This window comes from Haematobia irritans, chromosome 4 (assembly GCF_050003625.1).
Source record: "Haematobia irritans isolate KBUSLIRL chromosome 4, ASM5000362v1, whole genome shotgun sequence".
Classification (NCBI taxonomy): domain Eukaryota; kingdom Metazoa; phylum Arthropoda; class Insecta; order Diptera; family Muscidae; genus Haematobia; species Haematobia irritans.
This window is the reverse complement of record NC_134400.1, coordinates 83553672-83625760: the sequence shown is the minus strand read 5'-3', so window position 1 is coordinate 83625760 and position 72089 is coordinate 83553672. Positions and strand designations below refer to the sequence as shown.

At 35.0% G+C, this 72089-nt stretch overlaps 1 protein-coding gene and 1 non-coding gene across 2 annotated transcripts; both read left to right on the top strand.

The window, feature by feature from the left end:
• Nucleotides 1-34458: 34458 nt before the first annotated feature.
• On the top strand, nucleotides 34459-40340 carry LOC142235638 (uncharacterized). Its single transcript, XM_075306901.1, has 4 exons — nucleotides 34459-34709; nucleotides 37884-39298; nucleotides 39357-39560; nucleotides 39604-40340. Exons 1-4 carry the CDS (start codon nucleotides 34459-34461, stop codon nucleotides 40338-40340), a joined length of 2607 nt encoding a protein of 868 aa, XP_075163016.1.
• A 24763-nt stretch (nucleotides 40341-65103) lies between these two features.
• LOC142237303 (U1 spliceosomal RNA) lies at nucleotides 65104-65269 on the top strand. The gene has a single exon (XR_012722440.1). It is a non-coding gene; the product is annotated as a U1 spliceosomal RNA (small nuclear RNA).
• The last annotated feature ends 6820 nt before the right edge of the window (nucleotides 65270-72089 follow it).

The following is a 72089-nucleotide window of genomic DNA, read 5'->3' as shown; positions in this document are numbered from 1 at the left end:
TGTATTTGGGACAAAGCTTTATATATAGCCCCCAACACATTTGACGGATATAATATGGTATCGAAAATTTAGATCTACAAAGTGGTGCAGGGTATAATATAGTGGGCCCCGCCCGACTTAAGACCTTCCTTACTTGTTTTTTTTTAATTTTTGTCTCAGATCATTATGATTCTGAGTCGGTCGGTATACATCAAAATGCAAGGATATACATTTCTCGTATTATCGAACTTTTCGCCAACAAAGTGTGCGTTATTTTATTACGAAAAATGTTCGCCTTTTCCCTTTGGTTAGGTGCTATTTTCATCCAGTTGTTCATCCAGAGTATATTTGCGTGTTTTTGTCGTATTGTATTTCTATTGTGCTCCATTAAAGAATTTATTAGAACCTAAACCTATTAATATTACATCTTTATGGAAACCAGTTTAGCAAACTCATAAACAAAATATCGTATGTAATAAGATGTATTCATCGCTCCAGCCATAATATGCTAAGTCGACTTAGCATAGTTATGAGTGACGGGGATTTGTTCAAAGGATCCCAAAATCACTTTTCATTTCCAAGAATCAAATCAATAAAATCCAATGAAAAACAAATCTCAGTTTGTTGTGCGAATCAGCAGAAAACACCATAGAAATTGAACATGAGATTTCTTCTGGAAATCTATGAATTCAAATTATCCTGCTATGGTGGGGAGGGTGGTGGTATACGTTTGTGGCTATAAATTTCACCTTTTGCTTTGGCTTTTAATTGTTTATTGCTTATATGGCTTCGTGTCTAGTAATTAACATTCCATGTTTGCTCTATCTACCATCAAATTAATATCTGCTATCGCAAGTAGTTCTTGTTTGGCTTTTAATGGCAGAAAAAGTTTTAATTTTTGTACATGCTAATATTTTCCAGATATACAAGGAAATAAATTGCAAACATTCCAGGACGATAGAGGAGAGAGCAATTTCATTAAAACAATGCTATTTGCAATTTAAGAAACCCGTATTTCGTACACATGTAATGTGTTCATGCATAAATCGCTATACACCGACAAAATAAGGAAAAAAATGGCATTCATAAGAAAGTGAGTATTTGGTTTCGAGAGCCTCATTTCTATGCTTGTTTATGTGTTTGTATGTTCCGGGTAAGCTCAGAAACGGCTAAGCCGATTCATATGAAAATTTCAGGGAACGTATAGGGTACATCATTGTTTAATACATTGGTGAGGAGGTCCCCCTTCTCCTTGCCCGACATTTTGAAAATTGAACCAAAGTTTCCGATTTGCTTGAAATTTTCAGAGTGGCGTCTTTACAAATACCCGATACTCGAGGAGGACCTCCCTTTTACACGAAGTGCAGTGAAAAAACTAAACTTCTCCGATTTACTTGAACGTCCCAGGTGTCACTAAAATTGTAAATGAATTCAACTCGTAAGCGTTTTATGTCCGTGTGTGGGATCATTTTCGTGGATGTATTTTTCAGAAATTCGTTATTCACTCACACTCACAACTCATGCGTGAGTCACGAACATTTTCGTGACTCACGAAAATGTTCGTGGGTCACCTATAATATGAAGTTAATATGGGGCACCTGATTGTTTAACATTCATACAGGGAGGGGGACCTCCGAAATGCCCGAAGGAAAGTTCCCCTATATTCTTGAAAATGCAGGGTAGTTTAGGTTTGTTTTGGATGAAAAGCTTCTAATTTGTTTTTTTTTTTTTCGATAATTTGTAACACATCGAAATATTGGTCTGATATATATTCTGGGTCGTGGTGTGATTCTGTATCGATCTAGCTATGTCCGTCCGACAGTCCGTCTGTCTGTTGAAATCACGCTAACGAACGAAACAAGCTATCCACTTAAATCTTGGCACAAGTTGTGTTATTGATGTAGGTTAGACGGTATTGCAAATGGTCTATATCGTACCACTTTTAGGTATAGCCTCCATACGAACCGATCCCCATATTTGACTTCTGGAGCCTCACGGAGGAACAAATTTCTTCCGATTCGGTTGAAATTTGGCTCCCCAATTAATTTCTTCATATCGGCTTAAAATTATTTATAGACTCCTCCATATAAGCCTATTGAGAACTGAATTATCTTATATAGGTATTTAACATATAGTTTAGAAGAATTTTTAAGATACCTTGTCATCGGCAAGTGTTGCCAAAAGCCAAATAATTCCAATAGAGATGACACAGTCTTTTGTAGAACTTCTATGCAATCCAAGGGTACAGAAGATTCGGCCTGGCCAAACTACGTTCGTATACACTTATTTTATAGTTGAACGGGAGGGGAGGCATTTTCTTGCCAGACTTTTATCAAGTAAAAAACTTAAATTTACATTTATTGACAGGCAACATAGAGGGAAAGGCCCAACATTAAAAAAAATGTCATTATGAGAATTTTCTGAGAACTTTTAAATATTTACTTTCTCTCATTTATTACATATTGACAGGAAACATAGAGTGTTTATTTGCAGTTGAGATTAGGTTCCACACAGTAGGAAGAACAAGCAGTAAGTCGAATCTTAAATACCAACCATCCATGAGTCAAATATAATAGTTTCCTTTGAAAACTCTTCGTCGTTATGGGTTACTTGATAATACATAAGATTTCTGGGGGTTTGATGGCAGATATCTTCCCAAGCAGACCAATTCAACCAGTACACTTCACGAAGATAAATTTAAAAATTAAAATTAGTGCGCCTTCAATACCATCAAGAAGTGAAATCGGCGTTGCCAAAAGCCACGGTTTATATACAGCCAAGGATTTAAATCGGGAGATCAGTCTACATGGGTACTATACCAAAAACATGCACCGATACACACTAAATTCAGCACACCTAATTGTGGTTCTGAAAACCCTTCAGATTCTAGACGGATGGCGGGTTTATAAGGGGGATATGTCAAAATCTGCACCGATACACAGTATATTCGGAACACCTATTTGTGGTCCAAAAAAACTTCTAGATTTTATATTTGAGGCAATTTGGATAAAAACTACGGTTTCTAGAAACTCAAGAAGTAAAATCGTGAGATCGGTCTATATGGGAGCTATAGCAAACTATAGCAAATACACACCATATTCGCCACACCTATTTGTATTCCTAAAATATCTCTAGTTTTCAAATTTCAAGCAAATCCTCAACAAAATACAGTTTCTAGACGCCCAAGAAGTAAAATCGAGAGATCGGTCTATATGGGGGCTATAGCAAAACATGGACTCCATTTTACTTTATATAGTCGGAAATCGATATTTCGATGTGTTACAAACGGAATGACAAACTTATTACACCCCCATCACCATCCCAGCAAAAAAAATTGGAAGTTGTTCCACAAACATTTCTTTTAAAGCCCAACCCAGAATCCCCCATCGAGTTTTCCATCTTCCTATGCAGTCCTTTTGGACAAGTATTAGAAAGAACGCAATCAGACTATTTTAAGTGCACATTTTGGACAATTAAATTTTACAAAATAATAGAAAACTAATAAAAAAAATAAAAAAATAGAAAAATAGAAAATTAATAAAAAAGTAAAAAAATAATAATAAACAAAATAAATTTTATCACCGCAGGGATTTAAACCTGTGCCGTTTGACTTTTTCGCTTCCATGGAAGTTATTATGAGAAGGTTTTGCAAATTACGAGAATTTTTAATTTTTTTTGTCGATTTTTAATGGAAAAAATATGTTTATACAAAAATATATGCCGAAAATAAAAAATAAAAACGCTGCATAGGAATAAAAAATATTTTTTTTAGAAAAATATTTGATAAAAAAATTGCCGCTGGTGAGATTTGAACCTGCGTTTCTTATTATACCCTCCATCATAGGATGGGGGTATATTAACTTTGTCATTCCGTTTGTAACACATCGAAATATTGCTCTAAGACCCCATAAAGTATATATATTCTGGATCGTGGTGAAATTCTGAGTCGATCTAAGCATGTCCGTCCGTCCGTCCGTCCGTCTGTTGAAATCACGCTAACTTCCGAACGAAACAAGCTATCGACTTGAAACTTGGCACAAGTACTTGTTATCGATGTAGGTCGGATGGTATTGAAAATGGGTCATATCGGTCCACTTTTACGTATAGCCCCCATATAAAGGGACCCTCGGATTTGGCTTGTGGAGCCTCTAACGGAAGCATATTTCATCCGATCCGGCTGAAATTTGGTACATGGTGTTTGTATATGGTCTCTAACAACCATGCAAAAATTGGTCCACATCGGTCCATAATTATATATAGCCCCCATATAAACCGATCCCCAGATTTGGCTTGCGGAGCCTAAAAGAGAAGAAAATTTCATCCGATCCGCCTGAAATTTGGTACATGGTGTTGGTATATGGTCTCTAACAACCATGCAAAAATTGGTCCATATCGGTCCTTAATTATATATAGCCCCCATATAAACCGATCCCTAGATTTGGTTTGTGGAGCCTCTAAGAGAAGCATATTTCATCCGATCCGGCTGAAATTTGGTATATGGTGTTTGTATATGGTCTCTAACAACCATGCAAAAATTGGTCCACATCGGTCCATAATTATATATAGCCCCCATATAAACCGATCCCCAGATTTGGCTTGCGGAGCCTAAAAGAGAAGAAAATTTCATCCGATCCGCCTGAAATTTGGTACATGGTATTGGTATATGGTCTCTAATAACCGTGCAAAAATTTGTCCACATCGGTCCATAATTATATATAGCCCCCATATAAACAGATCCCCAGATTTGGCTTGCGAAGTCTCCAAGAGAAGCAAATTTCATCCAATCCGGTTGCAATTTGGAACATGGTGTTAGTATATGATCTTTAACAACCGTCCCAGAATTGGTCCATAATTATATATAGCCCCCATATAAAACGTTCTCCAGATTTGACCTCCGGAGCCTCTTGGAGGAGCAAAATTCATCCGATCCGGTTCAAATTAGGAACGTGGTGTTAGTATATGGTCGCTAACAACCATACCAAAATTGGTCCAATCACACAAAAATTGGTCCATATCGGTTCATAATCATGGTTGCCACTAGAGCCAAAAATAATCTACCAACATTTTATTTCTATAGAAAATTTTGTTAAAATTTTATTTCTATAGAAAATTTTGTCAAAATTTTATTTCTTGAGAAAATTTTGTTAAAATTTTATTCGGTTCATAATAAAATTTTCATCATAGTCAACATTTTATTTCTATAGATTTTATTTCTATTTTATTTCTATAGAAAATTTTGTCAAAAGTTTATTTCTATAGAAAATTTTAAAATTTTATTTCTGTAGAAATTTTTGTCAAAATTTTCTTTCTATAGAAAATTTTGTCAAAATTTTTATTTCTATAGAAAATTTTGTGAAAATTTTATTTCTATAGAAAATTTTGTTAAAATTTTATTTCTGTAAAAAATTTTGTCAAAATTTTATGTCTACTTTGTCAAACTGAATTATATACGTATTGGATCGATCTTTTTTGATTTAATATATACCACGTATGGACTTACATACAATTTAGAAGATGGTGTTAGGAGGTTTTAAGATACCTTGCCATCGGCAAGCGTTACCGCAACTTAAGTAATTCGATTGTGGATGGCAGTGTTTAGAAGAAGTTTCTACGCAATCCATGATGGAGGGTACATAAGCTTCGGCCTGGCCGAACTTACGGCCGTATATACTTGTTTTTTCGTTCATACTAATAAAGAACATCTAGAGAAGCAATTAGAATGTTATTCCTTGGTGTCGTATTACAATCATATCACAAACATTTGAATTGACATTTCGACGCTTTATGTTCAATGGCGTTTGTGGCTGAGTGTGCTAAGGCGTTCTGTTATGGTGCCAGCAAATCCAGGTTCAATCCCTGGTCGGAGCGAAAAAGTTTTTCAAATTGTAAAAATTAGATAATAGGAAAATAATAGTGTAATAAAACATATGGATAAAACAAGTATATACGGCCGTAAGTTCGGCCAGGCCGAAGCTTATGTACCCTCCACCATGGATTGCGTAGAAACTTCTACTGAAGGCGATGGCAAGGTATCTTAAAACTTCCTAATACCGTAATATATACCACGCCGATTAAATACGTATATAATTAAGTTTAAAGCTTCTATAGAAATAACATTTTGACAAAATAAAATTTTGACAACATTTTCTATAGAAGTAAATTTGGAAAAAAATTCTATAGAAATAAATTTTCTATAGAAATAAAATTTTTATAAAATTTTCTATAGAAATAAAATTTTGGCAAAATTTTCTATAGAAATAAAATTTTGACAAAATTTTCTATAGAAATAAAATTTTGACAATATTTTCTATAGAAATAACATTTTGACAATGTTTTCTATAAAAATAAAATTTTGGTAGATTATTTTTGACTCGAGTGGCAACCATGACTATGAACCGATATGGACCAATTTTTGTGTGATTGGGGATCGGCTATATATAACTATAGACTGATATGGACCAATTTTGGCATGGTTATTAGCGGCCTAATACTAACACCACGTTGCAAATTTCAATCGCGTCGGATGAATCTTGCTCCTCCAAGAGGATCCGGAGATCAAATCTTGGGAACGGTTTATATGGGGGCTATATATATTTATGGACCGATATCGACCAATTTCAACCGGATCGGATGAATTTTGCTCCTCTAAGAGGCTCCGGAGGTCAAATCTGGGGATCGGCTTTTATGGGGGCTATATATAGTTATGGGTCGATGTGGACCAATTTTTGCATGGTCATTAGAGAACATATACCAACACCATGAACCAAATTTCAGCCGGATCGGATGAAATTTGCTTCTCTTAGAGGCTCCGAAAGCCAAATCGGGGGATCGGTTTATATAAGGGCTATATATAATTATGGACCGATGTGGACCAATTTTTGCATGGTTGTTAGAGACCATATACTAACACCATGTACCAAATATCAGCTGGATCGGATGCAATTTGCTTCTCTTAGAGCAATCGCACGCCAAATTTGGGGGTCCGTTTATATAGGGTCTATACCTTAAAGTGGATCGATATGGACCAATTTTTGCATGGTTGTTAGAGACCATATACTAACAGCATGTACCAAATTTCAGCCGGATCGGATGAAATTTGCTTCTCTTAGAGCAATCGCAAGCCAAATTTGGGGGTCCGTTTATGTGGGGGCTATACGTAAAAGTGGACCGATATGGCCCATTTGCAATACCATCCGACCAACATCAATAACAACTACTTGTGCCAAGTTTCAAGTCGATAGCTTGTTTCGTTCTGAAGTTAGCGTGATTTCAACAGACGGGCGGACGGACGGACATGCTCAGATCGACTCAGAATTTCACCACGACCCAGAATATATATACTTTATGGGGTCTTAGAGCAATATTTCGATGTGTTACAAACGGAATGACAAAGTTAATATACCCCCATTCTATGGTGGAGGGTATAAAAGTAGAGCAAACTTGAATCATCTCCAATGAATTTTACGTGGCCATGTCATAGGACAGAAATACTCCATGGATGTGAAAAAGTCAATCGGCACAGGTTCAAATTAAAGCAGGCATGAACTTTTTATACCCTTCACCACTACTGTGGTACAGGGTATAATAAGTTTGTGCATTTGTATGTAACGCTAAGAAGGAAAAGTCTGAGACCCATCGTTAAGTATACCGATCGTCTTAGAATTAAATTCTGAGTCGATTTAGCGATGTCCGTCTGTCTGTCTGTCTGTTGATGTATTTTTGTGTGCAAAGTACAGCTCGCAGTTTTAGTCCGATTGTCCTAAAACTTGGTATGGGGTCCTGTTTCGGCTCAAAGACGATCCCTATTGATTTTGGAAAAAATCGGTTCAGATTTAGATATAGCTGCCCTATATATTTTTCACCGATCTGGTCATAATTGGCGTGTATATCAACCGATCTTCCTCAAATTCCGTACATCCCAATATTTTATGAGTCTCGAAAAACTTGCAAAATATCATCCTAATCGGTTCAGATTTAGATATAGCTCCCATATATAGCTTTCGCCCGATTTACACTCCTTTGTCCACAGAGGCCAATTTTTTGCTCCGATTTAATTGAAATTTTGCACAGGGAGTAGAATTAGCATTATAGCTATGCGTGTCAAATTTGGTGGAAATCGGTTCAGATTTAGATATAGCTCCCATATATAGCTTTCGCCCGATTTACACTCATATGACCACAGAGGCTAATTTTTTGCTCCGATTTAGTTGAAATTTTGCACAGGGAGTAGAATTAGCATTGTAGCTATGCGTGCCAAATTTGGTTGAAATCGGTTCAGATTTAGATATAGCTCCCATATATATGTTTTTCTGATTTCGACAAAAATGGTCAAAATACCAACATTTTCCTTGTAAAATCGCCACTGCTTAGTTGAATAGTTGAAAAAATGACCCTAATTTTCTTAAGCTTCTAATACATATATATCGAGCGATAAATCATAAATAAACTTTTGCCAAATTTCTTTAAAATTGCTTCAGATTTATATGTTTCCCATATTTATACCCTTCACCACTACTGTGGTACAGGGTATAATAAGTTTGTGCATTTGTATGTAACGCCAAGAAGGAAAAGTCTGAGACCCATCGTTTAGTATACCGATCGTCTTAGAATTAAATTCTGAGTCGATTTAGCGATGTCCGTCAGTCTGTCTTTCTGTCCGTCTGTCTGTCTGTTGATGTATTTTTGTGTGCAAAGTACAGCTCGCAGTTTTAGTCCGATTGTCCCAAAATTTGGTATAGGGTCCTGTTTCTGCTCAAAGACGATCCCTATTGATTTTGGAAAAAATCGGTTCAGATTTAGATATAGCTGCCATATATATTTTTCACCGATCTGGCCATAATTGGCGTGTATATCAACCGATCTTCCTCAAATTCCGTACATCCGAATATTTTATGCGTCTCGCAAAACTTGTAAAATATCATCCAAATCGGTTCAGATTTAGATATAGCTCCCATATATAGCTTTCGCCCGATTTACACTCATTTGCCCACATAGGCCAATTTTTTGTTCCGATTTAGTTGAAATTTTGCACAGGGAGTAGAATTAGCACTATAGCTATGAGTGTCAAATTTGGTGGAAATCGGTTCAGATTTAGATATAGCTCCCATATATAGCTTTCGCCCGATTTACACTCATATGACCACAGAGGCCAATCTTTTACTCCGATTTAATTGAAATTTTGCACAGGAAGTAGAATTAGCATTGTAGCTATGCGTGCCAAATTAGGTTGAAATCGGTTCAGATTTAGATATAGCTCCCATATATATATATATATATATATATATATATATATATATATATATATATATATATATATATATATATATATATATATATATATATATATATATATATATATATATATATATATATATATATATATATATATATATATATATATATATATATATATATATATATATATATATATATATATATATATATATATATATATATATATATATATATATATATATATGTTTTTCTGATTTGAACAAAAATTGTCAAAATACCAATATTTTCCTTGTAAAATCGCCACTGCTTAGTCGAAAAGTTGTAAAAATGACTCTAATTTTCCTAAACTTCTAATACATATATATCGAGCAATAAATCATAAATAAACTTTTGCGAAGTTTCCTTAAAATTGCTTCAGATTTCAATGTTTCCCATATTTTTTTTTTACTAACATTGTGTTCCACCCTAGTCCATTAGCCGACTTAAATTTTGAGTCTATAGATTTTGTAGAAGTCTATCAAATTCTGTCCAGATGGAGTGATATTTAAATGTATGTATTTGGGACAAAGCTTTATATATAGCCCCCAACACATTTGACGGATATAATATGGTATCGAAAATTTAGATCTACAAAGTGGTGCAGGGTATAATATAGTCGGCCCCGCCCGACTTAAGACCTTCCTTACTTGTTTTTTACTAACATTGTGTTCCACCCTAGTCCATTAGCCGACTTAAATTTTGAGTCTATAGATTTTGTAGAAGTCTATCAAATTCTGTCCAGATCGAGTGATATTTAAATGTATGTATTTGGGACAAAGCTTTACATATAGCCCCCAACACGACTTAAGACCTTCCTTACTTGTTTTTTACTAACATTGTGTTCCACCCTAGTCCATTAGCCGACTTAAATTTTGAGTCTATAGATTTTGTAGAAGTCTATCAAATTCTGTCCAGATCGAGTGATATTTAAATGTATGTATTTGGGACAAAGCTTTATACATAGCCCCCAACACATTTGACGGATATAATATGGTATCGAAAATTTAGATCTACAAAGTGGTGCAGGGTATAATATAGTCGGCCCCGCCCGACTTAAGACCTTCCTTACTTGTTTTAATTTCAATTTTTTCAACAATTGAACAAAATCAATGAAAAAACAATTTTTCAGCTCGAAAAGTCGAGCTGGTAGAGAAAAACCAAATGCAGATGTGAAGTCAGCGACATTAGATTACTAAAAAATTGCTATAAATTTCAAATCAACACAAAAAAAGTTCAATTTGGCCATCCTTCCCCGGAAATAATTTATTCATTTTCCTGTAATTTTTCAAATCCAGTCCAATTTTTGATGTAAATATTCAATGATTATTACGTTTTAGAATTCAGTGATTTTTTTAATTCGCGAAAGGGGTTGGTAAAGGCGGTAGAGGACCCTAGGGCTGACGAAACACATAGTCAGTATGGTTGGGTGGGATTTTGAAATATGGCAGCAAAACAACACCTAATGCTGCAACTCATCTCGTACGTCATTTACAAAATTAATTGTACTTCTTATTTTTATACCATTCACCACTACTGTGGTACAGGGTATAATAAGTTTGTGCATTTGTATGTAACGCCAAGAAGGAAAAGTCTGAGACCCATCGTTTAGTATACCGATCGTCTTAGAATTAAATTCTGAGTCGATTTAGCGATGTCCGTCTGTCTGTCTGTCTGTCTGTCCGTTTGTCTGTTGATGTATTTTTGTGTGCAAAGTACAGCTCGCAGTTTTAGTCCGATTGTCCTAAAATTTGGTTAGGGTCCTGTTTCGGCTCAAAGACGATCCCTATTGATTTTGGAAAAAATCGGTTCAGATTTAGATATAGCTGCCATATATATTTTTCGCCGATCTGGTCATAATTGGCGTGTATATCAACCGATCTTCCTCAAATTCCGTACATCCGAATATTTTATGAGTCTCGCAAAACTTGTAAAATATCATCCAAATCGGTTCAGATTTAGATATAGCTCCCATATATAGCTTTCGCCCGATTTACACTCATATGACCACAGAGGCCAATTTTTAACTGCGATTTAGTTGAAATTTTGCACAGGGAGTAGAATTAGCATTGTTTCTATGCGTGCCAAATTTGGTTGAAATCGGTTCAGATTTAGATATATCTCCCATATATAGCTTTCGCCCGATTTACACTCATATGACCACAGAGGCCAATTTTTAACTGCGATTTAGTTGAAATTTTGCACAGGGAGTAGAATTAGCATTGTTGCTATGCAAGCCAAATTTGGTTGAAATCGGTTCAGATTTAGATATAGCTCCCATATATAGCTTTCGCCCGATTTACACTCATATGACCACAGAGGCCAATCTTTTACTCCGATTTAATTGAAATTTTGCACAGGGAGTGGAATTAGCATTGTTGCTATGCGTGCCAAATTAGGTTGAAATCGGTTCAGATTTAGATATAGCTCCCATATATATATGTTTTTCTGATTTGGACAAAAATTGTTAAAATACCAACATTTTCCTTGTAAAATCGCCACTGCTTAGTCGAAAAGTTGTAAAAATGACTCTAATTTTCCTAAACTTCTAATACATATATATCGAGCAATAAATCATAAATAAACTTTTGCGAAGTTTCCTTAAAATTGCTTCAGATTTCAATGTTTCCCATATTTTTTTATACCCACCACCATAGAATGGTGATGGGGGTATAATAAGTTTGTCATTCCGTTTGTAACACATCGAAATATCGATTTCCGACTATATAAAGTATATATATTCTTGATCAGGGAGAAATTCTAAGACGATATAACGATGTCCGTCTGTCCGTCTGTCTGTCTGTCTGTCTGTCTGTCTGTCTGTTGTAATCACGCTACAGTCTTCAATAATGAAGCAATCGTGCTGAAATTTTGCACAAACTCGTCTTTTGTCTGCAGGCAGGTCAAGTTCGAAGATGGGCTACATCGGTCCAGGTTTTGATATAGTCCCCATATAAACCGACCTCCCGATTTGGGGTCTTGGGCTTATAGAAATCGTAGTTTTTATCCAATTTGCCTGAAATTTGAAATCTATAGGTATTTTATGACCATAAAGAGGTGTGCCAAAAATGGTGAGTATCGGTCCATGTTTTGGTATAGCCCCCATATAGACCGATCTCCCGATTTTACTTCTTGGGCTTATAGAAACCGCAGTTTTTATTCAATTTACTTGAAATTGGAAATTTAGAGGTATTGTAGGACCACAAATACGTCTGCCGAAAATTGTGAGTATCGGTCCATATTTTGGTATAGCCCCCATATAGACCGATCTTCTTATTTTACTTCTTGGGCTTATAGAAACCGCAGTTTTTATTCAATTTACCTGAAATTGGAAATCTAGAGGTATTGTAGGACCACAAATACGTGTGCCAAAAATTGTGAGTATCGGCCTATGTTTTGGTATGGTCCCCATATAAAACGACCTCCCGATTTGGGGTCTTGGGCTTATAGAAATGGTAGTTTTTATCCAATTTGTCCAAAATTAGAAATCTAAAGGTATTTTAGGACCATAAAGAGGTGTGCCGAAAATGGTGAGTATCGGTCCATATTTTGGTATAGCCCCCATATAGACCGATTTCCCGATTTTACTTCTTTGGCTTCTAGAATACGTAGTTTATATACAATTTGCCTGAAATTGGAAATTTATAGGTATTTTAGGACTATAAAGAGGTGTGCCACAAATGGTGAGTATCGGTCCATGTTGTGGTATAACCCCCATATAGACCGATATCCCGATTTTACTTCTTGGGCTTCTAGAATCTGAAGTTTTTATCCAATTTGCCTGAAATAGGAAATCTAGAGGTATTTTCGGGCCATAAAGAAGTGTGCCGAAAACTGTGAGTATCGGTCCATATTTTAGTATAGCCCCCATAAGAAAGATCTCCCGATTAACTCCTTGGGTTTGTAGAAACCGTAGTTTTTATCCGATTTGCCTGAAATTGTAAATATTCTGGTATTTTAGACTCACAAAAACGTGTATCGGATTAAGTTTCTATCGGTCCATTTGGTAATGCCTCCATATAAACCGACTTCACTTCTTGAGGATGTAGAAGGCGCACTGATCATGAAAATTGCTTGAAACTCAATGTAAAATTTCCAGATTTTACTTCTAAAGATTTAAGATTTCAAATCAAGACGTTATTTTATAATTTTCTTGCACACTTATTTTCTTGTTAATGATTCCTCTAAAACTCAAGCAAAAATGGTTCTTATAAATCCAGAATCTGATATAGTCCTCATAAGTGAAATCTTTAAATTTATCTTCGGGAAGTATCCCCAAGTCCTCAAGCCCTCCTGAAATTTCAAAGGAAACCCTAATATTTGGTTCATGGTGGTGGGTATTTAAGGTTCGGCCCGGCCGAACTTACTGCTGTATATACTTGTTTTTTACTAACATTGTGTTCCACCCTAGTCCATTAGCCGACTTAAATTTTGAGTCTATAGATTTTGTAGAAGTCTATCAAATTCTGTCCAGATCGAGTGATATTTAAATGTATGTATTTGGGACAAAGCTTTATATATAGCCCCCAACACATTTGACGGATATAATATGGTATCGAAAATTTAGATCTACAAAGTGGTGCAGGGTATAAAATAGTCGGCCCCGCTCGACTTAAGACCTGCCTTACTTGTTTTTTACTAACATTGTGTTCCACCCTAGTGCATTAGCCGACTTAAATTTTGAGTCTCTAGATTTTGTAGAAGTCTATCAAATTCTGTCCAAATCGGGTGATATTTAAATGTATGTATTTGGGACAAACCTTTATATATTTATAGCCCCCAACATATTTGACGGATGTGATATGGTATCGAAAATTTAGATCTACAAAGTGGTGCAAGGTATAATATAGTCGGCCCCGCCCGACTTTAGACTTTCCTTACTTGTTTTTCTCTCTTTACTTTAAAATACTTTCTATCCAAGAGCCACCTTAAAATTTACATTTATGGAAACGTTACAGAACCTACTCTTATCGAGAAAGAAGCGCCCCAAAACTGAGCACTGCTGGCGGCAAGGAGGTAGCCATTCTCAGGGGGAGTAGGGCCGTCACTGGTGGATCGTTACACCGTTTTATGTATATGTAAATATCATACCAAACCCCTATTTCCGTTCAATTCTAAAAAAATCTTACCTAATGTCAATACCAAAATCCTTAGGTCAGTTTAGGTGGCAGCCCGATGTATCAGGCTCACTTAGACTATTCAGTCCATTGTGATACCACATTGGTGAACTTCTCTCTTATCACTGAGTGCTGCCCGATTCCATGTTAAGCTCAATGACAAGGGACCTCCTTTTTATAGCCGAGTCCGAACGGCGTTCCACATTGCAGTGAAACCACTTAGAGAAGCTTTGAAACCCTCAGAAATGTCACCAGCATTACTGAGGTGGGATAATCCACCGCTGAAAAACTTTTTGGTGTTCGGTCGAAGCAGGAATCGAACCCACGACCTTGTGTATGCAAGGCGGCCATGCTACACTGAAAAAACAGTGAACCCACCAGGAAAGATAACTTTCGATTAATTTTAGAAAATTTGGAACTTTTTTAGAAAATTTTAACTAAACGGTATTATAAGCGCTGGCATCACTCCGATATGGCAAAAATAAGTATATATTTTTCGACAAATTCAAGAAAATTTATTAGACATAACTACATTTTTTCAGTAGTTAAAGAAAATTTTGTAGTTTTAAGAGAAATCTTGGAGTTCAAAATTGCAAGAATGTCTTTAGTGACATACGAAGTTCATGATGGACACATTTTTGGTCAAATTTACAAATTTTAAGAAATAATGAACTATTTTGTAAGAAATACGAAATTAGGAAATCTTTATGCTTTATTTGTGTATAACTTTTTCCCGATTATTAGTTCATTTAACTAACATACGCAAAAAATTATTTGACTAAAATAAACTTTTTCCAAACATAATGATTCTATGAACTAATATAAAGTTAATATGGCTTTAGTGAAATAGAGAGTTCACTTTTTTTTGAGTGTAACCATTGCACCTCGGTGGCTCCCTATCCTTAAGGGAAGGTCAAAATCTTTGAATTCAAGTAACCGAAATTGATAAACTTCTAATAAACCCCACCATATTGAGGAGGCTATAATATGGTGAGTTGCTTCTCAATTTCTTTTGTCAACTTAAGAAGGTCAGGATGCAACGAAATTGTCACTCAGCCACAACACAAAAAATATTTGAAAATGTTTGTCAACTTCTACAACACACAGCACAATTGCTACAACAATGCTCGACTAAGCCAATAAAACTTCTCCAAACTTTAGAAGTTATTGTAATTCGAGGCTAAGTTATTTTGCATTGTCAACGAAGAAGCACTTTGGACCAATTTGTCAACCAAAGGGATGCAGTTTATGTAAATATATACAACTGCAACATGCAATTACTAAAATTGTATTTGGTCGTTTTAAAAACTTTTATTCCAACTAGCTGATCCGGCCAGCTACGTTGCACCTTCTTGATTGTTTAAAATTGGATGACAATTTGTTTTAAAATACCGTATTTACTTAGAAGTACTTTTTTTTAAGACTATCATGAGCTAATTAAGTCAATTATGATTGATTGATTGATTCTTTATTTTCCATATCCGTACAACAAGTTTGACCTTATATTATGTACTGTATATAATTTTATTACATAAAATTGTCACAAAAAACTTAAGAATATGATATAAAAATTATATAAAATTGAATACAAGATTTGAGTTTTAAATAATTTTGAATTATAGATAAAAATTTTATTGCATCAAAGTAAAGTACTTTTTCCATCTGTTCTTAAATTGTTGGTTATTACTTATATTTCTTAAGTGTGTAGGTAGATTATTCCACACTCGAGTTGTGTAAACAAGATATTGTCTATCAGGTACCATCGAGATGATCGAGAAAAATGTAATCTTTGAAATAGACAATTAGGTTCAGCTGAATTGATTACTGCACGAAGCAAGATTATGGAACGATAATTAATGAAGGTTATACCAAATAGTCGAGAAGAACAGTTGGATATACTTTCGTAACGTCCCACCCCATAAACAAATATGGTTATATCATTAAATAAAATTTGCAATTTATTTTTATGTATATAGTCACAATTTGCATAGAGCTCAAAACAATACGTAATCGTAGAAACAAAATATGCCTTGACAATCATTTCACGAATGTTAATTGGTATGAAGTGCTAGACAGGCCATAGAGCTCGAAGCATGGTTAGGTTAGGTTAAAGTGGCAGCCCGATTAAGATTCAGGCTCACTTAGACTATTCAGCCCATTGTGATACCACATTAACTAAAAGTACCTATTACATATGGGCACTTCTAGTTTTAACCGCTGAACCTTCTTGATTATTTATCGAAGCATACCATACCTTTAGAGAATATTCCGCAGGATAAGACAACACTATAATCGTTCTGAAAAAAATCCAAGAGATTTAAAGTTGTTTTCGATTTCATTTTCTAAGAGGGTGTTCATGCGAGAAAACGCTGTATTTTGTCATAATTTACGCATGTAATACAGCACTCGCATGTCCGTCACTGCCATCGTTTGTGATCGGCGTCAAATTTGTTTTGTTTGACATTGGTTTTCTAATAAGAAAAAAAAGTTTATCGATGGCGCCATATTGTTTGAATTATTGAAGTGAGCAGTCAAAAGAAAATAATAATAAAGTTAAACATAAGATATTGCCAAAAACACTGTAAAATAAATACTGATTTTTTTTTGTGTAAATCGAAAGTGCATTAGTGTATTTATTTGGTGAACAAACATTGAATTTAGTCCGTGGGAGATTTGGTATTGGCTATCCCTTTGGGAAAAGTGTTTGATCAAAAGAAATATCTATTTGTTTTGCCCCAGGGGCTAGTGTACACTGAAAAAAACAGAAAACCCACCATGAAGAAAAATTTTGGTTAATTTTAGAAAATTTAAATTATTTTTAGAAACATTTTGTTAGATGTAATTATTTTTTTTTTTTTTAATTTTTAAAGAACATTTTGCAGTTTGAAGGAAACAAATGGAGTTCAAAATTGCAAGAATGTCTTCAGTGCCATACGAAGTTCAAGATGGGCGCATTTGTAGTAAAATTTACAAGATTAAAGAAATAATGAAATATTTTGTGAGAAGTATGAATTTAGTAAATCTTTATGCTTTATTTGTGTATAATTTTTTCCACTCGATGGGTGGTAAACTCGCTGTGGAAAATTTCGACTTTTATTATTTCACAACTTTGTATTTTATCTGATTTCAAACAAGATAGTCTATGACTACCAATACTAATTAGTAGAGGAAGTGATAAATCATCATATTTGAGATCATGTAATAGACACACCCAGAAAAAAGTGACCCTTCTTTAAGTTAAAATGAACTCATTGTGAACAAAGTTGAACTTCGTATAGCGCCAAAGACATTTTTATTTGTTTGAACGATGTGATTTTCGTAGAAATTAGGTTGAAGCCATTCCATATATAAGTTAACATTTTCTTATATTTATGTACCACTTTACTACAGAATGAAAAAATTTAACTGAATTGAATTCATATATGGAATGATTTTATTGAACTTTTTTCATTCATTTGGACAAATCTTTCATATTTGTGGTAAACCTTTTACTTCAAAATTAGAACTGCTTACATTCGATTTTAAATACAATTTTATTTATTTATATAAGCAATGTTTTCTTCAATAAAAGACATGTTTTATTAATATATTGAATATATTTATTAAGAATCATTAGCATCGACTTGAAATATTAGTTTATTATTCCACTTTTACCAATTTCCATGTAATGTTATCAACTGTAAAACGCATTTTTTCTACTTGGGATTTTCACTTTTAATAAGTTGCTGCCTAACAATCATAAACCAATTTTTTCACAAAAGGTTAGCGTCACTGAATATTACCTGATAATTGAAGTTTCCAAAATGAAGACGAATGAAGGGGTTGTTATTCTTCTGGTGTTTTCTTTCTTTATACACCATCACAAACATTGATAGACGTATTGTTTGTTGTTTTATAATTTTCAAAAAACGAAAAATTTTCTCACTAATTTAAAATAACAAATATTTTATTATATATTATATTATTTTACTAAATTATTTTTTAACAATCTCTCCGTATATCATAACAACACGATTTCAACTAAAACAAGTATATACGGCCGTAAGTTCGGCCAGGCCGAAGCTTATGTACCCTCCACCATGGATTACGTAGAAACTTCTACTGAAGACTGTCATCCACAATCGAATTACTTGGGTTGCGGTAACACTTGCCGATGGCAAGGTATCTTAAAACTTCCTAACACCGTAATATATACCACATACACAGAAAAAAATTTCACGAAATTTTTTCCAATTAAAATCTTAATTGAGTTTTAAAAAATATTCAATTAAAAATTTAATTGATTCAAAAAATTTTTTAATTGAAATAAAAATTAATCACACAAATTAATAGTATCAATTAAATATTTAATTGGATCAATTAATTTTTTAATTGATACTGTCATTTCTGTGATTGAAGACATTTCAATTAAAAAATTAATTGGATCAATTAATTTCGTGATTGAATCACAAAAAATTTCTTTTGTCTGTAGTCCATACGTGGTATATATTAAACTAAAAAAGGCCGATTAAATAAGTATATAATTAAGTTTAAAGTTTCTATAGAAATAAAATTTTGACATTTTCTATAGAAGTAAAATATGGAAAAATTTTCTATAGAAATAAAAATTTCTATAGATATAAAATTCTGACAAAATTTTCTATAGAAAACAAATTTTGACAAAATTTTTTATAGAAATAAAATTTTGACAAAATGTTCTATAGAAATAAAATTTTGACAAAATTTTCTATAGAAATGACATTTTGACAATGTTTTCTATAAAAATAAAATTTTGGTAGATTATTTTTGGCTCGAGTGACAACCATGATTATGAACCGATGGACCAATTTTTGTGTGATTGGGGATCGCCTATATATAACTATAGACCGATATGGACCAATTTTGCATTGGTTATTAGCGGCCTTATACTAACACCATGTTGCAAATTTCAACCGGATCGGATGAATTTTGCTACTCTAAGAGGCTCTGGAGATCAAATCTGGGGAACGGTTTATATGGGGGCTATATATAATTATGGACCGATATGGACCAATTCTTGAGTGTTTGTTTGAGACCACATTCTAACACCACGTGGTGCAATGGTTAGCATGCCCGCCTTGCATACACAAGGTCGTGGGTTCGATTCCTGCTACGACCGAACACCAAAAAGTTTTTCAGCGGTGGATTATCCCACCTCAGTAATGCTGGTGACATTTCTGAGGGTTTCAAAGCTTCTCTAAGTGGTTTCACTGGACTGTGGAACGCCGTTCGGACTCGGCTATAAAAAGGAGGTCCCTTGTCAATGAGCTTAACATGGAATCGGGCAGCACTCAGTGATAAGAGAGAAGTTCACCACTGTGGTATCACAATGGACTGAATAGTCTAAGTGAGCCTGATACATCGGGCTGCCACATAACCTAACCTAACCTAACCTAACACCACGTTCCAAATTTCAACAGGATTGGATGAATTTTGCTCCTCCAAGAGGCTCCGGAGGACAAATCTGGGGATCAATTTATATGGGGGCTATATATAATTATGGACCGATATGGACCAATTCTTGCATGGTTGTTAGAGACCATATACTAACACCACGTACCCAATTTCAACCGAATCGGATGATATTTGCTCCTCTCAGAGGCTCCGGAGATCAAATCTGGGGATCGGCTTATATGGGGGCTATATATAATTATGGACCGATATGGACCAATTTTGGCATGGTTGTTAGAGACAATATACTAACACCACGGACCAAATTTCAATGGGATCGGATGACTTTTGCTCCTCTAAGAGGCTCCGGAGGTCAAATCTGGGGATCGGTTTATATGGGGGCTATATATAATTATGGACCGATTTCGACCTATTTGTGCATGGTCATTAGAGAACATATACTTACACCATGTACCAAATTTCAGCCGGATCGGAGGAAATTTGGTTCTCTTAGAGGCTCCGCAAGCCAAATCGGGGGATCGGTTTATATGGGGGCTATATGTAATTATGGACCGATATCATCCGATCCAGCGGAAATTTAGTAAATGGTATTAGTATATGGTCTCTAACAACCATGCCAGAATTAGTCCATATCGGTCCATAATTATATATAGCCCCCATATAATCCGATCGCCAGATTTGTTCTCCGGAGCCTCTTGGAGGAGCGAACTTCATCCGATCCGGTTGAAATTTGGTACATTGCGCTAGTCTATGGGCGATAACAACCATGTCAAAATTGGTCCGTATCGATCTATAGTTATATATAGCCCCCAGATAAACCGATCCCCAATCACAGAAAAATAACGATTGCCACTCGATCCAAAAATAATGTACCAAAATGTTATTACCATAGAACATTTTGTCAAAATGTTATATTTCTTTAGAATATTTTATCAAAATTTTATTTCTATACAAAATTTTGCCAACATTTTATATCTTTTGGAAATATTGTCAAAATATAATTTCTATAGAAAATTTTGTCAAAATTTTATTTCTATAGAAAATTTTGTCAGAATTTTATTTCTATAGAAAATTTTGTCAGAATTTTATTTCATTCGTTGTGTTTTGTTATTGCTGGTTTTGTTCTTTAAGCATTGTTGTTGTTTTTGATTGCAGCTTAAAACCATACATTGAGTAAACTACAAGTGTAGCTTAACCAACAGAGAAAATTTATGAAGCACCTCTTAGTTGGAGAGGAATATTTTGCAAAATCTTCCAGAACATCAATAATTCTACGAATCTATCTACCAAACAGTAAAAAATCAGGCAATTTTGGTAGACTCGTGTTCATAATTGTATATAACCCCCATAATTCTGGCTCTATAATTACCGCACAAAAGTTCATATCGGTTCGTAATTATTTCTTCCCTATATATACGGGTCAAGAACTTAATAAATACGTATATAATCGACCTTTCTTTTGTCTAATATATATCCCGCATGGACTTACAATTTACAATTTAGAAGATGATATTAAAAAGTTTTAAGATGCCTTGCCATAGTCCGCAACCCAAGTAATTCAATTCTGGATGTCTTTAGTAGAAGTTTCTACCCAATCTATGGTGTAGGGTACATAAGATTCGGCCTTGTTTATTGTGAGGAACGCCATTTTCATTCTGTGTAACATCAGGTGTACAAAAACTGGGTTTAAATGTGAATTTCTTTTTTAAAAATTTTTGTGATAGCCAATGGCATAATCCTGATTAAAGCCACTCCAATTGAAACAAATGAAAACAAAACTAGCCATCTATTTATATAAAAATTCGATTTATTCGATTAAGAGGATTTTGATGGAAATCCATTAACTGGTCTTTTAAACTCATACCAATCGTTGAGGTTTCGAATTGTGTTCGAAACAACAGTATCACAGCGGATGTGGTTATTTCTGCCCCACGGATGATATCAGTAAGTCTGTTTGGAAAAAAGGTTTCCCAACCTTTGTCACTGAGCTGTCCATCAATAGTACATGGGGCAACGTGTTCTTTAGCGCATCTGGAACAACCTGTTACAGGTTAAACATCGAATAAATATGCGAGTTTATCCTCATGCTTTTGCCGATGGTGTCCCAATCAAATGATAGCAAATGGAGACAACTGACAGGAGGAGGCAAATCCTCTTAGGAGCGCAATAACAGGAAAAGGGAATCAAAACAAATGTTCAATGTCTTATACGGCACGTAATTGAGTATTTCCTTTTTCTGCTTTATCCACAGGGAAATGAATACTGAAAAAAAAAAAAAAATAAGTAAGCAGTCTGCGTTGACGTTCACTCTCTGGATTTACACATCGATGGAATGTAGCCTCCGGTGTTGAGTGCTGGTAAAAGGCGGCGGTCACTTCAAATATTTTTCTTTTAATTAAGTTTGTTTTCGTTCTGTTTTAATTTCACATTCCAAACAAACAGGAAGACGGGTCGGAAGTCCTTAAAGTACACATACAAATACACCAGGGCAAATATCTTTTGCAAATACTTCGTGCAATCTCTTAACTTCAGGGGAATATCGATGAAATCAAAAGAACAACATTTTTGTTTTATCAATTCGATGGAGGAACGATGCGAATAGGAAAAAGAGAGTAAGGAATTTAATTCCAATTGAAATGACCGACCATATAAGCTGGCAAAGCCTGTTAATGGAAGTTTATAGGCAGTTAAGTTTGTCAGAGATATCTATCGTAACTTTAAAACGTTTTCAGAAATATCTTAAGGAGAGATACTAAAATGCTTGCATTCTAATATTTGTTCAGAATTATTTATTTCAATCCGAGCAAAGATTTATGTAGATTATGGTGAAACATTTTTATACCCTTCACCACTACTGTGGTACAGGGTATAATAAGTTTGTGCATTTGTATGTAACGCCAAGAAGGAAAAGTCTGAGACCCATCGTTTAGTATACCAATCGTCTTAGAATTAAATTCTGAGTCGATTTAGCGATGTCCGTCTGTCTGTCTGTCTGTCCGTCTGTCTGTTGATGTATTATTGTGTGCAAAGTATAGCTCGCAGTTTTAGTCCGATTGACCTAAAATTTGGTATAGGGTCCTGTTTCGGCTCAAAGACGATCCCTATTGATTTTGGAAAAAATCGGTTCAGATTTAGATATAGCTTCCATATATATTTTTCACCGATCTGGTCATAATTGGCGTGTATATCAACCGATCTTCCTCAAATTCCGTACATCCGAATATTTTATGAGTCTCGAAAAACTTGCAAAATATCAGCCAAATCGGTTCAGATTTAGATATAGCTCCCATATATAGCTTTCGCCCGATTTACACTCATTTGCCCATAGAGGCCAAGTTTTTGCTCCGATTTAGTTGAAATTTTGCACAGGGAGTAGAATTAGCATTATAGCTATGCGTGCCAAATTTGGTTGAAATCGGTTCAGATTTAGATATAGCTCCCATATATAGCTTTCGCCCGATTTACACTCAAATGACCACAGAGGCCAATATTTTGCTCCGATTTAGTTGAAATTTTGCACAGGGAGTATAATTAGCATTGTAGCTATGCGCGCCAAATTTGGTTGAAATCGGTTCAGATTTAGATATAGCTCCCATATATAGCTTTCGCCCGATTTACATGCATATGACCACAGAGGCCAATTTTTAACTCCGATTTAGTTGAAATTTTCACATTGAGTAGAATTAGCATTGTAGCTATACGTGCCAAATTTGGTTGAAATCGGTTCAGATTTGGATATATCTCCTATATATAGCTTTCGCCCGATTTACATGCATATGACCACAGAGGCCAATTTTTAACTCCGATTTAGTTGAAATTTTGCACAGGGAGTAGAATTAGCATTGTAGCTATGCGTGCCAAATTTGGTTGACATCGGTTAAGATTTAGATATATCTCCCATATATAGCTTTCGCCCGATTTACACTCATATGACCACAGAGGCCAATTGTTAACTCCGATTTAGTTGAAATTTTGCACTGGGAGTAGAATTAGCATAGTAGCTATGCGTGCCAAATTTGGTTGAAATCGGTTCAGATTTAGATATATCTCCCATATATAGCTTTCGCCCGATTTACACTCATATGACCACAGAGGCCAATTTTTAACTCCGATTTAGTTGAAATTTTGCACAGGGAGTAGAATTAGCATTGTAGCTATGCGTGCCAAATTTGGTTGACATCGGTTAAGATTTAGATTTAGCTCCCATATATATGTTTTTCTGATTTCGACCAACATTTTCCTTGTAAGATCGCCACTGCTTAGTCGAAAAGTTGTAAAAATGACTCTAATTTTCCTAAACTTCTAATACATATATATCGAGCGATAAATCATAAATAAACTTTTGCGAAGTTTCCTTAAAATTGCTTCAGATTTAAATGTTTCCCATATTTTTTTACTTAAATTGTGTTCCACCCTATTGCATTAGCCATCTTAAATTTTGAGTCTATAGATTTTGTAGAAGTCTATCAAATTCTGTCCAAATCGAGTGATATTTAATTGTATGTATTTTGGACAAACCTTTATATATAGCCCCCAACACATTTGACGGATGTGATATGGTATCGAAGATGTAGATCTACAAAGTGGTGCAGGGTATAATATAGTCGGCCCCGCCCGACTTTAGGCTTTCCTTACTTGTTTGTAATTAGCTAAGTGGAATTATAGAATACAAAGTTCATAACAGCCGGTCAAACTCACAAGGAAGTTAATTATTAAATTATTCAAATTTTTAATCTCAGCGCACACTACATGAGCCGAAGATATATTCAATTATTATGTTATAATGGCATAATCCGACCCAATACGCTGCGCCTTCCAATCTTCTTCGGAATGCTATCGTATTAAATTTTAAAAGACAAAAGAAAAATAACATAAATTAATTTAGAGCAATGTATACTCAATAAATGTTTATGTTTCGAGTTTACTTTTATTACAACTCCTTTATTTGCGTTAATCTTTTGAAATTTAGGCATTTTAAGCACAATGGAAAACGGTATGTCAAATATTAATTATTTCTGACATAAAAACTTCCATGGATTGTATCGATTAATATTTATAGTGTCAGGAGTTTTTAACTTATGGGGATGGTATCCATAGCAATTGACTATATATCGGTTCAGTGAAAGGGTTTTTTCAGAAGTCTAGTGACACTCACAAACCAGATCACAAAAACTTAACTTGTTTCTTTAACTACTGGAATTCCCGTCATCTTTCAGCTACTTTGCAGTAAGTTGGTTCCGTTAAAAAGGTTAAAATTGTTTGCTCTTTCTCTATAAACCAAAAAAAAAAAAATGCTGCCCGATTCCATGTTAAGCTCAATGACAAGGGACCTCCTTTTAATAGCCGAGTCTTAACACTGAAAAACTTTTTTATGTTCGGTCGAAGCAGGAATCGAACCCTAACCATGCCCCACGGTGGCTAGGTATAGATGGATATAGGTCCCCAGGGTGACTTTCTGGCCCCGGATTTGCTCAATCTTGGGACAGTACTTTTTTATCAGAGAAAAGAATGGATGCGGCAACTTAGTAAAGAAAGGGAGGAAATAGAGAAAGAAGACTGGAAATAGAAAGAGATAGAAATAAATTAAATACCATCCTATCGGTTTAACTCTAGATGGACTTTGTTAGATTTGTTAATATTTTTTTTGTAAGGACACCGATGTTAATTATTACAAGTACAGTGGGGAGCAAAACCGACTGCATGTTTTCACCTTTCGCAATCTTTATTAAATAGAAATTGTCTACTTAGACCAATTGCCACACGGACGAAAAAGACTGTTTTTCATATGTTTGGGTATAAACATTATATGTTTGGAACTCAAATTTTTAAACACAATATTTTTGAGTGCAAACATATAATGTTCATAAACTAGCATAATATGTTTGGGACATATATGTTAATATGTTAGAACATATTATGTTTGGGACATAAAATGTTTGTAAATATAATATGCTTGGATGCAAACATATATTAATTTATGTGTTTACAAATATATATATACAAAGAAAATTTCATTAAATATAGGAAAAATACTACGTGTGAATATAAACAAGTATAAATTTACATATTATGAGTAAACATATATATGTTGTGATATAAGACTTCGCCAAAAATTATATATGCTTAAGTAAAATATTAAAATGAGTATTCGGAGAGAAAATTCATTCGGAACCAAGATAAAATATATTTGAAAACAAGTAAGTAAAGTAGAAAGTCGGGCGGGGCCGACTATATCATACCCTAAACCACCATTACAGAATTAGTAATCATAAGCATTTGTGGGGTAACATATAGGTCTGGGAGATAAACCGCAGTTGCATATTTAAGAAAATTAAGGGGTACATGTCTATGGGTGCTTTGTGTCAATCTGACTATAGCTCATAGTCAATGTTGCCACGGAAAATGTTCGGTTTACCCTACAAGGACCAAAAAAGTTGCCTACTTTCCCACACCCCAAGAAATTTGTTAGTAGGGACAGCAGAAAAGTCTGCTAAAACAGCAGAAAGTCTGCTGAAAAAGGGACAGCAGTCACTGTTTGCTGAAATAGCAAACATTTCCAGCTATTTTTAAGCTCGATTACACTAAAACATGTTTTATTTTGGCTAAAACAAATAAAAATGTAAACTTAGGAGCTATCCTAATATCATTAAAACAATATTTTATTTTATTTTAGTATTTGACCAAAAATCTGAATATTTATCGAATTGAGACATAACAGCAAACAAAATGTTTGGTGATCGTATTTAGGAGCTTGTAAGTATATTACAGTGCAAAAATATACCAAAAACTACTTTTGGTTCTTAAATATGCTGTGGGGAAAAATTTATAACCTAAAAATTTTATAAATTGTTGTTCATTAGGCCCTGAAGTACAAAAATATAACAGCAGATGTCGACTGCTGTTTTTAGCAGTCTTATTTCTATGAGTGCATACATTCCCAAACAATTATCCCTACTATATTTTCCGTTAAATTTAAAAAAATTTACAAAACAAAAATGGTTCTAAGTACTTTATTATCTTAAAACATGAATATGCAACGTATTTAACTTAGAATATACATTTGTATTACCACCACGGTTGCCGCAGTTGGTAGAATTCTACCCAAATTAGTAATCTTTTTTGTTAAATCTTTATAAAAATAAAATTTTGGAAAAAGTTTCTATAAACAAATTTTTGTGAGAAGTTTTTCTATAGAAATAATATTTTAACAATAAATTCTATAGAAATAAAATTTTGAGAAAAAATTCCGCAGAAATAAAATTTTGGAAAAATTTTTTATAGAAATAATATGTTGAAAAAAATGTCTATAGAAATACAATTTTGACAAAATGTTCTATAGAAATAAAATGTTGACAAAATTTTCTACAGGAATAAATTTACCACACATTGTTAAAGATCAAGCCTTGCCGGCTTCTAATTTCCTCCTCTAGAGCCACCAAAATGTAAAAATTATTACAAATTGTGTTGAGTGAAAATGTCCTACATTGTGGCCCTACGTCCCTACAAGACGATAAATATTAGAAAAACCCTACATATAGGGAATTTCCCCTACTTCTAGCAACACTGGCTGTGTTGATATTGCACCTACGGAGTTAGTATGCCACTAATATTGAGCCCATTATTAAACAAGTATATACGGCAGTAAGTTCGGCCAGGCCGAATCGTATGTACCCTCCACCATGGATTCGTAGAAACTTCTACGAAAGACTGTCATCCACAATCGAATTACTTTGGTTGTGGTAATACTTAAACATGGTTGTTAACTGCCATATACTAGCACAATGTACAAATTTCAACTGACTCTGATGAAATTTGCTCCTCCACGAGGCTCCAAAACCAAATCTCGGGATCGATTTATATGGGGGATATATATAATTATGGACTGATATGGACCAATACCTGCATGGTTACTAGAGACCATATACTGACTCCACGTACTAAATCTCAATCAGATCGGATGAATTTTGCTTCTCTAAAAGGCACCGGAGGACAAATCTGGGGATCGGTTTATGTGGGGGCTATATATAATTATAGACCGATTTCGACCAATTTTTGGATGGGTCTTTGAGGCCATATATTAAAACCACGTACCACATTTCAACTGAATCAGATGAATTTTGCTCTTCCAAGAGGCTCCGGAGGTTAAATCTGGTGATCGGTTTATATGGTGGCTACATATAATTATGGACCGATACGGACCACTTCCTGCATGGTAGTTAGAGACAATATACTAACACCACGTACCAAATTTCAACCAAATCGGATGAATTTTGCTCTTCCACGAGGCTCCAGAGGTCAAATCTGCGGATCGGTTTATATGGGGGCTATATATAATTATGGACCGATGCGGACTAATTTTTTAATGGTTGTTAGAGACCATATACTCACACCATGTGCCAAATTTCAACCGGATCGGATGAAATTTGCTTCTATTAGAGGCTCCGCTAGCCAAATCTGGGGATTGGTTTATATGGGGGCTATATATAATCATGGACCGATGTGGACTAATTTTTGCACGGTTGTTCGAGACCATATAATAACACCATGTACCGAGTTTCAGCTGGATCGGATGAAATTTGCTTCTCTTAGAGGCTCCGCAAGCCAAATCTGGGGATCGGTTTATATGGGGGCTATATATAATCATGGACCGATGTGGACCAATTTTTGCACGGTTGTTAGAGACCATATACTAACACCATGTACCGAGTTTCAGCTGGATCGGATGAAATTTGCTACTCTTAGAGGCTCTGCAAGCCAAATCTAATTAATATCACTCGATTTAATTAATATCACTCGATTTGGACAGAATTTGATAGACTTCTACAAAATCTATAGACTCAAAATTTAAGTCGTCTAATGCACTAGGGTGGAACACAATGTTAGTAAAAAAATATGGGAAACATTTAAATCTGGAGCAATTTTAAGAAAACTTCGCAAAAGTTTATTTATGATTTATCGCTCGATATATATGCATTAGAAGTTTAGGAAAATTAGAGTCATTTTTACAACTTTTCGACTAAGCAGTGGCGATTTTACAAGGAAAATGTTGGTATTTTGACCATTTTTGTCGAAATCAGAAAAACATATATATGGGAGCTATATCTAAATCTGAACCGATTTCAACCAAATTTGGCACGCATAGCTACAATGCTAATTCTACTCCCTGTGTAAAATTTCAACTAAATCGGAGTTAAAAATTGGCCTCTACGGTCATATGAGTGTAAATCGGGCGAAAGCTATATATGGGAGATATATATAAATCTGAACCGATTTCAACCAAATTTGGCACGCATAGCAACAATGCTAATTCTACTCCCTGTGCAAAATTTCAACTAAATCGGAGCAAAAAATTGGCCTCTGTGGTCATATGAGTGTAAATCGGGCGAAAGCTATATATGGGAGCTATATCTAAATCTGGACCGATTTCAACCAAATTTGGCACGCATAGCTACAATGCTAATTATACTCCCTGTGCAAAATTTCAACTAAATCGGAGCAAAAAATTGGCCTCTGTGGTCATTTGAGTGTAAATCGGGCGAAAGCTATATATGGGAGCTATACGTAAATCTGAACCGATTTCAACCAAATTTGACACGCATAGCTATAATGCTCATTCTACTCCCTGTGCAAAATTTCAACTAAATCGGAGCAAAAAATTGGCCTCTGTGGGCAAATGAGTGTAAATCGGGCGAAAGCTATATATGGGAGCTATATCTAAATCTGAACCGATTTGGCTGATATTTTGCAAGCTTTTCGAGACTCATAGAATATTCGGATGTACGGAATTTGAGGAAGATCGGTTGATATACACGCCAATTATGACCAGATCGGTGAAAAATATATATGGCAGCTATATCTAAATCTGAACCGATTTTTTCCAAAATCAATAGGGATCGTCTTTGAGCCGAAACAGGACCCTATACCAAATTTTAGGACAATCGGACTAAAACTGCGAGCTGTACTTTGCACACAAAAATACATCAACAGACAGACAGACAGACAGACAGACGGACAGACAGACAGACGGACAGACAGACAGACGGACAGACAGACAGACGGACATCGCTAAATCGACTCAGAATTTAATTCTAAGCCGATCTGTATACTAAAAGGTTGGTCTATGATTACTCCTTCTTGGCGTTACATACAAATGCACAAACTTATTATACCCTGTACCACAGTAGTGGTGAAGGGTATAAATATGGGAAACATTTAAATCTGGAGCAATTTTAAGAAAACTTCGCAAAAGTTTATTTATGATTTATCGCTCGATATATATGCATTAGAAGTTTAGGAAAATTAGAGTCATTTTTACAACTTTTCGACTAAGCAGTGGCGATTTTACAAGGAAAATGTTGGTATTTTGACCATTTTTGTCGAAATCAGAAAAACATATATATGGGAGCTATATCTAAATCTGAACCGATTTCAACAAAATTTGGCATGCATAGCTACAATGCTAATTCTACTCCCTGTGTAAAATTTCAACTAAATCGGAGTTAAAAATTGGCCTCTACGGTCATATGAGTGTAAATCGGGCGAAAGCTATATATGGGAGATATATATAAATCTGAAGCGATTTCAACCAAATTTGGCACGCATAGCAACAATGGTAATTCTACTCCCTGTGCAAAATTTAAACTAAATCGGAGTTAAAAATAAGCCTCTGTGGGCAAATGAGTGTAAATCGGGCGAAAGCTATATATGGGAGCTATATCTAAATCTGAACCGATTTGGCTGATATTTTGCAAGCTTTTCGAGACTCATAAAATATTCGGATGTACGGAATTTGAGGAAGATCGGTTGATATACACGCCAATTATGACCAGATCGGTGAAAAATATATATGGCTGCTATATCTAAATCTGAACCGATTTTTTCCAAAATCAATAAGGATCGTCTTTGAGCCGAAGCAGGACCCTATACCAAATTTTAGGACAATCGGACTAAAACTGCGAGCTGTACTTTGCACACAAAAATACATCAACAGACAGACAGACAGACAGACGGACAGACAGACGGACAGACAGACAGACGGACATCGCTAAATCGACTCAGAATTTAATTCTAAGCCGATCTGTATACTAAAAGGTTGGTCTATGATTACTCCTTCTTGGCGTTACATACAAATGCACAAACTTATTATACCCTGTACCACAGTAGTGTTGAAGGGTATAAAAAGAGAAAATCGTTAAATTAATTTGGGTAATAAATACAAATTTGTAAAAATCGAGCAATATTCTTATGTAAGAGCTACAAGTACGTATAAGTACGATCGGCTAGTACATCAAAATTTGAAATTTGAGTACCATTGGTTAATAAATAAGAGTACTATGGCCAAATTTGGGAAAATCGAGCGATGCATATATATGGAAGCTATATCTAAATCTGAACCAATTTGCATAATATTTTGCGGGTTTGATTAATACCACAAAAGGTTACCTTGTGCTAGATTTGAGTAAGATCAGTTACGAAATGAGGCCTGTATGGTCAAACATAAGGTTATTAGGGGCGAATTTTTCAAAATCGGGCGATACATATATGGGAGCTATATGTAAATTTGAACCGATTTCGAAGAAATTTGGCACATATAGTTAGTACTATAGAGGACTGGATCTAGCCAACTTTTAGTAAGATCGGTTAATAAATAAGGGTTCTATGGCCAAATTATGGAAAATCGGGCTATACATATATATGGGAGCTATATCTAAATCTGAACTGATTTCGATGATTTTTTGCACATATAATTAGTGCTATAGAAGACTACATTTAGCCAAATTTGGGTAAGATCGGTTGATAAATAAGGGTTTTATGGCCAAATTTAGAAAAATCGGGCGGTACATATATATGGGAGCTATAGCTAATTCTGAACCGATTTCGATGATTTTTTGCACATATAGTTAGTGCTATAGAAGATTATATTTAGCCAACTTTGAGTAAGATCGGTTGATAAATAAAGGTTTTGTGGCCAAATTTGGGAAAATCGGGCGACACATATATATGAGAGCTATATCTAAATCTGAACCGATTTGGATAAAATTTTGCAGACTTGAAGGGCGATGGAAAAGATTACCTTTTGGCAAATTTGGTGACGATCCGTTTGAAAAAACGCGCAACGTGACCCCATTTGTCGAAATCGTGCGATACATATATATGGGAGCTATATCTAAATTTGATCCGATTTCTTCCAAATTCAATAGCGTTCGTCCTTGTGCCCAAGAAACTCCCTGTACCAAATTTCATCAAAATCGGTTAATAATTGCGACCGGAATCCTGTGAACAACAAATACATGGACAGACGGACGGACGGACACCAAGCGCTAGATCGACTCAGGAGGTGATTCTGAGTCGATCGGTATATATTTTATGGGGTCTAAAATCAATATTTCTGGTAGGCACAATTTTTGGCCGATCAAACTTATTATACCCTGACCACTATGTGGTTTAGGGTATAAAAAGAGCATGAGTTTTGTTTGTCATTTTCGCATTACGGGCACAATTTTTTTGTTTCGTCAAAACAAATCGGAACGTAGGACGAGTAAGTCAAAATATTCAAACAAAGGTAATTAAAGGGATCTTCATAAAAACTAACGAAAGGGCACTATACACTGAACAAAAAGCATGTCCGGTTCCAAAGATTGTGTCTTCACTTTAATAATTTTGATATTGATTCCGAACCAAAGAAGCGGAGAATACAAGTAAGGATGCTTTTAAGACACAATTCTCTTTTAAATGGGGTTTTGTGTACTTGACTCTACGAAGCACATTTCAATATTTCGCTTTTTCAGTTTTTTTTTCATATGCTATAAAATGTCAGTTAAAAACAAGACTTCCAGTAGAAATTATGCTATGTTTCAAGTAAAAAATGTCGTTAAAATAATTTATTGAAAAACAAATCCTATTTTTGAATGATTTTTGCGGTGTAGTCAAGATGCAAAAATGCAACAAATTTAAAGACAGTTTCATTAATTTTAAAGAATTTTTCTGAATTATTAAAGTCAAGTTGACCTTAGTCCAAAATTTGTTCTTTCATGTTATGATACCCATTTTTAAGCCAAATCACTTAATTATAACAACAACACGACTTCATTGAAAGTATCGACCTTTGAAGATCTATAAAAACAAAGATTAGTTCCTCTTTATTAATGAGTAGTCCAAGAGGAGTTGACGGATTTTTTGGAAAATAAAAGCGGGCATTGAGTTCGAGTTTTGCCGCTAAAATTATTTCACATTTTAGTGGCAAAACCAGAATAACATTACAACTTTTTCCGGTAAATTATATTATAACATGGTGGGGAAAGATCCAAAGCAACAATTGAATAAGTTTATTTTCTTTAAAAGAAATTATTAAAGAAAAGTAAAAGGGTAAACATGGCCATTTTAACGTGATAATGCCAATTTATACCGGCCTTAAGAATTAAATTAAGTACAAAATTATTCGTTAATAAAAATTCATATTTATTTGTATTTCTAAATTAATGGTGTTACATGCTAGCAAACAATTGTTCACACCAAAATAAATGTATGTGCTGTCTTAAAATTACTGCTTAGAATTTAAATATAATGTGCTTTTGAATGGTTATCGTTAACCTTAGGATTCGATGGAAAAATATTTTTATATACTCGACTTCACGTTCTTCTTTTGTAAGAGTTTTTGAATTTCTTCTTATTTTAAACTTGTATACAAAAACCGTTATTTGTTACACAATTTTTATTGTTGCAATACAAAAAATAATATTTGATTTGAACTCAGTCCATTTCGTTTATATCAAGCACTTTTCTTTTCTGACTTTAAGTCTTTTCTAAAACACACTTTACAATTTCGTAGTAAAAATTTAATATAATAGTATGTAATGCTGAACACCTTTTCGGGAACTTCCGAACGAATCTGGAATATATGTTAAAAAATATATAAAAAAAAAAATGGTGTTGGTCGAAGCAGGGATCGAACCCAGGACCCCTGTCACGCAAGGCGGACGACCAACCACTGCTCCACGCTGCCAACAAATGTATGTTTAACAATATTATGTTGTTAAACAATGTTATGTTTGCATCGGCTCGTGGGCGCCGCAAGCTATGCTATATAAATATAACTTATAACGATAATTATCTCTTGATGACCATAACAGCTACGTAGGCCAGTGGTTAGTGTGCTGGCTTACAAACTGTGTGGTCCGCTGTTCGAATCCCCGTCCGGCAAAAGGTAAAATTAAAAAAAATTATAAAATATAATAATTTCTTCTAAAATGTTTGTATTACAGAAAAAGGTGCTAAAAACTAAAAAACTCGTGGAAATGAGAAAAATGTGAGGGAATATACAATTAGGCAAAAAAAAATTTGAGCACAATATTCTTTGGGAGAAAATTCTTCTAAGCATATAATATTTTTGGGTTCAAAATGTTTCCAAACATATTATATGTTCACATAAGAACATATAGTTTTTTGGAAGACAACATTATTGAATTTGGATGGAAAAATACAAAATGTTTGGAACTTAGACTACCCAAACATATTATATTGTTTAGACCAATATGCTTTCAAACATATTATATATTGGCAATACCCAAAAATTTATATGCTTGAAGCCAAATATGTTTGGGAGTATATGTTACAGAAGAGATTTTTTCTGAGGGTGCATACAGTAACATTGTGCTCTTGAAATATGGTTGAGGATCATATTCCTTCACTGGGTGTGGTAACAAATTTACGAATCATGCAAAAAGACGACTACCTTGATATTTTGCACACAAATTTGCCCAAATTTGTGGAGGTTTGCGCTTATGCTGATAAGCAAGTAATTTTTCAACAAGACGGCGACCAAAAGCATTCTTCCAATATAGTAAAGAAATGGTTGTCGGAGCAAAAATTTAAAATGCTTGAATGGGCCCCACAAAGCCCCGATCTCAACCCTCAGTGAGAATTTGTGGTCTCTGATCAAAAGTCGTTTGCACCCTCAAAAAAAAAAAAAAAAAAAAAAACAACGCTTCTGTACCCCAAACACATTTTGCTTCAAGCATATATATTTTCAGGATTGGTCCAAACAAAATATTGTTTATATTGTTCAAACATAGTATGTTTCACCTTAGGGCATACACTGTTAGTAAAAAATTTTAATGAAATTTTGTTTGTGTGGATATATTTTTAAGGCGCCAATGGGTTACTTCCATGAGTTTACTTGCAGCATACTCTCTAGGTCTCTCTTTCTAAACACATATATGTTTATAGGCTATTTCCAAATTAATATATGTTTGCATCTAAGCATATTATATTTACAAATATCTTATGTCCCAAACATAATATGTTCTAACATATTAACATATATGTCCCAAATATGTTATGCTATTTTATGAACATTATATGCTTGCACTTAAAAATATTGTGTAAACAAAATTAGAGTTCCATTCCATTTTTACACCCAAACATATGAAAAACAGTCTTTTTCGTCCGTATGGGATTACACAAAAGAACGCCAAACAACTTCGGTGAGCTCTGGAGCCGAGTTCAATAGGAATGGCCGGACATTCCAAAAGAAATAATAGAAAACTTGGCAGAAAGTATGTACATATTTGTTTGTCATGAAATAAATTTTGTAGCAATTGGACTCATGGAATGTTTTTTTCTTTTATTAAATAAATAGTATAGATGTGATAAACATGTACTCGGATTTGCTCCCCACTATGTATACGGCTGTAAGTTCGGCAAAAAATAATTCTTTCCTCCCAAACGAAATTTTAGACAAACAAATATTGTTTGCCATTTGTAAATACTTTACTTCACCGATTGTAAATACTTTTAAATTTTTTTTTTACAGGATGTATAAATTATGAAAGTAAATTGTCTTTTTTTGGTAGTATCAGTCATTTTGGATTGTCAGTTTGATTTTTTGCAATATTAATGAAATTGCCATTAAATCCGATCAATTTTAGAAAGCTTTCAAAAATAAAAGGCGCCATTCAAGATTTTAGTTTCAAAAACTCCTTTTACTGGAAAATTTGGAGTTTTAAGCTGTGGTTAATCCCACAAGAAGGACTTGTTTAAGATTTGTTTAAACGACACCTGTAGGAAACCGTATGACGAAAGGGGAATATTCATACTACGTGTCCTATTTGTTGTTGTTGTTTTTTTTTTTTTTGGTAAAGTCACTAGCGGGTTTCGTCCAAGTTAATAATTGTGAATATCTTACACTATTAAAGCAAAAAAAACACTCATTGCCGGCGATCCTGCGATAAAAATTGGGTAACCCAATGTCTGAACAATTTTACCTCAAATTCGGCTCGTCCGAATTTTTTTGCATTATGTCACTCTCAACTAATATCTAGAAATCTTATGTAATTTAATTGTTTAATTTGATTCTATAATACTAAATGATGAATGTAAAATTAATAAAACTTCTTGTACTATTATAATTTTCCGATTATAATGTTGTTTTGTAATATTGAGAAAATTCGCCAGTACGCTTAATATAAGAATGCAATATTCTTGTTGTCAGTCCATAAATAAAAGAAACAACCCAACAAACAAACATACTTCTTTGGTGAGGTCATTGACAAATCGTCTCCTCCTACTGATTCTGTATACTCCTTGAGAAGTATCCTGTGCATGTTTATAAACATTTCCAGTATACAAATGTTGCTATGAATACAGCAACATATAGCCAAAGGCAAATGTTGGCGAGCTTATAACGTCAAACACAAAAATGCTAACAATTGGCGTCCGATAGTCTTCGTCCTTAACATTCTATGCGCATTTGTCTATAGAACGTTGGCGGATGATTTTTACTTTATTTATTATGTGTGGGTATGTCTGTATATTGAACAAAGTGTACTACAATTTCGAATGACTTAAATACGACATTTTCATGTGGGTTTTATTGGAGCCATAGTTTTAGTGCGGGAGTTTTGGAGGGAAATGGCAACCAAACTCTCAAGGATGACGACAAACAATTGCTTGGGAGCAACTTGTCTATTTGTCGCCCATATATCACCCAATGTGCCATAGTATTTATGTTGGTAAATAGCTTCTGCGGCTTAGTAGACATAAAGTCTTAAAACTGTCGCATATCTTGAATTTATTTAAGTTAAAGCATTACGACAAATTTTATTAACAGAGCAGAGATATGTGTTTTTGTTTGTCTATGGGGAACTTTTACATAGAATTCGGGAGGATATTGAAAAAACAATCAGAGCCACACTCCATAAATATATGGTGACTAATCTTATTACACAATTAGATTTCTATCCAGAATATACCATATATTCTTGCTAATGTACGAGCCTTATCCTAATTGAGTTACATACATATGAACATACAAAGAAAGCAACACCAACAACACAAGAGCCCAAAATACAAATTCATTCATAAATAATAGTGATGTAATATTCGTATTTCATTAAATATTAAAATTTATTTCCCATAATAATGGATCCATTTAGGAACATCAAATATATGAGCTTATAATGCAAAATATTCCTATCTATATTGACTTAAGGGTCATTGTGGCTTTTTCATTTATTTATTTGTTTGGTTTGTTATGCCAAAAGACAAAAACAAACAAATCTTTAACGTCTAAATAATTGAAAATTTCAGAGAATGTAGGGAGAAGTTATGTGACGAAAACAGGTAAACTATATAAGCATAAACGACATATTTGCTGGTTTAGTTGGTTGAATGGGTTTCCATAGAAATGAATCAAATGAAATGAATCCTTTTTGTTTTAAATCAAATGAAACCTTTTACGAATTAAATGTATCCGTTTTCAAATAGAATTAATCGTTTTTCAAAGCAAATTAATGTTCCTTCATTTCAAATATATCTATTTCCATTTGACTTGAATTGGTTCTCAATTTGAATGAAACCGTGCCGAATGCACCCACCTTCAACAACAAATAGGATTTTTTTCATATTATTTATTTTGGTTTAATTTTAAACCGTCAGTCGGAATATTGAGTGATTTCTGTTGTTCTAGTAAGCGAATTTTCTGTAAGCCATTGCTTCTTTTATATATTTATATATAGCATTTTCACTTCGAATAAAACCTTTTTCAAATCAAATGAATCCCTTTTCAAATCAAATGAAACTTTTTTTTAGTGAAGACAACAATAATAAATTCTTAAACAACCTTATGGAAAAAATTCCAAACAATATTACTTCCCACACAAGACTAGATCACTTTGAAGTTACTGAAGATTTCACCTTATTGGAGTTTTTCAATATCCTGAAGGAAAAAAATAAACCATCAGCGGCAGGTCTCGACGGAATCACCTACGAAATGGTTAAAAATCTCTCTGATGAAGCAAAACGCAACTTACTTACTGCATTAAATAAAGCATGGGCAAAATGTGAAATTAATGAAGAGTGGAGGAAAATTAAAATAATCCCAATTCCGAAAAGAGTCAAAGATCTTACAGATATAACAAATTTTAGACCTATTGCTCTATTACCAGTTTTGTTAAAAATCCTAAATCTAATGATGAAAAATAGACTAAACGATTTTTTGATTAAAAATAATGTTTTGCCACACAGATCCTACGCATATCAAAAACATAAATCTGCGGCTTCATGTGTTAATGACTTGCTACACTCAATATCAGTATACAAGGAAAAAGGCGAAAAAACTATTATCATGACACTTGATGTATCAACGGCATATGAGTGTGTTGACATCAATATTCTTACAAACATAATGCTGAATCTGAATTTTCCCCAACACATCACAGCTTGGATTCATTCATTTCTCAGCAGGAGAACTCTCATCATGGGTAAAAACAGTATAGACATATTCAATGGCATTCCACAAGGTAGCTGTCTAAGCCCAACTTTATTCAACATATACACACTGGGTCTCCATGGAGTTGCAGATGAGAATACGGATATATACCAATTCGCGGACGATTTTATAATCTTAAGCCACACAAAGGAGTTTAATAATGCAACAAGCATACTGCAAAACAAAGCTTCAGAGTTCAACTCGCTTTTAAAACAACTAAAATTGCAAGTAAACATTGAAAAAACTGCTGTGATGTACGTTGCCAAAGGAGCCAGGAACATTCCGCTAATCTCCCTTGGGGTTAGACTAATACGGCCACTAAATTCAATCAAATTACTTGGAAGAACAATAAATAACAGCCTGTCACTCAGAGATCATTTTAATGATGTTTCATCATCATGCAAGTCATCTCTTAACGCCCTCAAAATGTTGACGACACTGAACAATGGACTGCATCCAACCATTGCCAATAATGTGACAAAGTCTATTATTTTTTCCAAAACAGAATATCAGTTATCTTCAATGGCAAATGCTCCAAAATATCTGGATACAAAAATTAGTAGCTTTCAAAACCAAATTCTCAAGAGGAACATGGGTCTAACGAAAGATACTCCGACGCATATAGTTTATGCACTAGCTGGTATAACTCCACCAAAGCAAAGATCGCAGTACTTGGCGGCCAAAGAACTGTTAAACTTAAAGATAAAGAATGTAAAACTTTATGAGCACATAACAGGCAGTCTCAAAAAATACGAGTATGGGTATGGTCTACCTAAAATTCAAAAATATTCTAGACCAAACTAAAGTAAACAACTACATACCTGCATCCTCAAAAATACAAATACGGTTAAATGTTTTTCCATTCAATAAAAACACCTACAATTCAACCTGTCTATTAGCTCTGTACAGGAAAGAAATGAGTGAACTTAAGGGAGAAGGATATTGCATATGGGCGACTGATGCCTCTGTCAACGAAAACTCAACGGGCAGTGCTGCCTGTAACATTTCTACAAAATGAAAACTTTCTTTTTCAAATACAAGCTAAAGTGTCTTCTCTCACTGGCGAATTACATGCTCTCAACAAAGCCATCGACATCATTATTGAAGACGGGATTGATAAAGCTGCCATTTTCACTGACAGCAAAAATGCTTGCATTCTCATGAGAAACAATACTGCCCACAATTATATGATTAATGATATAATTAATAAAGTTAACAACTCCTCACTATCGCAACTAGTAATAGTCTGGACTCCTTCTCATGTAGGAATCCAACCTAATGAACTGGCAGATTACTACGCCAAACACGCAGCAACAAATGGCTCCATAATTAACTCAAATTTTTCAATAAAAGATGCCCAACATGCCATTAAAGATTGTCTATGGAAAGAGTGGAAAGAAGAATATCAAAGTACATCTCTTCATAAAGGAACATACTTTTACCAATTTTTCAACGAGCCACCAAAAAATCCATGGTATAAAGACTCTTCATTAACACCCCCAAGCATTAAACTGATAAACAGATTACTCTCCGGTCATACATACTCTAAACAATTCCTTTTCAATATGAGACTAATTGATAGCAACACATGCGAAACTTGTAACGCTCTTGAAAACGAACACAATCTCATCTTTCACTGCAACAAATTTGAACAAACCAGAAAGAACTACATCATCTTTAAAAAATTCTCCAACTTACCAACATTACTGAAAAATGCGAAGACTGCCGACTTAAACGAACTTATCAGTTTTATTAATATAAACAACATCAACTTATAGAAAAGTTTGTCGGAGATATGCGATAACCAGTACTGTTGTATGAATACTACACACAAAAAAAATTTTTTTGATTTCAATCACGAAAATCGCGGATTCAATCATTTTTTTAATTGAAATGTCTTCAATCACGAAAATGATAGTATCAATCACCCATTTTGATTGAAAACCAACACGATTTTTAATTAAAAATTTAATTGACTTTTGTCACGGAATCAATTAATTGTGTGATTGAGTCAATTAAAAACGTGATTGATTTTTAACATAAAATTCAATCACAGTTTTAATTGAATCAATTAAAATTTTAATTAATTTCGCGACAAATATCAATCAACTATTTGATTCATTCAATTAAATAATTAATTGAAATTGGCTATAAATTTCGATCAAAAAATTTATATATTGCGACCCCAAAATCGTATTTAGTTTTTTTTTTTTTTTGAAATAAAAGAAAATATGTGTTTCTTATAAAACATATTTAATATTTTATTATTTTTTGAATTATGCAATAGACAAATAAATTTAGTTCTTGTCATTTGTGTTTTGTTCTAACATAACTTACAAATACAACTACTATCAATAACAACTATAGGGTGAAAAAATAAATTATATAAATCATTATCTTCCTTATAATAATAACCATGTTAGCATGTTCCTTCTAATATGTAGATGCGCCTAGATTTCCAATAATTCAGCAGCCAGTAAGCTAAATTAGTTTTTCTGAAAGTAAACAGAATAATTCGAATTTAATTTTGTTCAATGAAAAGTTAATTTTGTTAAACATTACCTGCATAGAATATCAAGTTCAATTCTTAGTTCCAGGTTGCAGATTTATAATCTTCTTTTGCAGTTGTAGTCTTTTAGCATAAAAAGGCGTATTAAGGAGCTCGGTAATTTAATTTTAGTAACAATTCCTTTCCAAAATTTCCACACATTAAAATCGTCTATTAAAATTTGAACCAATCAAAAACAAAAATAATGGGAAAGCAATGTAATATTTGGTATTATATTGATGATACTTTGCAAATTCTGGAAATAGAAAAAAATATAAATGGAAAATACATATTTTTATTATTATCGGATATTTTCATATTTTTAAATCCAAAAGAAAGAACTTTTTTACCATTACATAATTCAGCTCATTAGTTTATATACCAGATATACTGCTCTCTACTTGGGTTCAAACTGAAAAAGACAGGTAAAACAAAAATGCAATTTAATGCCAACGCTACTTCGCAACTTCAAGGTGAATCTTCCAACAAACCCATACCGCTCTTGGTTTTAAGAAAACTAGGAGTGAAAAAAATTTATAATTTTAAAAGATCAATACGGTACCCACTTTTTTATTGCAAACATATTATTATATATTTGATAAAATGATGGAGTTGATGGGATTGATTGGTCAATTTCACGAAATAAAATTGGTCACTAAAAGAAATGAATAAAAAATATATTATTTTAGTCCGTTTAATGTAAACAGGCTTCAATGGAAAACGGTATTCACATTTCACAATTTTTTACCTTCAATAAACGTAGATTGTTTTCCATTTTTACAATACCACAAAACACAGGTAATTTCAAATGCGTTCTGTCATATATATTTTTTCAAACCTTTACCACGTGTCCGTTTGTTGTTGCACACTTTATTTATTTCAACCCTTTGCTATGATTTGTTGTTGCGTTCAAAATATTTATGCACACATTTTGAATGCAGCAGACAGAATGTCGCCAATCATGTTTTTCAATTTACGCGAAAAACAAAAACCCAACCGTTCGTTACGAGTTACTTCCACAGACTGATCTCTCCATCATACATTGTTGAATAAATACCCATTCTCTTGTTCTCTTTTCGCTCTTTCCATTGCTCAAAATTATTCAGTTTCAATCACAAAGGTGATTGGATCAATCACATGTGTAATTGGAAACGGAAAAGATTTCAATCACGTTTGTAATTGAAAATTATTTCCGAATTGATTAACAAATTGATTGAATCAATTAATATTTTAATTGGAAACGTAACAAATATCAATCATTTTTTTAATTGGTTTTTATTCGGATTTGATTAAATAATTAATTGAATCAATTAACATATTAATTGAATCCGTTTCCAAATTCAATTAAGTGTTTAATTGAAAAAATTTTGGTGATAATTTTTTGTGTGTAGGTATTCGACCAACCCCACAAACGTGGAATCTAAATTCGAAAAAAAAGAAACTTTTTTCAAATCAAATGAATTTTTATAACTTTTTTGTGTAAATTTTGCAATATGTTTTAATTCGAATTCATACTTGAGATCATTGACGGTTGGGCTATAATTACTGTATACAAATGGAACGGAAAGAAGGAAACAAATTTTATAATTAAACAAGTAAGTAAAGTAGAAAGTCGGGCGGGGCCGGGGCATACCCTAAACCACCACTAGTGGTGTAGAATACATAAGCATTTGTAGGGCATCATTGCTATAGGTTTGGGAATTAAAGCATAGTTCCATATTTATAAAAATTAAGGGCACATGTTTATGGGAGCTTTACACTCAAAAAAAGTGAACCCTCTATTTCACCAAAGCCCATTTAACTTTATATTAGTTCAAGCCATTTTTCAGTTTGGAGAAAGTTTTCTTTACTTTAATAATTTTTTACGTACGTTAGTTAAATGAACTAAAAAGCTGGAAAAATATATAAATGATGATACGGTCAAAATTTGGCCAATATAAACTTGACGTATTTCTTTCAATTTTGCATTTAAAAAACCTGAACACCCCTCATTTTGAAGGTGTGTGTGTGTAGAATGTTGCTCCTATTTTGATTTTGGAATTCACTCTTCAGTTGTCAAAATGCCGTCCAAGCAAGAAGAGCAGCGTATCAAAATTTTGCTCGCGCATCGCGAAAATCCGAGCTACTCGCACGCAAAGCTGGCAAAGTCGCTAAAAGTTGCCAAATCAACCGTTACAAATGTAATTAAAGTGTTTGGGGAACGTTTGTCGACAGCCAGGAAGTCTGGATCGGGGGGAAATCGAAAACCGGAAGCCGCTGAGACGACAAAGAGAGTTGCCGATAGTTTCAAGCGAAACCCTAACCTCTCTCTCCGAGATGCCGCAAATAAGCTGGGTGTATCGTCTACAACCGTGCATCGAGCCAAAAAACGAGCCGGACTATCGACTTACAAGAAGGTAGTGACTCCAAATCGCGATGATAAACAAAATACGACGGGCAAAGCGCGATCCCGGAGGCTGTATACGACGATGCTGGCGAAGTTTGACTGCGTGGTAATGGACGACAAAACCTACGTCAAAGCCGACTACAAGCAGCTTCCGGGACAGGAGTTTTATACGGCAAAAGGAAGAGGAAAGGTAGCATATATTTTCAAGCACATAAAACTGTCAAAGTTCGTAAAGAAATATCTGGTTTGGCAAACCTCACCAAAGCTGAACCGCGGGTTGTTGCGAGAGTCACCGAGATCTGTGAAGAGGAAGCTCTTGATGACTCAATTGAAGCCACTGATGTGACGGTGGTTGAAAATTTGGATGGTTCTACGGTTCCTCCAGATAAATCTTCACCTTTGTAAGGTCGCTTGTGCTGCCTTAAAAGTTCTCCTGATGAAAGGAGACATAGATATAGTTCTTATTCAAGAACCGTACATATATAAGAACAAGATCTGTGAATTAAGCACTCCGGTTTTCAAACTTTTGCATAATACCGGTAAAGACATAAATCGAGCATGTATAATTGCTAAAAATGAACTAAACTTGTTTCTGCTTCCTTCATTGAGCAATACAGACACTGTCGTAGTCAGTCTAGAGATATCCAAATGCAAATACTGGGTATCTTCCGTCTACATGGGACATGATAGGGAGATGCCTCCATGTGCCGTTAAGGCCTTAGTTGAGGAGTCACTGAAAACAAAGACAAAACTCATTATGTGATGCGATGCAAATGCACATCATAGTATTTGGGGAAGTAGTGATACTAATGCAAGGGGAGAGTCGCTAATAGAGTTTATTTTGCGTGCTAACCTGGTAGTAAGGGAGATGAACCAACCTTCGTCACCAAAAACTTACAAGAGGTGTTGGACGTCACATTGGCCTCTCCGGAACTGAATGATAAGATATCTGAGTGGCAAGTTTTGAGGGAACATAGCTTCGCAGATCATCGCTACATCAGTTTTAGATTGGCTGTTCGTACTTCAAAGACCATATTTCCGCCAAATGTTAGGAAAGCTGATTGGAATAGGTATAGGGAATCGATTCAATATGATGATACCGGAAATACCAGAGACAAATATGAGCACGGTACAAGATATCGATAGGGTTGCCAGGTGATGGCTGCCGAAATCCGGGACATTGCGCCGTACATTTCGGGATTTGTCGGGACATGCCAAAACAGTCTCATTTTTCGAAAAAAGTTGTCCATATTTTATCACTTGAGAAATGTGCATAAACGCCTTGGCATAGTCCATATTGTCTGCAGGCTTTGAAATTCTTAAATATGTTGGTGTCTCTGAAACTTTCTCCCAAAATGACTGCGATGATTTTATATCAAAAGTAAACTTTTTTGGGATTTTTTTTTGTTTTTAACCCGAAACCTAAACTCATATTTACTGGCATATTAAATCGACCACCATGGTGGCCTACGGAGTTAAGTAATATGAGGAAATCCTACAGGAAGCTCTTTAGCAAAGCAAAGTCCACCAGAGCTCCTGAGGATTGGGACACTTACAAGAAGAATCTGAGAGGATACATCGAGAACTGAGAAAGGCTCAGCATAACTCTTGGAATATTTACTGCAACAGTATTGAGAATACATCCGAGGCTTCCAGACTACGGAAGGTACTAGCATCCACTAACTCCGCTCCAGGTTTCATTAAAACATCGAAGGGCAATTGGACAACGTCCAGTGATGAAACGCTGGAGGTACTATTGGACACACATTTTCCTGGAAATCTGACGGTTGAACCATGTTCTGGCGGTGCCACAGTGGCTCAGCGGTCATTTCCTATCGTGGAAATTGTATCGGAACCTAGAATAAAATGGGCGTTAAATAGCTTTGGACCATTCAAATCCCCCGGACCTGATAGAATTACTCCGGCGGAGTTACAAGCAGTGACTGAAAGAATTACCCCCTGATCCCTCCAGAAAAGTGGAGGGAAACGAAAGTAGTTTTCATACCTAAAGCGGGAAAAGCCTCTCACTCGAGTGCGAAGGATTTCCGACCAATCAGCTTATCCTCATTCCTACTTAAGACCCTGGAGAGGATGATGACATTTGTCTTAGAACTAGCGTCGATTCAAGTTTTCTCTCGAAACGACAGCATGCATACACGAAGGGCAGGCCTACTGAGACCGCTTTGCACGAACTAGTCATCTTTATTGAAAGCTCACTATTTGTTAATGAATACACAATCGTGGCGTTTCTAGACATCGAGGGGGCATTCAATAACGTCCATCCGACCTCTGTATTAAATGGACTGGCAACTGTGAATGTTGATCAGGTATACTTAGGCTGCCAGACGAACTGCTAATGAGGAGACGTATTTCGGCCACACTAGGACAAGCAAACATACAAAGGTATGTGAAGAGAGGCACTCCCCAAGGAGGAGTTCTATCACCTCTTCTTTGGAATGTTGCTATAAACACCTTCTAGTTTCCCTAGAAAAAGAAAGGATAAAAGTGGTGGCATACGCAGACGATGTGGCTATAGCAGTCGGGGGAAAATTCCTAGCCTCAATCAGAGATGTTATACAGAGAGCCCTCCGGATGACTGAGAAATAGGTGAAAGAGAATGGTCTTGGAGTAAATCCTGCAAAGACAGAATTAGTCATGTACTGCAAAGATCGCAAAACTCCCACGGTTAAGCCCATATCCTTAGGGGATATTGAAATTCCCTTTAGTGAGTGTGAAAAATACCTTGGCGTTATTCTGGACAGGAAGCTGAACTTTAAGCTTAATATTGAAGAAAGAACGAGAAAAGCCACGGTAGCTTTGTACTCGTGCAAAAAGGCAATGGAAACAAGTATATACGGCCGTAAGTTCGGCCAGGCCGAAGCTTATGTACCCTCCACCATGGATTGCGTAGAAACTTCTACTGAAGACCGTCATCCACAATCGAATTACTTGGGTTGCGGTAACACTTGCCGATGGCAAGATATCTTAAAACTTTCTAACACCGTAATATATACCACATAGTCCATATGTGGTATATATTAAATTAAAAAGGCCGATTAAATATGTGTATAATTAAGTTTAAAGTTTCTATAGAAATAAAATTTTGACATTTTCTATAGAAGTAAAATTTGGAAAAAATTTTCTATAGAAATAAAATTTGGAAAAAATTTTCTATAGAAATAAAATTTGGAAAAAATTTTCTATAGAAATAAAATATTGACAACATTTTCTATAGAAATAAAATTTGGAAAAAATTTTCTATAGAAATAATATTTGGAAAAAAAATTTATAGAAATAAAATTTTGACAAAATTTTCTATAGAAATAAAATTTTGGTAGATTATTTTTAGCTCGAGTGGCAATCATGATTATGAACCGATATAAACCAATTTTTGTGTGATTGGGAATCGGCTATAGACCGATACGGATCAATTTTGGCATGGTTATTAGCGGCCTTATACTAACACCACGTTGCAAATTTCAACCGGATGAATTTTGCTCCTCCAAGAGGCTCCGGAGATCAAATATGGAGAACGGTTTATATGGGGGCTATATATAATTATGGACCGATATGGACCAATTCTTGCGTGTTTCTTAGAGACCACATTCTAACACCATGTTCCAAATTTCAACCGGATCGGATGAATTTTGCTCCTCCAAGAGGCTCCGGAGGACAAATCTGGGGATCGGCTTATATGGGGGCTATATATAATTATGGACCGATATGGACCAATTTTGGCATGGTTGTTAGAGACAATATAAAGGGTGATTCTTTTGAGGTTAGGATTTTCATGCATTAGTATTTGACAGATCACGTGGGATTTCAGACATGGTGTCAAAGAGAAAGATGCTCAGTATGCTTTGACATTTCATCATGAATAGCCGAACGATCTGCCACAACGTCGAATTTTCAGTGAATGGGCCCTAGAAAAGTTGGCAGAAAATCCGCTTTTTTATCGACAAATTTTGTTCAGCGATGAGGCTCATTTCTGGTTGAATGGCTACGTAAATAAGCAAAATTGCCGCATTTGGAGTGAAGAGCAACCAGAAGCCGTTCAAGAACTGCCCATGCATCCCGAAAAATGCACTGTTTGGTGTGGTTTGTACGCTGGTGGAATCATTGGACCGTATTTTTTCAAAGATGCTGTTGGACGCAACGTTACGGTGAATGGCGATCGCTATCGTTCGATGCTAACAAACTTTTTGTTGCCAAAAATGGAAGAACTGAACTTGGTTGACATGTGGTTTCAACAAGATGGCGCTACATGCCACACAGCTCGCGATTCTATGGCCATTTTGAGGGAAAACTTCGGAGAACAATTCATCTCAAGAAATGGACCGGTAAGTTGGCCACCAAGATCATGCGATTTGACGCCTTTAGACTATTTTTTGTGGGGCTACGTCAAGTCTAAAGTCTACAGAAATAAGCCAGCAACTATTCCAGCTTTGGAAGACAACATTTCCGAAGAAATTCGGGCTATTCCGGCCGAAATGCTCGAAAAAGTTGCCCAAAATTGGACTTTCCGAATGGACCACCTAAGACGCAGCCGCGGTCAACATTTAAATGAAATTATCTTCAAAAAGTAAATGTCATGGACCAATCTAACGTTTCAAATAAAGAACCGATGAGATTTTGCAAATTTTATGCGTTTTTTTTTTTAAAAGTTATCAAGCTCTTAACAAATCACCCTTTACTAACACCACGTACCAAATTTCAATCGGATGACTTTTGCTCCTCTAAGAGGCTCCGGAGGTCAAATCTGGGGATCGGCTTATATGGGGGCTATATATAATTATAGACCGATATGGACCAATTTTGGCATGGTTGTTAGAGAACATATGCCAACACCATGTACCAAATTTCAGGCGGATCGGATGAAATTTGGTTCTCTTAGGGGCACCGCAAGCCAAATCGGGGGATCGGTTTATACGGGGGATCGGTTTATAATTATGGACCGATGTGAACCAATTTGTGCACGGTTGTTAGAGACCATATACTAATACCATGTACCAAATTTCAGCCGGATCGGATGAAATGTGGTTCTCTTAGAGGCTCCGCAAGCCAAATCGGGGGATCGGTTTATATGGGGGCTATAGGTAAATATAGACCGATTTCTGCATGGTCATTAGAGACCATATACTAACACCATGTACCAAATTTAAGCCGGATCGGATGAAATTTGCTTCTCTTAGAGCAATCGCAAGCCAAATTTGGGGGTCCGTTTATATGGGGGCTATACGTAACCGACCTACATCAATAACAACTACTTGTGCCAAGTTTCAAGTCGATAGCTTGTTTCGTTCGGAAGTTAGCGTGATTTCAACAGACGGACGGACGGACGGACGGACATGCTCAGATCGACTCAGAATTTCACCACGACCCATATATACTTTATGGGGTCTTAGAGCAATATTTCGATGTGTTACAAACGGAATGACAAAGTTAATATACCCCCATCCTACGGTGGAGGGTATAAAAAGTGTGGACTAAAACCGAAAATTGTGCATTGGCTATACACGGCAGTGGTTAGACCTATAATGGCTATACACGGCAGTGGTTAGACCTAAGAACTACCTTACATATTCCAGGGGAACTAGAATCTGGTGGTATGTCTCTGGCTACCTGCAAGCTCTTACTGCGTGAGAAGGCTCTCATGATTGCAAATGTTCGATGGGAGAATTGCAAGGGTTGTAACGACACCAAGCATATATGGCTCCATTTAAACGTGAACCGCACACTAGATATGCTTGTGTTCTCAAGACGTCAGATATCACTCCTGATGTCTGCTATACCGGGTCGCTGCATGATAAGCGAATTTGCAAAAACTATTGGTTCTGTCATGATGCGGAGGAAAAGGAATCAATTAAACAACTCTTGTGTGAGTGTCCTGCACCTAAAGAAGTGATGCAAATTTAGTGTAACGGCTGTTAAAATGGAGGACTTCTGTCCTAAGACAAACCCATATTAAATTCATCGCTTTGCGTTAATTTTGCACCACTTCCGGATCCAAAAAGAACATTTTCATTACTTTTTTGGCGACGCCTTTTTTGCAGGATTCTAGGGCAGAGAGGCAGTACCAACTGCTTACAAAACAAACGAATCAGCGCTGATCTTTGTGGGCGCTGTCCCGATTTATAGCAGCTTCTACATAGCGCTTATATAACTGTTCATTTCAATAACAGTATTGCTTTTTGCTGGGATATGGTTGTTCCATGGTTGAACAAGAAGGTTAAATCATGGGCTCATATGATTACAATTTTTTTATTTCGACAAAATTTTAAGATGTCAAAATCATATGTTTATGGTAGTTGCATCTCTCCAAATGACACTGCATAGCAAATGCATCTAAAACAAACTCACGCGTTCATAGCTGGAGAATTATTCGAAGATAACTTTAGTATCTAAATAACATATTCCAGTCCCAAAATACCACGTACGTCAGTTTTTAAACTGCATCATGATCTGTTTCTGTTAATAGCTGGCGAAGCGCTATTGACTGACTTCCATTCCTAACTTCCTAATACCCACCATTCCTAACTTTGGTGGGTATTATAGTCTTATTTGTCTCTAGGATGAATTATCCACTTCACAAACATTCATGGGTGACGCAGTTAAATTTGAACTTTCACTTTTATCTGGATTTGAATTATTTTTTTCAGGATAAATGAAAGTACAAATAAATGCCACTTTTACCAATGTCATACGATTCTTTTATCAGCTGATTTTGACTTCTTAAAATTGTAAACAATATATTGAAATTTTTGTTTTTGTAATCGCGATTCAACCTCTTTATTCAGCCAAGGGTTGTTCCTTAAAAATGAGATTGTTTTTATCAAAAAATGAGATATTTTTTTATCAAATTTAATTTTTGATCTAAAGTACGTTTTTGACGATTGGCAAATAATGCATTTAAGTTATACTAATTCAACTATTTTATGATTATATTAATTGAACTATTTTATAGCTGTGTTCCTTTACTTTACTCGTAGTAAAAAGTAGTAAAAGAGAGAAATATTGAAAATCCTCTCAGAGTTCAAATTTTGTTAAAGGTACAGGAACGAAAATATAGTAAAAATGCCAATAAAAAAAAATAAAAGAAGTATTGTGATTTGAAAAAATATTTTCAAAATATGGAAGCAGCTAGGTTGAATACTTCTATATCGCAAATATTTTGACAAATTGCAGATTTTTTTGCAGAAAACTTTGAAATCCTTATTGCGATGGAAAGGGTGCATGGTTTTTATTGTGTTATTAATAGTGCTCCTTGTGCAAAATTTGAAATCAAAGTAAAACTCTGGCTTTTGGGCAATGTAAGCACAGTAATAGCGCATATTATCATTATCTTGTATGGGGGGTTTGTCATTCCGTTTATAACACATACAAATAACGATTTCTGACTAAAGAAGGTATAGATAGTCTTGATCAGGGAGAAATTATAAGATGATATAACGTTGTCTATACTGCTGAAATTTTGCGCAGGCACGTATTTTATCTACATCCAGGTTCAGTTCGAAGATGGCTACATCGGCCTAAGTTTCAATTTTGCCCCCATATAAACCTACCCCCAGTTGGGGTCTTCAGCACATATACATTAAAACTTTTACCCGATTTCCATGAAATTCAAAACGTAGAGGTTCTCTTGGCCCATTAATAGGTGTGACAAATTTGGTGTGAGCCAGACAATGTTTTGGTACTTTTTTCGAAACAAGCGGTATTGGTTCGGTATTGTTTTGAAATTCCAAATTGTGAAGTCTACACGTTCATTCTAGAGCACAGAGGTACACATATTTTTCCTCTAGAATACGTAGAATTTTATAAGTAATATAGTTAAAAAATAGAACAGTAATCAATTTTAAAACTGTCCTTCTAGATTCAAAGTTCTGACACCACTTTCCTCAAAGTTTGCAAAAAAAAAAAAATAAATTGTAAGGCCCATATCTCGCAAATATTGGATAAGTTCTATCCAGAAAAGCAAAAATGATGAAATTTGGTTCATAATTTCGCGTTTGCCAAGTAAAACAATATTTCATACATCCGAGATATCCAACTTCCAACGTCTATAGGCCAGCCCGTGAACCCACTAGGGGCCTACAAACCTGTAAACATAGAGGAAAACATCTCAGCTTTGACACAAGAAAAAAATTATGTTGATATCTTAATCCATTTAAAAGTTACAGTATTATATTAAGAAACAAGTATATACGGCCGTAAGTTCGGCCAGGCCGAAGCTTATGGATTGCGTAGAAACTTCTTCTGGATTGCGTAGAAACTTCTTCTAAACACTGCCATCCACAATCGAATTACTTAAGTTGCGGTAACGCTTGCCGATGGCAAGGTATCTTAAAACCTCCTAACACCATCTTCTAAATTCTATGTAAGTCCATACGTGCTATATATTAAATCAAAAAAGATCGATCCAATACGTATATAATTCAGTTTAACAAAGTATACATAAAATTTTGACAAAATTTTCTACAAAAATAAAATTTTAACAAAATTTTCTATAGAAACAAAATTTTCACAAAATTTTCTATAGAAATAAAAATTTTGACAAAATTTTCTATAGAAAGAAAATTTTGACAAAAATTTCTACAGAAATAAAATTTTAACAAACTTTTTTGTAGAATAAACTTTTGACAAAATTTTCTATAGAAATAAAATCTTGGTAGATTATTTTTGGCTCGAGTGGCCACCATGATTATGAACCGAATAAACTTTGAAAAAAATTTTCTATAGAAATAAAATGTTGACAAAATTTTCTATAGAAATAAAATTTTGACAATGATGAAAATGTTATTATGAACCGAATAAAATTTTAACAAAATTTTCTCTAGAAATAAAATTTTGACAAAATTTTCTATAGAAATAAAATTTTGACAAAATTTTCTATAGAAATAAAATTTTGGTAGATTATTTCTGGCTCTAGTGGCAACCATGATTATGAACCGATATGGACCAATTTTTGTGTGATTGGACCAATTTTGGTATGGTTGTAGCGACCATATACTAACACCACGTTCCTAATTTGAACCGGATCGGATGAATTTTGCTCCTCCAAGAGGATCCGGAGGTCAAATCTGGAGAACGTTTTATATGGGGGCTATATATAATTATGGACCGATATGGACCAATTCTGGCACGGTTGTTAAAGATCATATACTAACACCATGTTCCAAATTACAACCGGATTGGATGAAATTTGCTCCTCTTGGTGACTTCGCAACCCAAATCTGGGGATCGGTTTATATGGGGGCTATATATAATCATGGACCGATGTGGACCAATTTTTGAACGGTTGTTAGAGACCATATACCAATACCATGTACCAAATTTCAGCCGGATCGGATGCAATTTGCTTCTCTTTGAGGCTTCGCAAGCCAAATCTGGAGATCGGTTTATATGGGGTCTATATATAATTATGGGCCGATGTGGACCAATTTTTGCATGGTTGTTAGAGACCATATACCAACACCATGTACCAAATTTCAGCCGGATCGGATGAAATACGCTTCTCTTAGAGGCTCCACAAGTCAAATCTGGGGATTGGTTTATATGGGGGCTATATATAATTAAGGACCTATATGAACCAATTTTTGCATGGTTGTTAGAGACCATATACCAACATCATGTACCAAATTTCAGCCCGATCGGATGAAATTTTCTTCTCTTTGAGGCTCCGCAAGCCAAATCTGGGGATCGGTTTATATGGGGGCTATATATAATTATGGACCGATGTGAACCAGTTTTTGCACGGTTGTTAGAGACCATATACCAACACCATGTACCAAATTTCAGTCGGATCGGATGAAATTTGCTTCTCTTTTAGGCTCCGCAAGCCAAATCAGGGGATCGGTTTATATGGGGGCTATATATAATTATGGACCGATGTGGACCAATTTTTGCATGGTTGTTAGAGACCATATACCAACACCATGTACCAAATTTCAGCCGGATCGGATGAAATATGCTTCTGTTAGAGGCTCAACAAGTCAAATCTGAGGGTCCCTTTATATGGGGGCTATACGTAAAAGTGGACCGATATGGCCCATTTTCAATACCGTCCGACCTACGTAGATAACAACTACTTGTGCAAAGTTTTAAGTCGATAGCTTGTTTCGTTCGGAAGTTAGCGTGATTTCAACAGACGGACGGACGGACGGACATGCTTAGATCGACTCAGAATTTCACCACGACCCAGAATATATATACTTTATGGGGTCTTAGAGCAATATTTCGATGTGTTACAAACGGAATGACAAAGTTAATATACCCCCATCCTATGATGGAGGGTATAAAAAGCGATTTGGAAATACTTTGGTTTGTAAAATTTATAAAGAAATAATTATTTTTGTCATGACATTTCTACTGCTTTTACTCGAAAGAATTTGTCGAGTAACTTGTAGTAAAAAACAAGTATATACGGCCGTAAGTTCGGCCAGGCCGAAGCTTATGTACCCTCCATCATGGATTGCGTAGAAACTTCATCTAAACACTGCCATCCACAATCGAATTACTTAAGTTGCGGTAACGCTTGCCGATGGCAAGGTATCTTAAAACCTCCTAACACCATCTGCTAAATTGTATGTAAGTCCATACGTGGTATATATTAAATCAAAAAAGATCGATCCAATACGTATATAATTCAGTTTGACAAAGTAGATATAAAATTTTGACAAAATTTTCTACAGAAATAAAATTTTAACAAAATTTTCTATACAAATAAAATTTTCACAAAATTTTCTATAGAAATAAAAATTTTGACAAAATTTTCTATAGAAAGGAAATTTTGCCAAAAATTTCTACAGAAATAAAATTTTAACAAAATTTTCTACAGAAGTAAACTTTTGACAAAATTTTCTATAGAAATAAAATCTTGGTAGACTATTTTTGGCTCGAGTGGCAATCATGATTATGAACCGAATAAAATTTGAACAAAATTTTCTATAGAAATAAAATTTTGACAAAATTTTCTATAGAAATAAAATTTTGGTAGATTATTTTTGGCTCTAGTGGCAACCATGATTATGAACCGATATGGACCAATTTTTGTGTGATTGGACCAATTTTGGTATGGTTGTTAGCGACCATATACTAACACCACGTTCCTAATTTGAACCGGATCGGATGAATTTTGCTCCTCCAAGAGGCTCCGGAGATCAAATCTGGAGAACGTTTTATATGGAGGCTATATATAATTATGGACCGATATGGACCAATTCTGGCACGGTTGTTAAAGATCATATACTAACACCATGTTCCAAATTACAACCGGATTGGATGAAATTTGCTTCTCTTGGAGACTTCGCAAGCCAAATCTGGGGATCGGTTTATACGGGGCTATATATAATTATGAACCGATGTGGACCAATTTTTGCACGGTTGTTAGAGACCATATACCAATATCATGTACCAAATTTCAGGCGGATCGGATGAAATTTGCTTCTCTTTGAGGCTCCGCAACCCAAATCTGGGGATCGGTTTATATGGGGGCTATATATAATTATGGACCGATGTGGACCAATTTTTGCACGGTTGTTAGAGACCATATACCAATACCATGTACCAAATTTCAGCCGGATCGGATGCAATTTGCTTCTCTTTGAGGCTCCGGAGGTCAAATCTGGAGATCGGTTTATATGGGGTCTATATATAATTATGGACCGATGTGGACCAATTTGTGCATGATTGTTAGAGACCATATACCAATATCATGTACCAAATTTCAGCCGGATCGGATGAAATTTGCTTCGCTTTGAGGCTCCGCAAGCCAAATCTGGGGATCGGTTTATATGGGGGCTATATATAATTATGGATCGATGTGGACCAATTTTTGCATGATTAGTAGATTCCATATACCAACACCATGTACCAAATTTCAGCCGGATCGGATGAAATTTTCTTCTCTTTGAGGCTCCGCAAGCCAAATCTGGGGATCGGTTTATATGGGGGCTATATATAATTATGGACCGATGTGAACCAGTTTTTGCATGGTTGTTGGAGACCATATACCAACACCATATAATAAATTTCAGCCGGATCGGATGAAATTTGCTTCTCTTTTAGGCTCCGCAAGCCAAATCTGGGGATCGGTTTATATGGGGGCTATATATAATTATGGACCGATGTGGACCAATTTTTGCATGGTTGTTAGAGACCATATACCAACACCATATACCAAATTTCAGTCGGATCGGATGAAATATGCTTCTGTTAGAGGCTCCACAAGCCAAATCTGAGGGTCCCTTTATATGGGGGCTATACGTAAAGGTGGACCGATATGGCCTATTTTCAATACCATCCGACCTACATCGATAACAACTACTTGTGCCAAGTTTCAAGTGGATAGCTAGTTTCGTTTGGAAGTTAGCGTGATTTCAACAGACGGACGGACGGACGGACGGACGGACGGACGGACATGCTTAGATCGACTCAGAATTTCACCACGACCCAGAATATATATACTTTATGGGGTCTTAGAGCAATATTTCGATGTGTTACAAACGGAATGACAAAGTTAATATACCCCCATCCTATGATGGAGGGTATAAAAAGATCGATCCAATACGTATATAATTCAGTTTGACAAAGTAGATATAAAATTTTGACAAAATTTTCTACAGAAATAAAATTTTAACAAAATTTTCTATACAAATAAAATTTTCACAAAATTTTCTATAGAAATAAAAATTTTGACAAAATTTTCTATAGAAAGGAAATTTTGACAAAAATTTCTACAGAAATAAAATTTTAACAAAATTTTCTACAGAAGTAAACTTTTGACAAAATTTTCTATAGAAATAAAATCTTGGTAGACTATTTTTGGCTCGAGTGGCAACCATGATTATGAACCGAATAAAATTTGAACAAAATTTTCTATAGAAATAAAATTTTGACAAAATTTTCTATAGAAATAAAATTTTGGTAGATTATTTTTGGCTCTAGTGGCAACCATGATTATGAACCGATATGGACCAATTTTTGTGTGATTGGACCAATTTTGGTATGGTTGTTAGCGACCATATACTAACACCACGTTCCTAATTTGAACCGGATCGGATGAATTTTGCTCCTCCAAGAGGCTCCGGAGATCAAATCTGGAGAACGTTTTATATGGAGGCTATATATAATTATGGACCGATATGGACCAATTCTGGCACGGTTGTTAAAGATCATATACTAACACCATGTTCCAAATTACAACCGGATTGGATGAAATTTGCTTCTCTTGGAGACTTCGCAAGCCAAATCTGGGGATCGGTTTATACGGGGCTATATATAATTATGAACCGATGTGGACCAATTTTTGCATGGTTGTTAGATACCATATACCAATATCATGTACCAAATTTCAGGCGGATCGGATGAAATTTGCTTCTCTTTGAGGCTCCGCAACCCAAATCTGGGGATCGGTTTATATGGGGGCTATATATAATTATGGACCGATGTGGACCAATTTTTGCACGGTTGTTAGAGACCATATACCAATACCATGTACCAAATTTCAGCCGGATCGGATGCAATTTGCTTCTCTTTGAGGCTCCGGAGGTCAAATCTGGAGATCGGTTTATATGGGGTCTATATATAATTATGGACCGATGTGGACCAATTTGTGCATGATTGTTAGAGACCATATACCAATATCATGTACCAAATTTCAGCCGGATCGGATGAAATTTGCTTCGCTTTGAGGCTCCGCAAGCCAACTCTGGGGATCGGTTTATATGGGGGCTATATATAATTATGGATCGATGTGGACCAATTTTTGCATGATTAGTAGAGACCATATACCAACACCATGTACCAAATTTCAGCCGGATCGGATGAAATTTTCTTCTCTTTGAGGCTCCGCAAGCCAAATCTGGGGATCGGTTTATATGGGGGCTATATATAATTATGGACCGATGTGAACCAGTTTTTGCATGGTTGTTGGAGACCATATACCAACACCATATAATAAATTTCAGCCGGATCGGATGAAATTTGCTTCTCTTTTAGGCTCCGCAAGCCAAATTTGGGGATCGGTTTATATGGGGGCTATATATAATTATGGACCGATGTGGACCAATTTTTGCATGGTTGTTAGAGACCATATACCAACACCATATACCAAATTTCAGTCGGATCGGATGAAATATGCTTCTGTTAGAGGCTCCACAAGCCAAATCTGAGGGTCCCTTTATATGGGGGCTATACGTAAAGGTGGACCGATATGGCCTATTTTCAATACCATCCGACCTACATCGATAACAACTACTTGTGCCAAGTTTCAAGTGGATAGCTAGTTTCGTTCGGAAGTTAGCGTGATTTCAACAGACGGACGGACGGACGGACGGACGGACGGACATGCTTAGATCGACTCAGAATTTCACCACGACCCAGAATATATATACTTTATGGGGTCTTAGAGCAATATTTCGATGTGTTACAAACGGAATGACAAAGTTAATATACCCCCATCCTATGATGGAGGGTATAAAAATTAAAAGAGACATGCATTTTGACATTGTTCTCTTAAAATTATTTACTACTTTTACTATTTTTTCGGGTTGAGGAACGGTTTCTAGTAAAAACTAGTAAAAGTAGTAACTAGTAGTACGTAAAGGAACACAACTTATGATAACTGAAAGCAAACTGGATAAGAATATAACAACATTTTAGTTCTCATTTTTGCCCATGATGTAAATTATAGCGTCTCAAAATAGACCGTTGTCAAAATGACGAAGGATGATGTTATTGTACAAAAAATAAGGGTGGTTAAGGTGCAATTGTTTGGACACTGATTCAAAAAGCCATGTCCGTGTTTGTCCAAATCGGGCGGTTTATCTGATTCACGACTCTATTAGCTTCTATGCTGGCAACTTGAATTTGGGTTTAAATTGTACATCTTTTCGCGAAAGCTTATACAGTTATAGTGATCATGTCATGATCACTTTAATTTTTAGAAATTTAAGTTGTTAGGCTAAACCCTTTTTCCTTTTGTTATACATACTAATTCCCACTTTAATATAGCCTTCCGTAGTGTGGCCAGAGATGGTCCAGCAATTTTTGTTTTTCTACTGTCAAAAAGTCGCAAACCTCGATAACGGCATATACCTACAGGATATTTAGATTTGATATCGATCTATTTTTTTTTCTAATATTCCATGGTATAAAAAGGCTATTTTGAATTTTTTTATAATAATAGAATAGAATTTTTTTTTAAGTAATTTGCAATTTTTTCCAAAGAACCAGTAATTTAAAAAACTTTTGAATTCAAAGGTTTTCAAATTATTGAAGCTGTGAAAATTGTTGTTTCCAAAACGTGTGGACATACATCCACACGTTTGTGTGGATGTATGTATGTAAAAAAACAGTATGGAATAAATGACTCTAAAAATCTTATACTATTCATTTTCTTATTTTGTCAAAATTTAAGTAGTTTACGAAGGTTTACAACTTTTTTCACGTATTTTACGTATGTTACCATACAAATACTTTACAGTTTACGACAGACCATCTCTGCGTATGGCAATAAACCTGACCTTATTGTATTCAAGCTCAATCTTAAAATATTCGAGCATGGCTACATACATAATTGGTTCATGGTTTCATTAGGGTTCATTAGGAAGTCAACGAATACATCATTACGTATTTCCTTGTTCCTTGTTGGGGTTATTTACATGTTCCATGTCATATTCTGGGAATTTGGAGCAATCGTCTACGTTCCAATACGAACCTGTCTGCAGACAATCAGCAAACTTGTGAGAACATATTCATACAGACATGCATATTCATGAGTTCTTTATGTCCTTTGTACCGGAAGTTATTTGCTTGTAACTAAATTTGTTACGATAAACTAAAGTTCCAACATTGATGAAGTTGTGAGTAGCAATTATTTCGGGACGATGCAATCACCTTTTTTGTATATGTGAAACAAACCAATTGGCACACAGTGGTTCCGAATCGGATAAGTTTTGAACATTGATAAATAGACGAAATTGAATGTAGACATACACAGAATATGTAGATCGTAATTTATAACAAGTTTTAAACTACAATTCAGTTAATCGTACTTCTACCCAGGTAATTCAAATTGCAACAATTTTATGAAAATCTCATCAGTTTTTTGAGCAAGTAATGGAATTTTTACTTACACATATTACAAAAGCTTTTCATACCAGTCAATTCAATTTTATGAAAATTAATTGCTGTTTTTCTTAAATGGTAGTAAAAATCACCTACACGGACGAAAAAGACTGTTTTTCATATGTTTGAGTGTAAAAATTATATGTTTGGAACTCAAATTTTTAAACACAATATTTTTAAGTGCAAGCATATAATGTTCATAAACTAGCATAATATGTTTGGGACATATATGTTAATATGTTAGAACATATTATGTTTAGGACATAAAATGTTTGTAAATATAATATGCTTGGATGCAAACATATATTATTTTAGAAAGAGACTATAAACATATATGTGTTTAGAAAGAGAGACATAAAGTGTATGCTGGAAGTAAAATAATGAAAGTAACCAATTGGCGCCTTAAAAATATATATACACAAAGAAAATTCCATTAAAAATTGGAAAAATACTATGTGTGAATATAAACAAGTATAAATTCATTATCATTTTCGCATTACGGGCACTTTTTTTTTGTTTCGTCAAAACAAATCGGAACGTACACTGAAAAAACAGTGAACCCACCAGGAAGAAAACTTTCGGTTAATTTTAGAAAATTTTGAATATTTTTAGAAAATTTTTTCGACAAATACAAGAAAATTTATTAGACATAACAAAGTTTTTTCACTTGTTAAAGAAAATTTTGTAGTTTGAAAAAAAAAAACTTGGAGTTCAAAATTGCAAGAATGTCTTTAGTGACATACGAAGTTCACGATGGACGCATTTTTGGTAAAATTTACAAATTTAAAGAAATTCTGAACTATTTTGTGGAAGACACGAATTTAGTTAATCTTTATGCTTCATTTGAGTATATTTTTTTCCTCGGGTTTAGTTAATTTAACTAACGTACACAAAAAAGTATTAGAGTAAAGAAAACTTTCTCCAAACATAATATTTCTATGAACTAAAATAAAGTTAAATTGGCTTTAGTGAAATAGAGAGTTCACTTTTTTTTTGAGTGTTGGACGAGTAAGTCAAAATATTCAAACAAAGGTAATTAAAGGGATCTTCATAAAAACTAACGAAACGGCACTATACACTGAAAAATAGCATGCTCGGTTCCAAAGATTGTGTCTCTATTTTAAAAATTTTGGTATTGATTCCGAGCCAATGAAGGCGAGAATTCAAGTAAGGATACTTTTAAGACACAATTCTCTTTTAAATGTGGGTTTTGTGTATTTGACTCTATGAAGCAAATTTTATTTTTTCGCTTTTTCAGCTTTTTTCATATGCTATAAAAAGTCCGTTAAAAACAAGACAGTAGAAATTGTGCTATGTTTCAAGTAAAAACGTCTTTAAAATAAAGTGTTGAAAAACATGTCCTATTTTTTAACGATTTTTGCAAAAATGCAACAAATTTAAAGACAATTTCATTAGTTTTAAAGATTTTTTTCTGAATTATTAAAGTCAAGTTGACCTTAGTTCAAAGTTATTTCTTTCATGTTATGATACCCATTTTCAAGTCAAATCACTTAATTATAAGGACAACACGACTTCATTGAAAAGTTTCTCGACTTTTGAACATGGAAAAAACTTTATATTAGAGAAATGCGTAGTCTAGGTTAGGTTAGGTTAGGTGCCAGCCCGATGTATCAGGCTCACTTAGACTATTCAGTCCATTGTGATACCACATTGGTGAACTTCTCTATTGCGTAGTCTAAGCTAAGCAAAATTTGTATTCTTATTTTAAGGACATGAAATCTTTGGCCACACGACAATATTTTTTTCAGTGTACTTTTTTAGAGTTGTTACAGTAAAATGAAAACATTGGGAAACAGTGAAAAATTAAACAGTTAGATCTATAAACACAAAGTTTAGTTCCTCTTTATTAATAAGTAGTCCAAGAGGAGTTGACGGATACTTTCGAAAATAAAAGCGGATATTGAGTTTGAGTTTTGCCACTAAAATTATTTCTCATTTTAACGGCAAAACTCGCATCGGTAAAACCAGAATAACATTATAACTTTTTTTTTTTTCAATTGAATAAGTTTATTTTCTTTAGAACAACTTATTAAAGAAAGCAAACAATTGTTCACACTTTAATAAATTTATGTGTTGGTTGTAAAATTATTGTTTCGAATTTAAATATAATGTGCTTTTGAATGGTTATCGTTAACTTTAGGATTCGATGGAAAAATATTTATATATTACTCGACTTCACATTATTCCTTTGCAATATGGGCAGAAATCGCAAAACAGCGACAAAAAGTCAAATTTTCAAAATGAAAAATTATTGGATATTCCACTTGAAATTACTATAGAACATCTTGGAGAGTAAAAATCGAAAGTTAATTTAAAACTTGGCAACCCTGTTCAGGAGAAAAAGGCTGCCAATGTTTACCAAAATTTATGCCACACTGAAAAAACAGTGAACCCACCAGGAAGACAAGTTTCGGTTAATTTTAGAAAATTTTGATTATTTGTAAAAAATTTTAACTAAACAGTATTACACACGTTGGCATCACGCCGATGTCATAAAAATAAGTAAATATCTTTCGAAAAATTCAAGAAAATTTATTAGACATAACTAAGTTTTTTCATTTGTTAAAGAAAATTTTGTAGTTTGAAGGAAAAACTTGGAGTTCAAAATTGCAAGAATGTCTTTAGTGATATACGAAGTTCATGATGGACGCATTTTTGGTAAAATTTACAAATTTTAAGAAATTCTGAACTATTTTGTGGAAGGTACGAATTTAGTTAATCATTATGCTTCATTTGAGTTTATTTTTTTCCTCGGTTTTAGGTAATTTAACTAACGTAAACAAAAAATTATTAGAGTAAAGGAAACTTTCTCCAAACATAATAATTCCATGAACTAAAATAAAGTTAAATTGGCTTTAGTGAAATAGAGAGTTCACTTTTTTATACCCTCCATCATAGGATGGGGGTATATTAACTTTGTCATTCCGTTTGTAACACATCGAAATATTGCTCTAAGACCCCATAAAGTATATATATTATGGGTCGTGGTGAAATTCTGAGTCGATCTAAGCATGTCCGTCCGTCCGTCCGTCTGTTGAAATCACGCTAACTTCCGAACGAAACAAGCTATCGACTTGAAACTTGGCACACGTAGTTGTTATCGATGTAGGTCGGATGGTATTGAAAATGGGCCATATCGGTCCACTTTTACGTATAGCCCCCATATAAAGGGTCCCTCAGATTTGGTTTGTGGAGCCTCTAGCAGAAGCATATTTCATCCGATCCGGCTGAAATTTGGTACATGGTGTTGGTATATGGTCTCTAACAACCATGCAAAAATTGGTCCATATCGGTCCTTAATTATATATAGCCCCCATATAAACCGATCCCCAGATTTGGCTTGTGGAGCCCCTAAGAGAAGCATATTTCATCCGATCCGGCTGAAATTTGGTACATGGTGTTGGTATATGGTCTCTAACAACCATGCAAAAAGTGGTCTACATCGGTCCATAATTATATATAGCCCCCATATAAACCGATCCCCAGATTTGGCTTGTGGAGCCCCTAAGAGAAGCATATTTCATCCGATCGGGCTGAAATTTGGTACATGGTGTTGGTATATGGTCTCTAATAATCATGCAAAAAGTGGTCCACATCGGTCCATAATTATATATAGCCCCCATATAAACCGATCCCCAGATTTGGCTTGCGGAGCCCCAAAGAGAAGAAAATTTCATCCGATCCGGCTGAAATTTGGTACATGATGTTGGTATATGGTCTCTAACAACCATGCCAAAATTGGTCCATATCGGTCCTTAATTATATATAGCCCCCATATAAACCGATCCCCAGATTTGGCTTGTGAAGCCCCTAAGAGAAGCATATTTCACCCGATCGGGCTGAAATTTGGTACATGGTGTTGGTATATGGTCTCTAACAATCATGCAAAAAGTGGTCCACATCGGTCCATAATTATATATAGACCCCATATGAACCGATCTCCAGATTTGGCTTGCGAAGCCTCAAAGAGGAGCAAATTGCATCCGATCCGGCTGAAATTTGGTACATGGTATTGGTATATGGTCTCTAACAACCATGCAAAAATTGGTTCACATCGGTTCATAATTATATATAGCCCCCATATAAACCGATCCCCAGATTTGGCTTGCGAAGTCTCCAAGAGAAGCAAATTTCATCCGATCCGCCTGAAATTTGGTACATGGTATTGGTATATGGTCTCTAACAACCATGCAAAAATTGGTTCACATCGGTTCATAATTATATATAGCCCCCATATAAACCGATCCCCAGATTTGGCTTGCGATGTCTCCAAGAGAAGCAAATTTCATCCAATCCGGTTGTAATTTGGAACATGGTGTTAGTATATGATCTTTAACAACCGTGCCAGAATTGGTCCATATCGGTCCATAATTATATATAGCCCCCATATAAAACATTCTCCAGATTTGACCTCCGGAGCCTCTTGGAGGAGCAAAATTCATCCGATCCGGTTCAAATTGTCAAAATTTTATTTCTATAGAAAATTTTGTCAAAATTTTATTTCTAGAGAAAATTTTGTTAAAATTTTATTCGGTTCATAAAAAAATTTTCATCATTATCAACATTTTATTTCTATAGAAAATTTTGTCAAAATTTTATTTCTACAGAAAATTTTGTTCAAATTTTATTCGGTTCATAATCATGGTTGCCACTCGAGCCAAAAATAATCTACCAAGATTTTATTTCTATAGAAAATTTTGTCAAATATTTATTTCTATAGAAAAATTTGTTAAAATTTTATTTCTGTGGAAATTTTTGTCAAAAATTTCTTTCTATAGAAAATTTTGTCAAAATTTGTATTTCTATAGAAAATTTTGTGAAAATTTTATTTCTATAGAAAATTTTGTTAAAATTTTATTTCTGTAGATAATTTTGTCAAAATTTTATTTCTACTTTGTCAAACTGAATTATATACGTATTGGATCGATATTTTTTGATTAAATATATACCACGTATGGACTTACATACAATTTAGAAGATGGTGTTTGATGGAGGTTTTAAGATACCTTGCCATCGGCAAGCGTTACCGCAACTTAAGTCATTCGATTGTGGATGGCAGTGTTTAGATGAAGTTTCTACGCAATCCATGATGGAGGGTACATAAGCTTCGGCCTGGCCGAACTTACGGCCGTATATACTTGTTTTGAGTTGCGTTTAATCATGCTCCGATGCTCCGATGACATTCCAGACATGACAAACGGCATAGATCGACAAGGTTGCATCTGCGATCATCTCATTCAAAGGCTCATGCACTTCATCCCCCATAGAACGGCACAAATCGTAGAGATATCTTAGATAGGTAGATACTTGGTGAAGTTTTTGATTGTGTAAATTATTTTACTGTGCAAATGTGTGTTTCAATATCAAATGTTCGTTGGCAAAACAAGTCGTACTTCCTAATAATTCTCATTGGCTTCATGGCGTATATCGTATGAATAGTCTGATCTGTGTTGAGGAAAGCATACTTACCTGGCGTAGAGGTTAACCGTGATCACGAAGGCGGTTCCTCCAGGGCGAGACTTGATCATTGCACTTTCGATTGAGTTGACCCCTGCGATTATTCCTAATGTGAATAACTCGTGCGTGCAATTTTTGATAGCCGGGAATGGCGTTCGCGCCGTCCCGACCTAATTCAATACATTTCAAACAACTTTATATATACCACGTATGGACTAACTCACAATTTAGAAAACGATTTGAGATACCACAACCCAAGTAATTCGATTGTGGATGACAGTCTTTCGTAGAAGTTTCTACGCAATCCATGGTGGAGGATACATAAGATTCGGCCTGGCCGAACTTACGGCCATATATACTTGTTTTTTATACTTTCACCAGTTTGTGCATTTATTTGCAGTCACAAATCCACTTTTTAGTATACAGATCAATTAAGTGATGTCCGTCTGTCTGTCTGTCTGTCTGTCTATTTATGTCCACAGTCCAACTCGCAGTTTAAGTCCGATCGCTCTCAAATTTGTTATAAGGTCCCTTTTTCGCTCATATACGATCCCTATTAATTTTCAGATTTAGATATAGCTGTAATATATATTTATAACCAATCTGGTCATAAATGACGTATTTGTGAACCGATCTGCTTCAAACTTCGTATTTTCAATTTTTTTATGTTTCTCGTATATCTTTCAAAAGATTGGTTTAGATTTAGGCCCATAGGGCTGAGTTTCATACTGATTTACTTAAAATGTTGCACAAGGAGTGCAATTGTTAGTAATGTAAAGTGTGCCAACTTTGGTTCAAAGCCCATATACATATATGTTCTCAAATCATGGGAACATATATGTGGGAGCTATTTCTACGACTTAACCAATTTGAACCAAATTTGACACAAATTAGTAAAATGTTAATTCTACTTTCAGTCCAAAATTTCAAATAAAAACGGAGTAAAATTTTTGCTTCCAGTGGGACTATATAAGTGCAGATCGTGCGAAAGATATATATCGGAGCTCTATCTAAATCTGAACCGATTTTGACTAAAATTGGTACACATAGTTACAATCTAATTTTACTATACCTGCAAAATTTCAAATAAATCGGAGTAAAACTTTGGCCGCTGTGGTCATAAAATTGTAAATCGGGCTAAAGATATATATAGGTTAGGTTAGGTTAGGTGGCAGCCCGATATATCAGGCTCACTTAGACTATTCAGTCCATTGTGATACCACATTGGTGAACTTCTCTCTTATCACTGAGTGCTGTCCGATTCCATGTTAAGCTCAATGACAAGGGACCTCCTTTTTATAGCCGGGTCCGAACGGCGTTCCACATTGCAGTGAAACCACTTAGAGAAGCTTTGAAACCCTCAGAAATGTCACCAGCATTACTGAGGTGGGATAATCCACCGCTGAAAAACTTTTTGGTGTTCGGTCGAAGCAGGAATCGAACCCACGACCTTATGTATGCAAGGCGGGCATGCCAACCATTGCACCACGGTGGCTCCAAAGATATATATGGGAGCTATATCTAATTCTGAACGATTTCAACCAAATTTGGCACACTATACGACGCTATCAAATATACACCTTGTACAAAATTTGAAGAAAATCAATACGAAATTATGGTCTCCAGGGGTATTATAAGTGCATATCGAGCGTAAGATATATACGTAGGAGGTTAGGTTAAAGTGGCAGCCCGATTAAGATTCAGGCTCACATAGACTATTCAGTCCATTGTGATACCACATTCACTAATAGTACATATTACATATGGGCACTTCTAGTTTTAACCCCTGAACCTTCTTGATAATTTTTCTTTGTTGAACCAACCAGATTGTTCCAAAAACATTAGCAGACTGCTTAAGTTAACGTTTTCCAGATCCGCCAGTAATCTGAAGCTACATATTACATATGGGCACTTCTAGTTTTAACCCCTGAACCTTCCTGATTATTTTTCTTTGTTATCCCAAACGAGTGTTCGGGAAACAATAACATTTCTTTGACTTTTTTATGAGTTGGGGTCCCATAGGCGTAGGAAGGCCTCTGGAGAGGGGGCTTAGGTCCCCAGAAAAATGTAAGTCCCCCTAGAATTTGAAAACCTATATACGATTTGCCATTGTTTTTATATAAAATTAAACAAGTAAATACCACCGCACAATCGAATTACTATTTTTTTGGCTCAAACTGCTTCCAAACATATAATATGTTCACATAAAACAAAAATAATAATGTTTCGGCACTATCCAATAATATATGTGCTTCCTGCAAAATGCGTTTGGAACATATGTTAGAGAAGCAATTTTTTCTAAATTGTAAGTTAATTTCTTGATTACAAGTAAATGTTTGAAGTCTGATCAAAAAATGTGGTTGATCTTATGATTTAATAACTAAAGCTCCTTTATTATTTTGTTTAGTCTGATTTTTAGTCAATTTAATTAAAAAAGAAATATGTTAATAATAGATATTAAAACTATTCTTCCACACAGAAAAAAAGTGTCTTGTAAATTTAAAGACCATTTTAACTTTCACATAGTTCAACAAATTTACTGTAATATAGTTCATTTTTCATAACCACAACGAAAATTAACTTAGCTAAAGGAAAACTTATAAAAAATTCAGTAAATGTTTTATACTTCACTAACTACGAAATGGGAAAGATTTTTCCTTAAATACATTTCCAACACAGACCGAATCATATGTACCCTCCACCATGGATTGCGTAGAAACTTCTACACGCAAAAAATAATTCTTTCCTCCCAAACGAAATTTCAGACAAACAAAGTTCGTTTCTCATTTGCTTTTCGCTGTAAGGAAGTGTATTTGGAAGAATAGTATATACTTTGTGTGATAAACGTTTATTCTTTTCCAGGGTTTAAAAACAATTTCATAAAGACAAACTCAAAAAAAAAAACATTGTTTCTTGTTATTTGCATTTTCCCTCACATCTTTTTCACTTCCACGAGGTTTTTTAGTTCTTAACACCTTTTCCTGTAATACCAACAATGTAGAAGAAATTATTCGATTTTATAAATTTTTAAATTTTTTTTACCTTTCGCCTGGACGGAGAATCGAACCCCGGACCATGCACTTTGTATGCCAACACACTAACCACTGAGCTATGGACCTGTTATGGTCATCAATAGATAAATATCCATTTAAGTTATATTTATAAAGCATAGCTTGCGGCGCCCACGAACCGAATAAACACAGTTTATTTAACAGAAACAAACATTTAGTTTGGCACCGTAGAGCAGTGGTTGCTACGTCCGACTTGCATGCCAAGGTTCGTGGGTTCGATCCCTGCTTCGACCAAAGTTTTTTTATTTTTTTTTACATATATTCCAGATATGTTCGGAAGATTCCGAAAAATGTTCAAAACTTCACATTGTAGTATATTAAATTTTGAACTGTAAAATGTGTCTTATTAAAGACTTAAAGTCAGAAAAGAACAGTGTTTGATATAAGCGAAATGGACTGTGTTGTTGTTTCAAAAATAACTTTTTTTTATTGAAAAACTAAAAATTTTGTAACAAACGAATCTTTTTGGTGATAAAAGTTTAAATTTTCGAAGCAATTCAAAAAACTCTAACAAAAGAAAAACGTTTTCGGTACACGTTTCCCAAACGTTTTTTTTCTTTGGGTGTACGAAAGAGTGTCATCCACAATCGAATTACTTGGGTTGTGGTATCTTAAATCGTTTTCTAAATTGTGAGCTAGTCCATACGTGGTATATATTAGACAAAAAAGGTATGTGTAGGTAAGTCTACAAATAATTACGAATCGATATGGACTTTTGCACGGTAAGTAGAGAGCCAGAATTGAAATATGGGGGTCGCTTATATGGGGGCTATATACAATTATTGATATGGACTAATTTTTGTGTGATTGGGGATCGATTTATCTGAGGGCTATATATAACTATAGACCGATATGGACCTAGTTAGGCATGGTTGTTAACGGTCATATACTAGCACAATGTACCAAATTTCAACTGACTCGGATGAAATTTGCTCCTCCAAGAGGCTCCAAAACCAAATCTCGGGATCGGTTTATACGGGGGCTATATATAATTATGGACTGATATGGACCACTTTTGGCATGGTTGTTAAATATCATATACTACCACCACGTACAAAATTTCAACCAGATCGGATGAATTTTGCTTCTCCAAAAGGCACCGGAGGTTAAATCTGGGGATCGGTTTGTATGGGTGCTATATAAAATTATGGACTGAAATGAACCAATTCCTGCATGGTTCTTGGATACCATATACTAACATCACGTACCAAATTTCAACCGAATCGGATGATTTTTGCTCTTCGAAGGGGCTTCAGAGGTCAAATCTGGGGATCGGTTTATATGAGGGCTATATATAATTATGGACCGATTTCGACCAATTTTTGCATGGTCATTAGAGATCGTATACTTACACCAAATTTCAGCCGGATCGGATGAAATTTGCTTCTTTTAGAGCTCCGCAAGCCAAATCGGGGGGTCGGTTTATATGGGGGCTATATATAATTATTGACCGATGTGGACCAATTTTTGCATAGTTGTTAGAGACCATATACTAACGCCATGTACCAAATTTCAGCCGGATCGGACGAAACTTTCTTCTTTTAGAGGCTCCGCAAGCCAAATCTGGGGTTCGGTTTATATGGGGGCTATATATAATTATAGACCGATGTGGACCAATTTTTGCATGGTTGTTAGAGACCATATACTAACACCATGTACCAAATTTCAGACGGATCGTATGAAATTTGCTTCTCTTAGAGGCTCCGAAAGCCAAATCGGGGGATCGGTTTATATGGGGGCTATAAATAATTGTGGACCGATGCGGACCAATTTTTGTATGGCTGTTAGAGACCATATACTAACACCATGTACCAAATTTCAGCCGGATCGGATGAAATTTGCTTCTCTTAGAGGGTCTGCAAGCCAAATTTGGTGGTCCGTTTATATGGGGGCTATACGTAAAAGTGGACCGATTTGGCCCATTTGCAATACCTTCTGACCTACATCAATCACAATTACTTGTGCCAAGTTTCAAGTCGATAGCTTGTTTCGTTCGGAAGTTAGCGTGATTTCAACAGACGGACGGACGGACGGACGGACAATCTCAGATCGACTCAGAATTTCACCACGACCCAGAATATATACTTTATGGGGTCTTAGAGCAATATTTCGATGTGTTACAAACGGAATGACAAAGTTAATATACCCCCATCCTATGGTGGAGTGTATAAAAATGTTATTCGGTCGGAGCAGGGATTGAACCCATGAACCATTACGTGCAAGGCAGACACGCTAACCACTGCTCCACGTCGCCAACGAATGTATGTTTCTGTTAAATAACGTTATGTTTGCATGGGCTCGTGGGCGCTGCAAACTATGCTATATAAATGTTACTTATAACGATAATTGTCTTCTGGTGACTATAACAGCTACGTAGCCCAGTGGATAGTGTGTTGGCTTACAAACTGTATGGACCTCGGTTCGATTCTCCGTCCAGGCGAAAGGTAAAATTTGAATAATTTATAAAATTGAATAATTTCTTCAACATTATTTGTATTACAGAAAACGGTGCCAAGAACTAAAAAATTTCGTGGAAGTAAAAATTATGTTTGGGCTCAAAATGCTTCCAAACATATAATATGTTCACATAAAACAAACATATTAATGTTTCGGCAGTATCCAATAATATATGTGCTTCCTGCAAAAAATATTAGGACCAATTTTTTTTGAGGGTGTAAGTATTTTTATACCCTCCACCATAGGATAGGGGGTATATTATTATACCCTCCATCATAGGATGGGGGGTATATTAACTTTGTCATTCCGTTTGTAACACATCGAAATATTGCTCTAAGATCCCATAAAGTATATATATTCTGGGTCGTGGTGAAATTCTGAGTCGATCTAAGCATGTCCGTCCGTCCGTCTGTTGAAATCACGCTAACTTCCGAACGAAACAAGCTATGGACTTCAAACTTGGCACAAGTAGTTGTTTTACGTATAGCCCCTATATAAATGTACCCCCAGATTTGGCTAGCGGAGCCCATAAGTGTAGCATATTTCATCCACTCCGGTTGAAAATTGGAACGTGATGTTAGTATGTGGTCTCTAACAAAAACACAAGAATTTGTCCATATCGGTCCATAATTATATATAGCCCCCATATAAATCAATCCGCAGATTTGACCTCCGGAACCTCTTGGAGGAGCAAAATTCATCCGATTCGGTTGAAATTTGGTACGTGGTGTTATATGGTCTCTAACAACCATGCAAAAATTAGTCCATATCGGTCCATAATTATATATAGCCCCATATAAACCGTTCCCCAGATTTTATCTCAGTAGCCTCTTGGAGAAGCAAAATTCATCCCATCCGGTTGAAATTTGCAACGTGGTGTTAGTATATGGCCGCTAATAACCATGCCAAAAATATATAGCCGATCCCCAATCACACAAATATTGGTCCACATCGGTTCATAAACATGGTTGCCACTCGAGCCAAAAGTAATCTACCAAAATTTTATTTCTATAGAAAATTTTGCCAAAATTTAATTTTTTATGGAAAATTTTGTCAAAATTGTATTCCTATAGAAAATTTTGTCAAATTTAATTTCTATAGAAAATTTTGGCAAAATTTTATTTCAAAAAAAAATTTTGTCAAATTTAATTATATATGTATTTAATCGGCCTTTTTTAGTTTAATATATACCACGTATGGACTACATTGCAATTTAAAAGACGGTGCTAGGAAGTTTTAAGATACCTTGCCATCAGCAAGTGTTACCGCAACCCAAGTAATTCGATTGTGAATGGCCGTCTTCAGTAGAAGTTTCTACGCAATCAATGGTGGAGGTACAAAAGCTTCGGCCTGGCCGAACTTAAGGCCGTATATAATTGTTTTTATTTTAAGGCGGGTTTCACTAAAAGTTTTCCATTTTAACCTGACTATTTGAGGAGTAAGTATTCATGTTTCTTTGCAT

What these genes read in the sequence shown, in the direction of transcription:
- LOC142235638 (XM_075306901.1), top strand. Translation starts at nt 34,459, where the DNA reads ATGGTTGAGGATCATATTCCTTCACTGGGTGTGGTAACAAATTTACGA. An exon ending in AGCCCCGATCTCAACCCTCA is followed by an intron (nt 34,710 to 37,883) that starts GTGAGAATTTGT and finishes ACTTTTTTTTAG; the next exon opens with TGAAGACAACAATAATAAAT. An exon ending in ACTTTATGAGCACATAACAG is followed by an intron (nt 39,299 to 39,356) that starts GCAGTCTCAAAA and finishes AAAATATTCTAG; the next exon opens with ACCAAACTAAAGTAAACAAC.